Below are 72089 nucleotides of genomic sequence, written 5' to 3'. Positions count from 1 at the left end.
GGGATTTTAAATAGTTATTTGAGAATAATAAAAGGAATAAATAAAATAAATAAATAGATAAATTTTTCATATTAAAATAAGAAGAAAAAAACCAAAAGAATAGAAAGTGGCCACTACATGGGTAAGTCATGGAATGGCTTTAAGTTGTATGTGCATTTGGTGGTTGTTTGGAGACTTTGAGTTGCATGTGAGCTGTGGAGTGGCTTTAAGCTATATGTGGGTTGCATTTGGTGGCCGTTTGGAGACCTTGAGATGCATGTGGGCCATGGGGTGGCTTTAAGCTGTATGTGGGCTGTATTTGGTGGCCGTTTGGAGACCTTGAGCTGCATGCGGATTGTGGGGTGGCTTTAAGCTGTATGTGGGCTGCATTTAGTGGCCATTTGGAGACCTTGAGTTGCATATGGACTATGGGGTGGTTTTGAGTTGTATGTGGTGGCTTTAAGTTGTATGTAGGCTGCATTTGGTGGTTGTATGGAGACCTTGAGCTGCATGTGGGTTGTGGTGGCTGCATACGGACTGTGGAAGGTGTGTGGTGAGGTGTGAGTTGTGGGTGAGCCATGGGTGAGCATGTGGTGGCCATGGGTGAACCATGGGCGGCATGGGTGAGCTATGAAGTGAGGTGTAGGCTCTAGGTGAGTTGTGAGGTGCATGTGTGGGTTTTAGGTGATGGTGTGGTAGCCATAGGTGCATGAGATGAGGTACTGGCTGCATGGGTGAGCTGTGAGGGTAGTCATGGACTGCATGGTGGTATTATGGAGGCCACGGGTGCATGAGATGAGGTGCGGGCTGCATGGGTGAACTGTGAGGGTGGTGACCATGGGGTGCATGCAGACTTCATATAGGCTACATGGGTGAGCTATGGTAAGCATGGCGGCCATGGGGTGCATGGGTGAGCCGTGGTGAGGTGTGCATGGGTGAGTGATAGCGAGGTGGTAAGGGGTGTGTTAGGGTATGAAGATTAGAAGGATGGTGAGATGATGGTGACTGTGTGCATGGGACTTCATGTACATGGGAAGATGAAAAACAAACAAGTGGGGAATGAATGGTGGAATGGGTGATGGAAGGTAGAGAGAGAAGTGGCTTTAGTGGATATTGAAAAAATTGAGATGTGAGTATGGTGATGGGTTTCGGTTGCTGGTAGTAGGTATGATAAATGGGAGTATTAGTGATGGATAAAGGTGTAAGAAAAGGGCATATCCGTTTCTGGCCTGACCAGGGAGTGCATAATGATGGGTTAGGAAAATGGGTTTAAATGAAAGAGGTGGTGAAAGAAGTGTGTTTATAGGGTTAGGTGGTGAATGGAGCTGTGGGTAGTGAGAGAAATAGGTATGATGGGTACGTGAACTATGGGTACAAAGAGAAGTTGGTTGATAGACAAAAAGAAGATGGATCTTCTTGTATACAATCCCCAAACTTGGAAACAAAACGAATCGATTCATTATCCAACCATTTGATGACATCTCAAGCATAACACGTCTCCGCTCAATGGATGGCAAGTCTGGCCATGATTGAAGTTGCTGCTTCTTGATTAAACCCAATGGCGATTTCTGGTGAGTGCTTACCCACCCATCTTCTAGCCATAGTGGTAACCCTTTTCTACATTCCCGTATTCCCATTTAGATAACGTGTTATGAACTATATGAAGAATGCAGAACCAGGTTAAACTTTCTACTTATTTCTAACAGTTACATCAAGTGCTTTCTGTACTTCATGGTCTGAATTTTGCTTCCCATTTCAGCTTTCCTTCCATGCATCTATGAAGATTTATAACAGCCATATCCTCAACTTCAAAATCAATTGGCCATCATCTGTAGACTTTCGAAGGACCCTCATTCAACTCAAAATGCTCATTATTCTCGTTAGTGATCAGATCCCCAATCCACCAGTTCTGGTACTTAGCAAGAAAACGAAGATATCACTTTGAAGCTAGAAATTTCTTACCATATCTTGTCAGCCCCATGCAATACTTCTCTAACATGCCAACCAAATGGTGACGGATACCTGGGGAACGAAGACTTCTCAATGGTTGCATGACCATAGCTATTGTATCATCACCTAGAGATACCAAAAACAAAGTAATACAAGGAAGAATAGAAACAGGAGCAAAGCATAAACGAACAAATGACCAAACATCAAAGAATCTTAGCTCTATTTCATATACTAATAAGGAGCTAGGAGTAGGTGGAATCCACATGAAACAAAAGCATGATTTTTATCTATCAAACTTAGGAAGGGATTTATGCATCAGGTATTTACCAAAAAAAAAAAACAAAGATACCAAAATTCAAAGCCCAAAACAGAGCATGTACATAATAGTAGATCTAGTAAAGCAAGCGAATGGCCCCTTATGTCCTCACCAATCAGCAAATCAATACTTAGAAAAACGATTGAAAATGAGAGTAAAGTAGTGTAAAAATGAGAAACAAAATGCTACAATCGTCATACCTGGAAAGCTCCCCTTAAGCAAATAATTGCTTGGCTTCAACTCAACTTCTTCTCCTTTGCTCCGCCTCCTTTTGCTATTCTCTCTCTTTTGCTCTATTTTTTGCTCTCAAAATCCCCAATAGTTCTCTATTTTTCTTCTTCTGATTTTCCTTCTCCTTGTTACTCATTTTTCTAAACGTCTTTTTTCCTCCCCTCAAATTTGAATGCTCTCTCCTTGGTTTTCTCCCATCAAATTTGAATGTTCTCTTCCTGGTTTTCTCCTGAATCATCTTTCTCCTGCTTTCTCTTTATCCCGCTTTTTCTTCAAACCTCATCTGTGCTTTTCCTATGCAAAACTCCTTGAAACTCCTCACTAACCCTTTTTTCCAAGCATCATTTTCTTCACCCAGCGATTTTCAAAAATTCAGCCTCTTTTCCATGCAGCCCACCAGTTCCCATGCTTCTCAATTTTTATTTTTTTTACATATATAAAATAAAATAAAAAATAAAAACATAAAGTAAATAAACAAATAATAATAATAATAATAATAATAATAATAATAATAATAATAATAATAATAATAAATTACCAAAAAATTATTCATTAAAAAAAATTATATTGAAACATTTCAAAAAATTAATTTACCAAAATAATAATAATAATAATAAGATAAGATCACAAATCACATGCATTTTTCGGAAAATAAATAAATAGATGAATGAATAAATAAAGCAAAAAATAAATAAATATCAAATGCTTATAATTAATAATCTAAATATTAAACTAAAACATAATAAAAAATTTAAAAAAAAACAAAATATCAAATTGACGCAATTAAATATCAAAAATTCATCTCAAGCAATCAAAATCCAAATCAAGCATAATACTCACCTAATCTCAAAAATCAAGCAATCAAGAAATCAATCTTAGGGATTTAGACCCAAAAAAAGAATCTAAGTGACCTAAGTGAAAAGTGCCTAAGTGACGTAAGGTGATCGGAAATGTGTCAAGTGACCTAGGAGTGTACCTAATGGGCCAAGTGAATCTAAATGGGCCTAGGGTGCCAAAGTGGGCCTAAGAAAGTGCCTAATGGGTCACCAAGGAATTATTGTAAAGTATAAAACGAACACGTAATAGAACATGTGCTAGTAGGATAAAATGGAGGGTCTACACCTAAGTTTGCTAAGCACTTGATGGGATTTCCTTGTACGGATTTTGGATCTTTAGTACAGGCTTTATATGGTATAGAGGAGGGCATAGCTAAAGGACTATGGCCCGAGTCTTCCCCTACTGACTCTAAGGAAAAGAAGCCTTTAGGAAGATAGTTAGGCAAACTTCTAAATTCTACTACCCACCATCACCTCATGTACAGTATAGGTCACCTATTCCCTCTAGGCCCATGACTCCCACTTATCTACATCCAGTCTCATAACCTATTTTTGTTGCACATGTCATAGAGAGACCTCCTATCCCATACACTCGGTCTCGAGCCCCACAGACCACTACTTATGTGTAGAGGTTATCACGTTAGTTTGCTCATTTAGGTAAGCCTTTGAGTTAAACTTTTCAAAAGCTCATAGAGGGTGGGTTATTGACTCCATTGGCACCTAAGCCAATACCTCAGCTAGTGTCGCCTCACTTCAAATTAGACTTACACTATTCTTATCATCAGGGACTAGGGCATGACACGGACCACTACAACGCTCTAAGACATGCTATTCAGGATTTGATAGACCAAGGTTTGGTTAACTTGGGGCAGCCAAGTGTAACCACTAACCCTCTTCCTGCCCATTCTACACATGTAATGTCTCAACCTCTAGGAGATATCCAACACATAGACCTTATAGAGGATGACAGTATACATATGTTGGGATGATAGATTACCCGGGCTGATTGTTTTGCATGACAATTATGAGGCCCGGGCATTGAGAAGGAAGGACGCTTTCAGAGGCGAAAAGCCATGGGGAGATACCGTCTGTGATCCATGGATCTCCGATCGGGAAACCGTATCCAAGCTCCGTGGCTAGTCTACGCTCTTTAGACTTTTCAAACTTAGCGAACTGAAACATCTGAGTAGCTAAAGGAAGGGAAATCAACCGAGACCCCGTTAGTAGCGGCGAGCGAGAGCGGATTGGGGCTTTGAAGAAAAACAAACACGAATCCTCAGCAAAGTGTTCACTTCTTTTTCGCCAGGTTTCATTCGATGTGGATTGGATGATGGAAAAACCAGCAAGCTACGGCTTCAAAGCTTACCTTATTATTATAAGAATGGGAAAGGGCTTTTTTTATAGATTCAGAGGTGAGTAAGGGGGGCGGAGCTTGAAGAGCGAAGCGAGCCGCGCTAGCCTATTACGTTTTTCAGTAGCAAGCTACGGTCTAACGACCCCCTAACAACGGTTGGGGCGAAAACTCCGGTTCCAAACCTTTCTAAAATTCGAATAATAAGGTAAGCTTTCAAGCCCCTTTACTAGATATTCTATTAGTAAAGGGCGCAGTGAACTGTAATTGTGAAAAGGTTGAAAGATCTGGCCAAAGAAGGTGATAGCCCTGTAGATTCGTTCCCATGGTTGATGGGGTTGATGGGGTTTCATTGGGTCCTCAGGTTCCCACATCGTTCAGTTTGATCCCAGATGGGGCACCGTTCCAGTTGACTCATTCTACATCTTTGGTTATCAAACGCTAAGATACTTTTGTCTCGTTCACTTTATGGCTAGAGGATGATGATTCAAATGGGAGAGACATACAGATTGTGACTCCTAGTGGGAGGATAGCTCAACCACCACCAGCAGCAATCAGGCCATTTGAGAATGCAACTTCTCGTGAGGAGGTTAGGAGAAAGGATGATGAGGTTTTGAGATAGTTACAGAGCTCCCAGTCTCGTATTTCTATTTGGAGTTTATTATCATCATCTAGTACTCATAGAGATGCTTTGATTCGAGCCTGAAGTCAGATCAAGGGAGAGACTATCACCACTCCAAAGGGGTTGATTCATATGATGACATCTGGCAAAACCACTTGCATTGTGTTTTCAGATGATGATTTTCCACCTAGGGGTTTAGACCACATACGTCCTCTATATATTTCAGTTGGTTGTTCAAGCCACATAGTTCCATCTGTTATGTTGGACAATGGCTCAACCCTGAATGTCTGCCATTTAGCCACTGTTATAGCCCTCGATTTCGCACATTCAAATTTTAATCCTTCTACTCAGACAATCAGAGCGTATGATAGCACTAAGAGAGAGTTATTTCTTCTTCCCTTCATTAGAAGGTGAAGTTCAATCATGATGGGCAGGTCATCATGGTACCATTTACCAAAAATATGTTTGTCTCTTCCGAGCCAATACTTCAGATCAGCCACAGTGAGGATGACCTATTTTTTACTGGGTTTACTTTTGATGAGATACAGACTCTTGAGATTGAGGATTTTTGCAAAGATTTTGTAGCTATGTCATTTGATTAGCACAGCAGTACAGTGGTTCTTGATATGATGAGGAGTATGTTTTTTCTACCTAGCATAGGGTTAGGACTACGTCAATAGGGACCCAGTGAGTTTATAGCTGCCATTGACCATGATACGATAATTGGACTAGGGTTCACTCCTACTAAGGCCGATTACCGATACATGGCGTGACTAGGTAAAGAGAGAGTGAGGGCCCGATTGTCTCACACACCATTTGATTATCCTATTTGACCTTATAGGATGAGTTTAGCCGACTACTTTTTCAGAGGATCAAAGATTCAACCTCGTCTAAAGGAGATTTATAGTGTGGTTCATACAGATAGAGAAATTGAGCTTCAGCATCTATTTTACCAGTTACAATTGAGTGATGGGGTTCCTAGCACTTCTATTTCTATGGCGATTACTCCTACGTCTCCAAATCAAGCTAGTTTGTTGTCTCTATGCTTCCCAGATGAGGTCATTGATGATGGAGTGGTTGTTGATCCCATTGAGATGATTGATGGAGTTGTTCCCCATGATGAGTACCAAGATGAGATGGACATGATGACCATAAGTCAAATTACCAGCATCGTTCAGCTTTAGCCTATTTCACCACTTGATATGTTTAGGGTGTCTACCACCGAGGTTGTTAAGGAGACCCAAACTATTTCTATTCCATAGCTTTTAGAGGATGATAGTAGTTTGTTTGAGGGCACTGTTAGCCCAATTGAGAGAGCGTCCAACCTTGTGGACCCACTTTTTTCCTCTGATGTTTTATCGGGATTTGTCTCCCACTTTGACGATGTTTCTATTGCTTCATTTATGGATTTGAGTATTTTTAAGTATTCGCCCGTCTCTTGTGATAGTATCTTTATATTTGTACCCCATTCACTCACTCCACAGATATTTGATATAGATGATGAGATTGCACAATCCTATTCAAACAGAGACTCTTTTGATCATGACTCAGATCCCATAGATGAGAAAGTTTCACCTGCTACACGGGATGTTGAGATTGTTGATTTTGGCACAAAGGATTAGCCTAGAGAGCTGAAGATTGGTTCACCCCTATCTACAGATGAGAGGGATAGACTTATTTATCTACACAGGTCATACTTGGATGTCTTTACATGGTCTTATAAGGACATGCCTGGTCTCAATCCCTCTATAGTCTAGCACCACTTGCCTATCCTGCCATATGTCAGACCGGTTAAGCAGAAATTGAGGCGTTTATACCCATGCTGGAGTCTGTAGGTGAAAAACGAGATTTAGAAGTAGCTCAGTGTTGGATTTTATTAGTGGTTGAGTATCCAAAGTAGTTGGCTAACGTCGTCCCTATTCCCAAAGAGGATGGCAAAGTTAGAGCTTGTGTTGACTTCAAAGACCTTAATAAAGTCAGCCCTAAAAATGACTTTGTCCTCCCACATATTGATTTGTTGGTCGATAGCACCGTAAGCCATTCGATGTTGTCTTTCATGGATGGGTTTTCAGGATATAACCAGATTTTGATGGCTCTAGAGGATATGGAGAAGACAACCTTCATTACCAAGTGGGGTGCCTACTGTTACAGGGTTATGCCATTTGGGTTGAAGAATGCAGGAGCCACTTATCAAAGGGTCGCCACTACTTTGTTTCATGACATGATGCATAGGGATGTTGAAGTTTATGTGGATGATATGATTGTGAAATCCCAAGGCAGAGCAGATCACCTAGCAGCTCTAGAAAGATTCTTTGAGAGGATTCAGAAATTCAGATTGAGGTTGAATCCTAAGAAGTACACCTTTAAAGTGACTTATGGGAAATTGTTGGGGCATATGGTCAGTGAGCAAGGCATAGAGGTTGACCCAGATAAAATCAGAGCCATACTTGACATCCCTATGTCGAGGACTGAGAAAGAGATCAAAGGTTTTCTAAGCAGGTTACAGTACATTAATCGATTCATAGCCAGATTGACAAACATATGTGAGCCCATTTTTCGTCTTTTGAGGAAGAACCAACCTACAGTTTGGAATAATGATTGTCAGCTACGTTTGAGAGGGCTAACGAGTATTTGCTTTCTCCTCCTGTTTTAGTGCCTCCCATGTCGGGACATCCGCTTCTTCTATATTTATCAGTTTCAGGCATGGCCTTAGGATGTATGTTCGCCTAGCTTGATGACTCAGGAAAGGAGCAAGCTATTTACTATCTAAGTAAGAGGATGCTGGAGTATGAGATGAGATACGTTATGATTGAGCGCCTTTGCTTAGCACTAGTTTGGGCTATCAGGAGATTGAGGCATTACATGATAGAGTATTCAGTGCACTTGATATCCCGCTTAGATCCATTGAAAGACTTATTTGATAGACCTGCGTTGACTGGTAGACTGATGAGATGGCTTGTACTTTTGACAGAGTTCGATATTCAATATGTTTCTCAAAAGTCTATTAAGGGAAGTATTGTCATCGATCACTTAGCCTCACTACTGACATCTAAGGATAGACTAGCTGATGATGATTTTCTAGATGAAGAGTTTGTTGCTATGACTAGCTTATTAAGATGGTGCATGTACTTCGATGGTGCAGCCAATCAATCAAGGTATGGGATAGGTGTTCTATTGGTATTCCATCAAGGTTATTTTATTTCGAGGTTCGTTCATTTAGCATTTTTAGATCGACATCTAGCCATAAACAACATTGTTGAATATGAGGCTTGTATCATTAGTTTAAAGACTGCACTAGAGCTTGGCATTAGACAGATGGAGATATTTGGTGACTCTAATCTAGTACTTAGACAGATTCATGGAGATTGGAAGACTAGGGATGTAAAGCTTAGGTTGTATCAAGCTTATTTGGAGTTACTGGTTGGGAAGTTTGATGACTTGAGATATGTTCATCTGCCTAGAGCGTAGAATCGGTTTGCTGACGCTTTAGCTACCCTAGCTTCTTTGTAGACATTCCAATTGATGTGGTCATATGTCCATTGCTGATTGAGTTGAGATATGCACCTACCTACTGTTGTTTGATTGGAGAAACAGAGGTCCAAGATGATCTACCTTGGTATCATGACATTTATCAGTTTCTCAGATCTAACACATACCCTGAGTTAGCCACAGCCAAGGATCGAAGAGGACTAAGGCAGTTAGCCACTAGATTTGTGATTTGTGGAGATACCTGATATAAGCGATCAGCTAATGGTATGCTTCTATTGTGTTTAGATCGAGATTCCACAGACCGTATGATGAGAGAGGTTCACACAGGAGTTTGAAGTACACACATGGGAGGACACATGCTAGTCCATATGATTATGAGGATAGGTTATTTCTAGTTGACTATGGAGACAGATTGTTGTCGATTTGTTCAGAAATACCCAAAGTTTCAGATTCATGGTGATCTCATTCATGCATCGCCATCGGAGTTGCACGCTTTGACCTCACCATGGCTATTTTCAGTATGGGGTATTAATATTATTAGGAAGATTTCACCAAAATCTTCCAGTGGTCATGAGTCCATCCTAGTCGCCATAGATTATTTCACCAAGTAGGTGGAAACCGCATCATATGCGAGGTTAACATCTACTAGAGTTGCAAGTTTCATGAAGTCACACATCAATTGCCGCTATGGGGTTTCTCATGAGTTAATTTCAAATAGAGGGGTACACTTCCAAGCTGAGGTTGACACTTTCTTACAGAGGTATGGCATCCAACATCACAGATCATTTGCATACAAGCCACAAACTAATGGGGCAATAGAGGCTACAAATAAGAACATTAAGAGAATCTTGAGGAAGATGGTTGAGACTTCTCAAGATTAGTCAGAGAAACTCCTTTTTGTATTGTGAGCATATCGTGCTTCTTTTTGCACCTCTACAGGAGCTACACCTTACTCTTTGGTGTACGGTATGAAGGTTGTTTTGCCAATCGAGAAGGAGATGGGTTCATTGAGAGTAGCTCTTGAGCAAGATATTTCTGAGACATAGTGGGCCTAGGCTCGATTTGATTAACTTAACCTTTTAGATGAGAGGAAATTGAGAGTAGCGGATCATGTTCAAGCCTATCAGAGAAAGATGGCTCGTGCCTTTAGGAAACGGGTCAAGCCTAGACCATTACAGAAACTGGATTTGGTTTTGAGGATTCTCAGAGGTTTGGTTGGAGACCCTAGAGGTAAGTTCAGACCTAGTTAGAGTGGGCCTTATGTTATTCGAGATTTGACTCCAGAAGGGGCCGCATGGTTGATCGACTTAGATGGAAACCAGTTTTCAGAGCCTACCAATGTGGATCAATTGAAGAAGTATTACGTTTGAGATTATGGTCACAAGATGGGTGGTCATCATTTCGATTAGCCTAACACCTTATCACCTTTATTGATATATTAGACCGTTGCTAGCCCATTGAGCCTCATGTGGTATACTATAACCTTTTCTTTTCTGTAGCCCTACTTATCATTTCTATACCCGGGTTAAGGCACTTTGATGTATAGTTACACTTTGCTAGGAAAGTCTCATGAGCTTTAGACTTATAGGCTTATCTTCCTCATCCTTGCTATTATCACCTCACCACCCTGTCTATTACATTCCATTATTTTCACATTTTCATCTCAATCCTGGTTTTTATCATTGGTTGCTATATTTCATATTTCCTTCACTTGGAATGATGATTCTTCACATATTGATGCATAGAGGATAGTCACACCACTCCTTTCATTCCATCATTTGACATTGATTCGAAAATTTTAGCTTGAAAGGTTGTCTCATGGGATGGGGGTTTCATGTACTCATCAGTGATTTGAGAGAGTTTATTCATTCCTTGTAGTTTCTCATTGGAGTATGATTTACTGATGACTAGGGTATGCGCATTCATTACAAGAAAATAAAAAAATTTAAAAAAAATGGCGCAATGACATGTTTGTACTTGATATCCTACTTTATTGAGCATGTGTTGTTATTTGAGGTTGTTTATTGGGTTTATCATTGAGGGCTTGTGCGAGTTTTCCACAAGGACTTTTCGATCCTTAAGTCACTTTCGTTATGCAATTGGAGGGATGAGAGTTTTTCATGAGAGTTTTGAGTTTTGTGAGATCCTTTTGTTTCTTGGATCAAAGTTGTTGTACTTTATAGGTATGAGAGTTGAGTAACCTTTCACTAAGGTCTCCGAATTAGTGTCTTCTCTACTACTCCATTATGGGTGATATGATTTATCTTTGTTGTATTGATATGTGTTGCTCATCATTCCTTTTTTTTATTCTCTCACTACCTTCATTTGATTTCCCATCGTTTTTTTCCTACTTTTTATTCCCTTTTTCGTCCCATTCCAACACCTATACACCTTCCTGATTCGACACCTTTCTTCACATCATTTACATGATCCATTGATGGCGTGATCACTTCTTTTCCTTTTTCGTTTCACCATCGATGTTACCATTGACTCCTCTTAAGTTCACATGCTTATGAGAGTCTCCTATGCGTTGTACACTATACACGAGGGTATGGGTTTGATCATTGGGTATTTGAGCCTAGTTTTCTTTTGTTTCTTTGCCTTTTCACCCTGGCCTACATTACATTCTGTGTCTTAAGACCACCTTGAGGCCATGAGATTAAACATTATCTTTAACAGTCTTCACTTGGATAGACTTTTGCAGATTGGTTGAAGTATAGTCGTTACTATGTTTTCTCTCATGGAAGATGCTTTTGGAAGCATTTGGTTTCTCTCTCTTGCTTAGCATATTGATGTTTGATGGATTTTTTAGTTTAGAGACAGGTCATTGATGATATTGGATTCACCCTTCTAATTGTGCATCAAATATCCATACTGGGGCATATTTCTCCCTTTTTTCTCTGAGGTTCCTAGTTGTTGTTGGGTGGTATGGTTATCTTTATTTATGGTTATAAAGATGTTTGATTGATACTAGCAGATTCTTTATTATACATCAGATGTCCATATTGAGACATATTCCCTTCACCTTGATGAGATTGTGTTCGGGCAGCGATATATAGATAGATGATCATTATTGTTTGTTTACCTCGTGACTTTGACATCAGATATCCATACTGGGGCATATTCTTCTCTCCTTGATGAAATTGTGTTCAGACAATGGTACATAGATGGATGATCATTGTTGGTTTTTTACCTCATGACTTTGACATCATATCTCATATTGGGGCATATTTCCCATTTTCTTTGAGTACCCTTAAGATTGAGATAGCGACCAGCTTGGTTTTAGATTGAGTATTCGTTTGGGGCTTCCGACGATTGACCGTATAAGGACCTCCTTACATGGATTTGTTGAGATAGAGATGGATCACATTAGGTTTTACCCGAGGAGCATGGGTGGATCCTTTAGTTGGACGCTCATGAGATAGAATGTTTTTGCCATTGTCTTGCAGATTGGGTTATCTAGATGAGCAATATTTTTGTGCACTTTGAGATTTGCTTTTAGATGAGTCGCGATGTACACACTCCGAGATTTACCTTTTGAAACTTTTTGGCCTCCCTCGACCGGTACTTGATCGGACGAGCACAATCGGTTGATCGGTTCCTCAACCGGTTGAACTGGTTGAGCCATTTTTTAGCTCAACGCCCAACCTTTTTCAACTTAAAACCTTTTAAAACAAGTTTGAAAAATATTTAACACAAGGTTTTAGTTGAAAACATGAAATCATCCCATTCTTAAGATATTTAAAACAAAATAACTCTTGGATGATTTTGGTGCATAAGTAAAAAATGTAATGCATGAAAATCCTAGTGCACGAACAACCTTACAAAGAGATCTTATGAAGCTTGGGTCTTGAAAAACACTTCTCTTTGAGGTGGTCTTCTTCTTCATGATTTCTCCTTTGCTTGATTTGTCTTTGTGATTGCCACTTTGGAAATCATCTTGCCTAATCACACTTGAAATATAATCATTAGTTCTAAACCTTGTTTTGTTATCATCAAAATCAAGATTAACCAAACCTTGGTTTCACAATGAGCTTCATCCTTTACCTCTTAAGTTATCCTAACCAATCATCTGTAGCCTGTATGAGGGAGTTCACTAATGGCCCATTTCCATTATTCAAAGATGTAGCTAAGGCAAGGGTGTCAATTTCTGATTCGGGATACTGTTACGTTCGAAGAGGGCTCTCATCTTCGTTTAGCGTTGTTGGTTTCACCATTTAAACCAACTTGATGATAGAAATTGACTACTTTCTTGACATTGCTAGCTTTGCGAGATGTCTTAAGTTGTAGCTCAAAAGACTCACGTTCAGAGATCTTACTACCAGTGGTTGTAACTTGGCTTACTTCCTTTAACCATTTGCATGTGCAAAACTGAAACTTGATGCAGTTTTCCAATTTACAAATGGCTATTTCATCTCCAACTTCTCACTTGTTGATGCCAATAATAACAACAGTGTCATGACTTCAACCATTTCAAGTTCTAGCAAAGACTTTATTCTGAAATCTCTAATATGTAATTATGAAACATTGACGCTTTATTTTGTCTTTCTATTTTCTTTTCCACCATATAAAACTGAAGATGATACTTTTGCCTTTATCGACTTAAGAGGAACATCAATCTCAATTAATGCGGTTTTAAGAATTGACTCCTGTTTGGAGCTTTGAAATCTACTGGTTATCGAAAAGGTGTCTGGTGGACCACTCTGCTTCATTCTCTAAATCAAGCTTAGACACCACCACCTGTTTCAATCTTTATGGTCCAATTTCAGATCTAACAGTAGAACTTTTTGTTCTTACTGCAATTGAGAGTGTAAATTTTGCAAGTTTTGGGGAGTCATCTTAGTTTGATTAAATTGCAGGTGTTCATTCTGCGCATGAGTCTGAAGTTGCTCCAATTCCTTCTACTTCTTGGCAGGCTTGGCAGTGTTGAAGGAATTCTTGAAAATTTGAAATATATCTATGAGCAATCTTGGAAACATTCGGCAATCTACAGGTTCTTCACATGCTCTCTTCTTTACACTTGGAACCATCATCATCACCTTTAGGGTTATTGCAATCATCATCTCTTTCTATAGAGTCTCATCTTTTCTAGATGGATGAAATATTGAAGTGCTAAGAACAGGAATGAAAGTGTCACATTTGATGTTTGCCTCAATTTTAGTGACGTGGATGGTATCATATCTAAGAACATTCAGTTTCGCTATGACTGGCAAAGCTTTCCTGAGAATGGAAATAGAGTCCTTTGTTGTGCCTGATTTCAGTGATCAGTTTACCCCTGCAGATTGCTTAAAAAGTTGTGACTCTACATGGGTTATTGAATCCTATAAAGTTAGGAAAACCCAATCTGATGCCATTGGAACACTACCTCCAGTTTAGAAAATAGTGGGTAGAAGACTTTTTAAAAAAAAAAACAAAAATTTATCACCAACTACCCATCATATAACTCATGTACAAAAGTATAAAGACTCTGAATGCCTCACTAATTTCTATAGCGAGAAAGTCACCCAACCAGGTGCACCGATTGTGCCAATAGGAAATTTTATCTGAGTGAAGAAGAGAATGCAAAGTGGCCTACGAGAGATTTGATTGCACTCCAACACTTTGACTTGAACTCCACTCTCAATGACATCTGAAAACTAGTGAGATTTGGTTGGTTGTATCATATGAGCAAGCCCTTGGTCTGAATAAGAGAATAAACTTATTACTATATCGAATTTCTTCTTAATATTTTCTTAAAACACATTTAGCCATTCACTGTTTGGATATTTAATCAAGGTGGCAGAAATTGATCTTTTCAATATATCTCTAATGCCTTCCAAGATCTCTCCATTACTAGCAATTCTGTCACATTGATTCGTTTGATCCAGTCGGGTCTTTTAATCAAAAACATTTATAAAACCTATGACCTCATACTAGCGTAGCAAAGCTACTATAGTATAGTGGCTCTAGGGTCGAACTCTGGGATGGGTTTTCACTCTACCAGTGATATTAATTCAAAACTAAATTGGTGCCTTTTCGTTTCAAGGTTAGCTTTAAAAGAAAACATAATCTTTGAATGAAAACGAATGGTATTAAGCTAACCTAACATAAAGTAACTAAAATTAACTAGAAAGAAATTAGAAAGAAAGGTGTTTCTTAGGATTTCAGGTTACTAGGATCAGGTGCCAACTGTAAAGTGGGAAATTCCTGATTTCTCTCCTCGCATTGGGGATTTAACCTATAGTTATTTCCCAAACCGATGTAGGTTTAACAATGAAGATTTAATCCATAAAAAGTCAATAGAAATGGTAGTCAAGTTCCATTAATGGCTTTAGACACTATGGGTCTTCACCTTGAATCACTTTCCAATGGCTCGTACATGATAACTAATGGACTGATATGGATCTAGCAATAAGCATCTACAGAGACCTGAAGCTTACCATGTATTGGCCATTCAAAGTGATTCTAAGGGATTTAAAGCAAAACTTTAGATTTAAAAGCCATTTATGAACTCCAACTACCTGTATGTAACGCACGAGAGTTTTCCACTTTAGCATCTGGACTTTTCACCTAGCTTCCTTCACTCCAAGAAACCAAAGGTTTAGCCTCTCATCCTCTGGGAAAACATCCTCAGAGGATGTTTGGCTAGCAAGAAAATGAAAATGAAAGAGAAGGAAAAATAGAGCAAGGCTCTGTATATTCTATATATTGATCTATTTTACATACTTCTATATCTATATTTTTCTCTTTATTACAACGGATGCAAGGGAATATATATAGAGAAGTTTTTCCAACCTTCCTAGCTAAGAAATCTTATGGTTGGTGGATTACAAGGAGAAGAATGGAAATTTATACAAAAATATCTAAAAGAAAAGATCTCGTGTGGAGTCGGAAAAACAGAGGAGATTTCGCACCACGCATGGGCTGCTGTGCGAATTTTCAAGGTGTTGTGCGAATTTCGCACAACCTGAAGGTGTTGTGCGAATTTCAAGGTGTTGTGCGAATTTCGCACAAGCCTAGAGCAGTTGTCTTCCGAAGGCCATATCTTCCTCATTTCAGCTCCAAATCATACACGGTTTAAAGCGTTGGATTCTTGACTTCCTGATCTTTGAAATGGTATATAGCATGTAGAAAATGAACTTCGGGAAGTGCTCCAAAAGTGCGAAGGAAGACTGCAGCTGTTGTCCTCTGTTTTCTTCACTTTGCTTGTTTTTCCTCTTTGCTTCTCTCCTTTACTTGGATTGTCTTAATGATCCAAAAAGCTGTCAAAACACTAAAACTAGCCACAAATATGATTAGAAGTCATTGCTAGGTCCTTAACATGCCAATTGGAATAAAAATGGAGAACTACTACACAAAAGTGCTTAAAACATAATGAATTAAAAGCGCAAAATAGCACTTTTTGGGTAGTAATCACACATCCCTTGATGCTTCGAGTTTGAGTGTTATCAGAACCGCTACTGCAACCTGGAGTATAAAAATTTTAATTACATCCTCTAAACTGCTTTGCGCCGTGTTTAAGCAAGTCAAATAGGTTAACTTAAAGACTTCTTCTGGAACTTTCCCGATCAGTTGACAACTTTGGACATCAAAAATCTGTAGTTTTCTCACTTACAGAGATGAGAAGAGTGGCTTTTATTAGGCTTTTGTTGAAGAATATCAACTATAATTCCCATGAGATTATGTTCTAGTAAGCTTCCTTCTTGATGTTTCTCTTGTAATTTTGTGACAACAAGTTCGAAAGACAAGGAAGAGTTCCATAATTTGTAATGCATTGAATCCAAGTATCATTCCTAGTAGCAACATCAGAGTTAGGGACCCAATTATGCTCCGCCTTGATTCGTTGGCACCTTCCTTTCTTGGCTCAACTCCATAAACTTTGGGAGTCATAAGAATCAATATATGTATGTGATTTTTCATGAACAAGTCTGTGATTGTCTGCGATTGTCCGCGATTATCATTAGAGATTGCCATTAATTTTTTATTCCCAGCTGGACCCATCTGAAATATTTGCTTTGGTATCATAGATGAAATACAAAATTTCCATGGCAACTCCTTATTCTGGCGAGATATTGTAGTAACCATTTTAAGAGATAAACTTCTTCCATAGGCATGGATAGTAGAAAATACCTAACCAAACGCATCATTGCCCTTTAATGCTTTCTGAAATCGACTATGAACTTTCAGAGCTATGACACCTGTTGCGAATTGGGTCATTGAACGAGCTGATTGTGGGAGGGCATCTAATATCAAAAGATGCTATTGAATCTGAATTGGGCTCATGGGATTTTTGCTGCATGCTGTATAACATTCTGCAGAATTGAACATCCCAAAGACAACCAGGATGCTCTATGCTTTAACACGAACTACATCTTTCCAGGTCTTGGTAAAACAATCTTCATCACCACTGATAATGAGTCCAGAAGCAAGTGAATTAACAAAAGTAAACAAAAAGGATGGGTGGCCCACCAAACACAGGATTTCGATGTTTTAAAACTAGTGGTAATAAACTAATGCAAATCAACCATGACGACATTGTTTCCATAAGACAACCTTTGTAATTTCCTATTTCTTTCCTATCCAAAGCTCCCCACATTTTCATCCCATGTTGAAGCAATTCTATCGACAATTTCGATAGTTATGCCAACACCAGTACTCCTTAATGAAAATACAGCAGAAGCTTTTCCGCAACATTAACCAATGGAGCAAAAATCTGATTCATTGTTCACAAAGGATCACGATACTAAAGTTTCTTTCACTTCCTTTAAGCCCTTGAGACAAATGGCACCGAGGCCATTAAGAACAAATGCGAGGGCCTTTGAAGAAGGGAGTATTCTAGCCACTCCAATCTTTCCTGCATTACCAAATTCCAATGACAAGGTAGCAAGTAAAGGATCATCATAAGGATTTGATGTCTTATATCCATATCATAGACCTTAACTCTTGTCACTCTGATCTCAGTATGATATATTTGTTTATCCAATGAGTATGAGATGCCATGGCAGGCATGGCATTGAAGAGGACTATGATAGTCTTTGCTGAAAATCAAGACCAACATATGCTGTAGGATTCCATGAGCCTGGATCAATGAAAGATGAACAACAACCCTGAATTAATAAGAAAACAAACGACAACTTGGCCTTTGGAAATTGCGGCAGACCCTGTAAACTATCATCAACTATCAGACCCAGTAGATCCCCCTGTCATTTTGCTTACTTGGAGGTTCTTCAAGATCGCAGACCATGCCGACTATGTTTTGCAGTCGATATACTTTTTTAAGATCAGTAGGAGCAACAATCTAAACTCAGAATCAGACCATCCATAACTATCTGGTCACTGGATGAGAAAACCTTCAGGTCATTTTTGAGGAACATGTATTAAGGACCCTTTGATTCGTGCCCAGTCGGTGTGCCAGCTGATTCATGTCCAGTTGGTGCTCCTTGGATGAGGGAGTAATCAACAAAATTTATAACCTATAACACCATATACTAGGGTAGCAAAGAAAAAGCTACTATAGTATATCGGCTCTAGGATCGTTCACTGGGAAGGGTTTCCAAGTTACAAATGATACCAATTCAAAGTGAATGGGTACTTTTTCATTTCAAGGTTAGCTCAAGAAATAAAACAAAAACTTTGATTGGTAAAGATTTAGATTTAAACTAACTACAAAACAAGTAATGGGAATTACTTAGGAAGAAAAACATTCCTTGGAGAGTCAGGTTCACTGGGGAGATTCCTCATGCAAAAGACATAGCTCAGGTCAGTTGGTTCATTTCCTCGCGTGAGAGAATCAACATATAGTCAATTCTCTAACCGGTATTGTACATGTACATCCTTTAATTAGATTTCAGCTTTAATTCTCTCACTGATGCAACTTGCAACGGTTCGAGCCTCTCACTAGCACTTACCATTCAAGATGATCTTAAACCTTGGCTTCCCTTCAAAAGCTCGCAAGAGATAACTAATGGATGTCTCTTTGGAGTCCAAAAGCTTACCAAGTGTTGGCAATTCTAGAAAATCCTACCTTCAAGACACCTCCCAGAGGCTCGCAAGGGGTAAACTAGTGCATCTTCATGGTTGGAGATCACTTGCCTTACCAAGTGTTGGCCCAGGTGACTCTAAGGTGTTTTAAGTTAACTAAAAACATAGAAATCACTAAAGGATTTCATTTCCTCTTCATTCATGGCTGAAACCACAAAGCTTTGCATTCTTGCACTTGGAACCTTCCCCGGCAACCTTAGCTCCAAGGAACTAAAGGTTTAGTTACTCATTCTCTGGGGAAAATTCCTCAGAGAGTGCATAACTTAGTAAGAAATAAATAATACAAAGTGAGAAGGTAAGGCAAAACAAAGGGCCTGAACTTTACTTGCTTTTCCAAAACTTTACAAAGGGTCTCCTCCCTGAGAACAGGCTCCCGAGAGGTACTTATATGAACATAATATAAAACTAATTATTACATAGATATTTTCTCTTTTTACTAACTTAAAAGCTAAGGAATCTTGTAATTGGTGGCTTACAAGGAGTATTTTGGGATTTAGATAACAAAAATCTGATGTAAAATATCTCCCAATGTCGGTAGCAAATATCGGGATGCTCCAGGAACCATTTCGCAAGAGAAAATGGTGTCTGCGAGATTTCGCAGACACTCAAGAAGGGCTGCGAAATCATTTCGCAACAACATGCTATCTTCGCAGGGCTGCGAAGATGGCTTCCACCTTGAGGTTCCTAGCTTCCCTCTCGCGGCATATATCGGGCAACTTCAGAAGGAAATACACCCTACTGTACAAAAAGGCTGCGGAATCACTTCGCAGCAAAAGGGTGATTTCGCAACACTTTGGAAAATGCTTTCTTCAGCTTGGAGTGATTGGCTTGCAATGGCTGCAACTTATTCGTTTCAACTCCGAATTGTGCACCATTTGAAGCATTATATTGTTGACTTCCTGAGCTTTGAAATGGTATATAGCATGCATCAATTGGACTTCAGAAAGTGCTCCAAAAGTGGCTGCTACGACTGTCATCAAGAATATGCTTCATGGCAGATTCTCTTTACTTTTTCTCCTTGCAATCCGGATTTACTCTTGGCAAATGACTTCCAAGCTTTGCCCAAGATTCCTCATAACTCTCCTCAATCTTGAATTGCTTTGGTGATCCAATTACTAACAAAAACACCAAAACTTACACAAAGTGATTAAAATTGCTTTCAAGGGTCCTTAACATGTCAATTGAGTTAAAAGGTAATAATTACTACTCAAGAGTGTTTAGAAGGATTAATTATAAGCTATCAAATAGCACTTTTTGAGTAGTAATCACCCTTCCACAGCTTTCTTTATCCATTCCCTTACCAAGTGATATGTTTTCTTCTATCTTGCCACTCTGAATTCAAGGAAAATGAGTACCAAATTAAACATCATAACGAACTTGTTCACCGTGGCGGCCTTTAATTTGAGCTCTACAATTTCTAGAAAACTTGTGACAGATCAAATTCCCATGTTGCATTCCAGAATGCACCAAAACTCATGCTGATGCCTTCATGGACACCAAAACCGATCAATCTCACTGTTGGCAAAACTTCTCCAAAAAAATTGGCAAAACTATCCATGCTTTACCTCTCCCCTATTCTTCCACCCTTGTTCTGCTTCCTTTGTTCTCTAATAAAAGATACTTCGACCGGTGCCAAACAATCTTCCTCCTGGAATAGAAGTTGTATGAGAAACCCCTGAACCTACTTTCTTCTTCCAAATTTGGATATCGAGTTTTGACAGCATCAAGAAGCCATTCTCTAGCGCCATTGATCAGTGACGTAGACATGGCTGGAAATACTCGAAATATCCACATAAAATAAAAGAAGACTACAAACGGAGCACGAAAAAAATAAACAAAAAAAGGAAGAACCAATGGAAGTCACATTTCATATTTTATTCCATGGGCTAAGGTTGGTGAGGGGAGTACGAGCAGATTCCAAGAAACAAATACAGCCACAGTTCTCATGTAATGCACAATAAATAAAAAAATAGAGTCTTTCAGCCCTAAACCAAAATTAGAGAACTCCAAAGGAAGAAATCAACAACATCTATAGAAGCAATCAAGTACCAATGCAAACAAACATATAACCTCTGTCATTCTACACCCAAGCATCCAAACAAAACTCAAAATCTCGCGAAGATCAATACATAACAAGAAGATAACGGGAATGAAGGAAGGGTCTACAGAAAATGTACCTGGAAACGCTCCTCCCTGGTAAGAAAATCCCTACTGGTATATCGTCTCAGATCTCTTACTCTACTTTGCCATGCTTCCTTCCTCTCCCTACAAAGACAATCTTAGAATCCTCCCCCTTCAAAACCACCAGCCTATGCTTTTTATAACAGTTGGCAGCCGTCCCACCTGAGGACTTCTCCTCTCTCTGAATTCTATGTCTTATCCAAAAAAAAAAAAAAAAAAATCCTTCTTTGAATTTCCAAAAATCAATCCATGCATATCACCTAAAGAGTCCCACATTTTCCAAAGACTTCTCGATCTCCATTGATAGATTTCCCTATAAAAGCATCAAATTATTAAATAAGATAAATGAATAAAGATTTTCTCAAAGAATGATAAGATAATAATAATAAATAAATGAATAAATAGCAAGATAATAAACAAATAAATAAGTAATAGTAAATAAAAATAGGTGATTGATAATATTAAAAAACAAACAAACAAACAAATAAATAGACAAATAAGATAAATGAGCCATGCAAGACATGCAACCATACAAGTCACACTAAGAATGCCTAATGGGCCAAGTGTACCTAAATGGGCCTAAGGCGGTACCTAATTGAGTCTAACCTAAAGTAGACCTAAGTGAAGCCTAATATAAACTCGAAGGACAACCGATGTCATAATGAGGAGTCGGATAAACCCCTCAACCAAAATCTCTAAGGTGGCTCAGAAAAGATAAGCTACATGAGTAGTAATGGGCCATCAGGGAATTGTTGTAAAGTACTGAACAAAAAGCTAATAGGACATGTGCTAGGAGGGCAAAATGGAGGGTCTACAAATATGCCCCTCTTCGGTAAAGATCATGAGTATAGGGAACGTGAGTAGAAATACGAATAATGAATGGAACGAAGTGAACCATACTGATGAACTAAAGAAGGACTAGAGATTTTGTCCTAGCACGTGATTAGGATAAGCTAGGAACACGGGGTTGCAACGATAAGAATGGGACAACTCTATGTCGGGGGAATGAAAATGAAGGGAGAAATGTATGTGACAAGTAACACAAAGATGGAAAGGGTGACAATTATGACTCAAGGTCATGGATGTGATAAATGACTTTGGGTTAGGAATTCTGGGCTCTAAGTGCTATGAATGACTTTGGGTCAGAAGGTCAGGGCTTTAAATGCTATAGATGACTCTAGGTCGGGAGCTCAGGGCTCTAAGTGTTATGAATGACTCTAGGTTGGAAGCTCAGGGCTTTAAATGTTAAGAATGACTCCGGGTTAATAAGAATAACAACTCAGGGTTGTGAGATCAAAGCTCTAAATGGATAGAATGACTCTGGGTCGCGAATGAGAAGAACAACTCAGGGTTGCGAGCTCAGGGCTCTAAATGCTAAGAATGACTCTAGGTCAAAAATAAAATAATGACTCGGGCTCGTGATCTCGGGGCTCTAAATGCTATGGATGACTCTAAATCATAAATAAGAATAATGACTTAGGGTCGTGAGCTTAGGGCTCTAAAGGCTATGGATGACTCTGGGTCATAAATAAGAATAATGACTCAGGGTCGTGAGCTCAGGGCTCTAAATGTTATGGATGACTTTGGGTCATAAATAAGAATAATGACTCAGGGTTATGAGCTCAGGGCTCTAAATGGATAGCTGATCAGGATGCTTTTCGACTCATGGTGTTGGGTCAAGGCCACTTGTAAGTGGCTAGAATGATGAAAACGAAACATCTCAGATATGTGAATGATATGAACGACTTCGGGTCATATGCTCAGGGCTTGGGATGCCACGAATGACTCTAGGTCATGGATGAAATGAGTAACTTCGGGTCACAATTGAATAACTCAGGGCCATTTATGGTATGAACAACTCTAGGTCATGATGCAATGAGTAACTCAGGGTTACGATGAATAGCTCAGGGCTATGTGAACAACTCAGGGTTATGAGCTCTAGGCTCTATGATTGATCAGCTAGAAGGAGAGTGTAATATGCAAACTCTAGGTCAAACCACTTATAGGCGACCAAATGATGAAGGCTCAGCTCAGGCCTAGAAGGGCTCCTGGTCTTTAGGAAACAATAGCTCAGGGCTATCAGGCTTAAGGCTTAGAAGGAACGGATAGCTCGAGGCTACCAAGCTCAAGGCCTAAAAAAAGAAAGATAGCTCAGGGCTACGTGGCTCAGGGTATAGAGAGAAATAATAGCTCAAGGCTACCAAGCTCAGGGCCTAAGGGAAGAAGAATAACTTAGGGCTACAAGGCTTAGGGCCTAGAAGGAACAAATAGAGAAGACCAACTCAAAAGTGAATAGGAAGTAAATGGGTTCAAAGCCGTATACTCAAAATGCCAAGGTTCGGACTACTGAACTCAAGAAGAGAAATATGCCCTAGTATCTAGGGTACTCACCCTGCTAAAAAAACCAGTAAATCAATCATCCACTGAAATTAATGGGTTAGAAACCGATGCATCATGAAAAACCTCTGAAAAATATGAATTGAAAGAACTCTCTATGTCTCAAAAGTTGCTCTATCAATGAATCCCAGTGGCCTTCTCTTCCCTGTTGAGGTCCAGTTAAGGCCCAACAGTCACCTGCCAAGATTTAATGCTAACGGCTAGTCAACTGGTTGACCCCTAACTCGACCGGTCGAACCCCCAAACGGCTAGTTTGGCTTTTCTCTTCTACAAAAAGGCTCCAATCTTCATTGTTTAAAAATTTTTAACCTTCCCAAACCTTTCTTGAATATATTTGAGCCTTGGAAGAGTGTTTTTTAGTGCACCATTGTTCTAAAACTTGCATATCTTTAGTGCACCTTTCAATCCTAGTTTTCTTGTATCATTTGAGCTTAAAGTTTTTGTGCTATGATTTTTGTGAGATCATTTATTTGTAAATCTTTGAGAAGAAGTTTTTCAAGAGTGGGATATCTCTTGAGAAGTGTAAAAGGTGCTTGGAGCCAAAAGTCCAAGAGGGTGAATTGGAACAATAATCCAATTGTATTGATTGAAGGTTTGGTTTGGAAACCTTGAATTAGTGGAACCTCAAGCTTGGGATTGAAGCTAGAGGAGAGTGGATGTAGGTCGGGTTGCGTCGAACCACTATAAACTCTTGTGTTTGCATTCTCTCTTCCCTACTCTTTAATTTATATGCAATTGTCTTTATATTGCTTATTATATACTTGCATATAATTATCTCTTACATTCACTTAGTTTAAATTTGCAAAAAGAGACCATCACCCTATTCTCACATCCCCCCCCCCCCCCCCCCCCCCCCCCCTCCCCCCTTCTCTAGGGTGAGTACCATAGGTTGGATTAGCCTCATTTTTCTAACACTCGTGATAAGCAGGAAAACAAAGTATATGAGCTACAAAATAATCCAAAAGAAAATTGTGAAAAAACTAATGGATCAAATGAACTTCTAAGCAAAGACTTGAAACTCAAGAATGAGTGGCAGCAAGTGAGCACATGCTCTGAAATAAATATGGCTAGTTCTTTTCCAAACATGCGAGCAATATACAAAGGCCTCTTCACACAACCATCAGCAATCCAGCCACAGCCAAACCCCCAAGTCTCACTCCTACATGGCCACTTTGGTGCACACTACCCTCTTCCTTTTGCACCCCTCTTGTTTTCCTCGTGATTTTACCCATTTTGAATAATGTTTTCAAAATCATCTTCATCCAAATAACTCTGATTTTAGATAATCATCTTCGAAACTTCTTTAGGCAATAAAATCTAGATTTCAATAATCTTTTGCCGCCATTTTTCCTTTCGGCATGCATTTTCACTATTTTCTTTGACTTTCAACCATTTTCTTGATTTTCTCAATTTTCAACAAGCATGAACAAACTTCATAATTCCAAACAATGGAATTCATAGAATCAACTCATGCGAAATTAATTAGGGCTTTGGTGGGGGCCCAACATCTATGATATTTTCTTTAATATTGTTTGTTTGATATTTGATTGATTGTGTTTCCTCTTCGTGAATACATGAGATGATTTTACACCTATTATTGAGTTAACCTTGTTCCTCATTTTATGGCTCAGTTCGTTATCTAGGTACGCTCTCCATCACCCCATTTTCAAAATTCCACGAATATCATATCTTTGTGTACTATGCCCTTGCTTGATTGCCTTAATATACGTTGGATCATTTGGTTATCTTTGATAAAAATGCATATTGTGTACTATATTTCTACACTAACTTTGATGTTTTATGATAGCTCTTCAGAGGCAGTCCAGGTACACATCCTAATCTTCCTTAGCGATTGTGATTTGATTTCTTTTTTTGTCATGCTAGTTTTGAAATCACCTTAGCCTACCTAGGTACCCTCAATCAATTGATTAATTACCATTTTTCCCTCAACTTAGTCATTAGAGACCTCTTTAGGGCTTAGAAGGGTGCTACCTCTTAGAGGTACCTTCCCAATAGGTAATCTGATCCCCAAATCAAGACTCGGGTTTTTTTTTTCAAAGCTTGTTTTTCCAAAACTATGGAGCCACTTCTTTAGGGTTTTCTTTCTTGTTTTATTTTCCCTTTTAAAATAAAATAAAATAAATGGTGACTCCAAATTTTACAAAACTAATTTTTCACCAATAAAAATGAGTCTCGCCATTGAGTGGGGACGCACATGAAAAATGTGGGTCCATAAATGCGTACATGGGTAACAACATGCGGAAAGATTTCTAGTTTTTCTAGGCATGTTCTTCACCACAAGGAATTGATTTGGGAACATCCAAATCCACATATGAGCACTTTTTCTCTAGATATTTATTTTATAATGATTTTTAAAGCCATTACTTTCTATTGTGTTTGATCTATAGAGCTTTAAGGATAGATGCATGCACCCTATGAGATTCAGGGCATGGGAATGGAGTTATTTAGGGTTCCCAACACAGCAAACAACCATAACACCCTCAACATTGATTGATTTCTATCATAATTGATAAAATAGGTATTTCTTATTGATGAGAAAATAGAGTTCACAACTTAAATAAACTTCTCTATATTTAGATACATCTAACAACGTGTAACCAATTCCATAATAGTCACTAACAAGTAACAGTGTGTAACTAATTCCATAACTAGATAACAAAACCTTCTATCTCTTCACAACCCCTCTCAAACTAAGAGTGGATAATTGTTCAACTCTTAGTTTGTTCTTTAACAACAAAAATTGATTATTAAATAAAGCTTTGGTCAAAATGTTTGCAGTCTGATTTTGTGATGAGATATGTCTAACATCCAACTCCTTCATAACTTTCTCATGCACAAAATATAAGTCCAACTCAATGTGTTTTGTGCAAGCATGTAAAATAGGATTTGCTCATATGAGTACAGTACTCAAATTATCACACCATAGTACCGAAACACGACCTTGAGGAATTTGTAATTGTGTCAGCAATGATTGTGTCCAAGTAACATCTACTAACAAAGTAGCTAGACTCTTATATTCAATTTTGGTGCTACTCCTTGAGACTATGTTTTGCTTCTTTGAATTCTAAGATATCAAATTTGAACCAAGGTATACAGAGAAGCCAGTAGTTGATCTCCTATCATCCAGGTCTAAAGCCCAATCTGCATCACAAAACCCTATAATCTCTAAGTTCATTAATCTCTTAAGATGTAAACCATGATCAAGTGTTCCCTTTAGAAATCTAAGAATCTTTTTACTACCTTTCAATAAGACTCCAAAGGATTTTGCATAAACTGACAAACCATGTTGACTAAGTAAGCAAGTTATGGTCGTGTAATTGTCACATATTGTAGGGCTCCAACTATGCTTCGATATGGTTATGGATTGCCTACTGGATCACTTCCAATGCTGGACAATTTTTCTCTTCTAGACATAGGTATGACCAACTCTTTAGCATACTACATCTTTGTCTTACACAAAAGATCTATTACATAGTGTGTGATAAATGTAAACCATCTTCATTATTTTTCAATGATTTAAAAACTGGACCGGACTGGTCGGTTCAACCAATTGAACCGCCGACCAGACCTTGATTCGGTCTGGTTCAACTTTTGAGCCGAAAGAGACTTTGGACAGACAGTAAACCGGACGAACCAGCAATTGAACTGTTGAACCGGACGAACCGTTCGGTTAACATGTGGGTTGACCAAAACACTCTTGGGCCTTGTCTGGGCCTACAATCTTCCCACCCACAGGCAACCCATTGAGCAGAATGTTTTTTCCTTTAGGGGTGGGTTATTTATAGAACTCAATCAACTCATTAAATTTTCGGATCCAAGGTTTATAAAAGAAATAGCCAACCATTATGCTACACAACTCCTTTGATAGATATAGGAACTAATAATTTATATTAATGCTCTTTGCAAATTTTTATAATATAAAATATTTAAGCAAATATAAATATTTATATTCATATTTATTTTTATAATAATTATTAACAATAAATATGAAAATAATATAAATTAATTAATATAATATTTTTAAAATTTTAAAATAAAAAATGCATAGATATGTAGATAAAATTAAATGTTATAATTTTCTTCTCATATGTAAATATTATACATATTTTATTTAATAAAATTTCATATATTAATACATTTATATTTATGTTTATCATTTAATAGGCATATCAAATACAAAAAAAAATGAAATGCTATAATTTTAATATTATATAAATTTCTTAAAATTATTTTTAATTTTAATAAAATATAAATTATATATTTATCACATCACCGATTCAACCGCGGTTAGACCACCGGTCCGACCAGTGAAAGGTGAACCGGTAACTTTTCCGATTCAATGACTAGTCCGGTTCTGAAAACATTGGTATTTTTAACTTGAATTCCCAATAAGTAGTCAACTTCACCAAGGTCCTTTAATGTAAAATTGGTATTGAGTTGTTATACCAAGGCTTAAATCTCAACTTTAGAATTTCCTATCACAAGTATATCATCAACATACACTGAAACAAACATGGTACAACTAGCAAAATGTCTAATGAATAGAGAATGATCAAATTTGGAGCACATAGACCCCAAAGAAACTAAAGCATCCCTTCGTTTTTCAAACTAGGCTCTTGAAGCTTGCTTTAAACCATATAATGCTTTATGCAACCAACACACTTTCTCTTATAAATATCCATTTAAAAATGCATTATTCATATCCAACTGTTTTACATACCAACACTTTGATAAGGCAATTGTTAGAACAATTCTTATTGTAGTAAGCATGGCTAAAGGACTAAAAGTCTCAGTAAAATCAAAACTTGAAAGTTGGATAAACTCATTTGCTACCAATCATGCCTTATACTTCAGTATACTACCAGTTGGGTTTTCATTCACTTTAAACACCCATTTACAACCAATTGCTTTCCTATTAGGTAGTAGAGGTACTAGTGACCAAGTCTTGTTCTTAACAAGTGTTGGATACTCCTCAATGATAGTAGCTTTCCAATGATCTTGTTGTAAAGCTTCTTTAATTGAAGTTGGTTCTTTAGAAGCCATAAAGACTTTAGATTTGAATATTCCAACCTTAGATCCGGTTCTCATGGAATGAACATTTCAAGATACGTCTTAAACAAGATTAGTATTGGTCTAATTAGAATTGGATTGGTCAACAATTGTGTTTGTAATAGAAGAAGTGGAAGGTGAGGGTACAAACAGAATTGAGGAATGAATGGGAATAAGAGCAGAATGAGAAGTAGGTGTTAAACTAGGAATAAAAGAGAAGTAATTGACTTGGTTTTGAAAAAAGAAATTATTTCTCATTGAATTGAACATCTCTGGATATATAGATATGACCTTGAGGATATAAACACTTGAAACCTTTATGTTTGATACTATAGCCCAAGAAAGTACATTCCACAAACCAAAATTGGAACTTAGGATTGTTTTAGAGTCTAAGGTTTAGAAAATAGGAGTAGTCAAACGTTTTCAGCATGGACTAATCTACTTGTTGTTTGAACAAAACTAGGAGAGGAATTTGACTAGAAAGTATTGAGGAAGGAAAATTGTTGATAAGAAAAATTGATGTTCTCACAGCTTCATCCCAATATCATAGAGGTAAAAAGGCATGAGCTAAGAGTGTCAAGGTTGTTTCAATCATATGCCTATGTTTGCATTCAGCAAGACCATTTTATTCATGGGTTCTAGGATAAGCAACTGGGTGAATTATTTCATTAGACTCAAGATAATTTGTAAAAGCTTGGTACTTATCAGTTTGGATTTTCTTGATAGAACAATCTAGTTGTAACTCTACCTGAGTTTTGAAGTTAATAAATGTTTGTAGGGTATCAAATTTATTTTTAAGTAGTTAAACTCAAGTGAAACAAGAAAAAGAATCAACAAAGTGAACATAGTATTTATAGCCATTAGAAGACAAAACAGGGGAAGGTCCTCACAAGTCTAAGTGTACGAGTTCTAGAGGTTTAGTGTACTCAATAGTAGAATTGAGAAAAAGAAATTTATGATGCTTTCCTAGACAACAAGCATTACAAAAATCAGGCAAGTCTTTATTGATAGTTGGAATATTACAAAGAGATGAGACTTTTTTAATTACTTTAGCATTAGGGTGGCCTAACTTATTGTGCCAAAGTTGAAAAATAGGATCACTTGAAACATTGGAGGTTGTTGTTGCAACTTGCACATACATTCATTTTGGATTTATAGGAAAACATGGAACATGATAAGCTAACGAGGACTTGAGTGATTGGGGCTTGAGTGGAATGCTTGAGCTATAAAAAACATACAATCCATTGACTACTTTACCCTATAGTAGGACAATTCTTGTGACCTAGTCTTTAACAAAACATTGATTATAATGGAACTCAAAGAACACGTTATTTTCATGAGCAAATTTAGAGAAAATCAAAAGATTTTTCGAAATAGATGGGACATGAAGAAGCTATTTTAGAACTAGAAGTTTATATGAGAATTGAGAAGGAAATTTTGACTAACCAATGTGTTGAATTGCAAAACCAATACCATCTCCCATATGAATTTGGTAATTTATTGCATGTGTCTTGAATAATGAGATTATTGGGATCTGGTGTGAAGTGATTGGTTACACCAAAGTTGGGATACCAACAATTATCTATCACAACATTAGGAGTAGCCACCATAGAAACCATCTAGGCAGACATTTGTAGAGCTTCATTTTACTGAAATTGAATTGGAATGAAGGTTAGATCAAACCTATGGTAGAATTTTCCAACTACATGTCCAATTTTACCACACAACTAAAATTGTGGCTTCCATTGTTGCCTACCACTTCTTCCATTTCCTTGATTTTGTCTACCTGAAGTAGGATTGAAATTTTGAGATCTTTAATTACTTGGTCCAATAATATTGCGTTGAAAACCACCTTATCCTTCCCATTAAACTTTTTATGGGACAGTTGATTATTAAAAATCTTCACCATATTCACTTGATTTGCTAAATCAAGCTCCTTAAAATGTTTTTCAATCCTGCTTTCTTGTGCTAATAACATTGATTCAATCTCTGCTACTGTATACGAATCATTTCTTGAATTTACTAAAACAACAAATGTATCGTACTCAGAAGACAATCCATAAATGATTGCATCTATATGATCTTTAGTTGCAAGAACATCTCCAACAGAAGTTAGCTGATCGACTAGGGATTTAATCTTTAACAGATAATCATTTACCAATAAATCACCTTTCTTTCTGTTATGGAGCCTAGTCTTGAACTATGATATCTTGGCTTTGGTTTGTGAAGCGAAGAACACCTCAAGAGTTTTCTAGATTTGACGTGAAGTTTCACACGCAACCATTTGCATGAGCATCGCTTTTTTTCATTGAAAAGATTAGCCATGAAAAGAGCAATTGATTTTGTTGTTTTCAGTCAAGATACTCTGGATTGATCTTTCCTTAAACATGATCTCTAGCCATAAGAAACTTTCTGGTTGATCTTCATTTTCCACAATAAATTTTTGTAGTTTGTAACCTTGTATTACACTCCAACTTACTGTTTCCAGAGAAGAAAATTGTTATCATTCAATTTGATTGACAAATAGTGTGCAAATACACCCAGAACAAATTTCTCCATGGCAGGAGAGCTCTCCAATGAAGAAGAAAATGAATTCTCTCCAATCATTTAGAATGGCTTTGATACAATATCAAAATTGATAAAATGGGTATTTCTTATTGATGAAAAAATAGAGTTCATAACTTAAATAACCTTCTCCATATCTAACTACTTCTAACAATGTGTAACCAATTCCATAACAGTCACTAACAAGTAATAGTGTGTAACTAATTCTATAACCAGATACCAAAACTTTTTATCTCTTCACAATTTCAATATCCTTAGCTACTTCAATGAACCTTATAGGTCTACCCACTCACCCTTCATGTTGATGACACCTAAAGATGGTATCAAAATCATAATACCCATCTACCTTTCTTGAAGCAAAGTGAAAAGACTTTCACTCACCCTCCCTGCGACCCTTTTCTTTATTATTTTAATAGCAACATCTATTCTCCACCATTTTCCATGATAAGTAGTCCCAAATATGCCAGAATCCATGTTGTTGCTTTCATTAGCACCAAAATGATCAACCTCACTATTGGCAAAGTCATCACCATCAGCATTGATAGTAGAGTTCTAAAAAGCCCTCATCCATTGCAGACCAGAAGTAGAGAAATACAAAATGAAGGAAAAATAGAGACAAAGCAAGAATAAATATGACCAAAAAAAATTATATATAACTTCATCTGATGGGTAATCAATGAGCTTGAAAAACTGTGTGGGATGAACAAAATGGATTTTTAAAATGAACCGAAGACATAGTGGCAAGCATCTTATAAAGAAATCAATAAACAGCCAAGCTAACCCCAACAAAACCAAATAAAAATAAAAGTCATAGTAGAACACAATCAAAACAATTTAGAGATCAATCGGAACAAACATGTAACCCATAATGTCCACTCCTAGTCAATAGGATAATGCCCAAAAATCAATAAAAAAATAGAGTAAAATAGTGAAAAGAATGAGAAACAAGAAAATCATAGTGTCCACACCTGGTAGGTCTCCCCTAGAGCAAGATGTGCCCGGTTTCAAACTCTCTTTCTATTGCTCTATTCCTACTTCCTCTATTATTTTCTTTTCTTGTAGCTTAAGCCTCTAACCAACCCCTTAACCAAAAAGAGAATCTTCCTTCTCAAATAGCCCACTCGTAGCCTCTTCTTTTTACCACTTGTCTCCCTCAAACAGAAAAAAGAGGCTTCCCCAAAAGTTTCCTTAAAAGTGGGGAAAAAAACCCTACAAAAGCCCAAAAAAAAGGGCGTTAAAGACACCAAAAGCTCTAAAATCCTAAAAATACAAACTCAAAAAAACTAATCCTAAAGGGCCTCCAATAATCATGCTCAAATCGAAATAATCCTCCAATGATATCAAAAAATATAGCTCAAAAATCAGTAATGAGTCGAGTAAACATGAACCGATAAGGAATGATGAAAAATTGAATAAAAGAAAGTCATAAACACGCACTTAAAAAAAATAGGGTGAAAAGAAAAATAATAATAAAAATGTGTGCTAGGAACAAAATAAAGGGTCTACGTAATATCATTTTTACTTTTTTAAAAATTATTGAACATTGAAATATGATATGATTTTCATTTCTCTTTCTTTTATTTAATTTTTATATATACATATTTTATTTGATATCTATGATATGTATATCACATTTGTGGACCCCTTATTTTTCATGTGTGTCCCCACTCGAGGACGATACTCGCTTTTTATTTGGTGAAAATTTGATTTTTTGAAAAATACTTGAAGTCGCCACTTATTTTAGTTTTTTTTTAAAGGGAAAACAAAATAAGAAAGAAAACATTGTGTGACTCCTTATTTGGAAAAGACGTGTCTGCAAAAATAGAATCTGGATCCGAGGGTCAGGTTACCTATTTAGAAGGTATGGTGGTGAACCGTAACACCCTTCTAAGCTCGTATATGTATGGTCTCTACTAAACAAATTAAGGAAATTATGGCAATTAATTAATTAATCATGGATACCAAGATTAAAGAAACGAAACAATATACACAAAGATCATGACAAAATAAAATTACAAGAATATACAAAATGAATGACAATAAAATTATGCAAATTGATTTATTGAACTAATTAGAAAAAAAATATTTGAAAGAATTAGTTTTCGAGAAATTTCAAATGATTTTATTAAAAATAATTTTGAATTAGTGATTTCAATTTATTTATTAAAAAAAAAAGAAGTTTCAATTTATTTTCAATTAATGATTTGATAAAAGGTGTTGGTAGATTGGAGGGTTGGTCGCGTCCATCAACTCCCCTTGTGTTCGTCATGAGCGCTTGGGTGAATGCACTATAAGGTTAGGGTATGTGCCTTTCCTAATAGCAATTGCTTTTAGGAGAGTTGGTAGCGTCTAAGGTTCTACAAGTATTATCAGAGCCGAGGTCACGGGTTCGAAGGTGTCGCTAGGGGGGTGGGGAGATTGTTGGTAGATCGGAGGGTTGGTTGCGTCCATCAACCCCTTGTGTTCGTCATGAGCGCTTGGGTGAACGCACTATAAGGTTAGGGTATGCGCCTTTCCTAATAGTAATTTCTTTTAGGAGAGTTGGTAGCATCTGAGGTCCTACAAAATGTATGAATTTACCATATGTGGCATCAAGCATGGTCAAAGTTGAAGGTCAAATATGAGAATTGCAAGGCTAGGTTGGAATAGGTTCTATCATGGGTTTTTTTTTATTAAAATATAATGTTTTAACAAAATGTTCTTTTAGAAAAATGCACTTTAAAAAATATTGATAGAAATACAATAAATTTTGCCACATAGGTACCACATGGATACCACATAATTTTTTTCTAAAAATCCCATTCTTCCAACACTCTCTTTTTCTTTATTCTCCATAGAAAGGAAACTCAACTCACCTTCATTTCAAACACTCCACTGTCAATCTTCCTAAAAAATTTCACCATTGCTAATTGTCAACAAAGTAAGCTTGAAAATTTTGTTTTTGAATTTTTTCTTTTTTTTTTTTCTAGCTAGCTCTGTATTTATCTCTGAAACTTTTCAAATTTAGGGTTTTAAGCATGGTATGTATCTCAACCTTCGTGATTTAAGTTTTCCCCTTATATGCAAGTGGAGGGTTCTAGAAATGTGCAAATGAGAGTGGGGTGGCAAGACAATCCCATCCATTATTAGGTAAAGACTTAGTGAAGGTCTGTCTTCCATGCTTAGTCAACTTTATTATATTTTTTTTCCATTAAAACCCTTGCATTTCTTTAATTCATTGAATGTTGTGTATTTGTGATGTTTCAATTCTAGGTTTCTTCAAATTTTAAATTTCTTTTCATTTTATCAAATTTCTTGAAGCTTGGTATTGGGTGTTGAAAATTTAAAAAATAATTGCCTTCATATTAGCTTAATGAAATTTAAAGATTGTGAAGTAGCAAATATTTTGGATGATTCTAGCCTAGTTGGGTTTTTGGGTAGACATGTTTTGGAAGGAAAAATTTTGGTTTGAAGATGAGATAGCCAATTTGTTGAGTTGAAATTTCGTTTTTCATTCCAAAAGGGGGTTTTTTGGTTTTGGTTTGAGTAATTATTTGATAGTCAGTTTATCAAGCTTCTGCATTTAAAGTTGAATTCACATCATTATTAGTCAAAAATTGAAATCTTGATTGAGTTAGATGAACTATAGAATCATCGATTTAAAATTCACTAAATTTGGATTAGAATTTGTACAACAAAATTTGAAAGTTTGAAGATTTTAACTCAAATGTCAAATTCAACTTAATGAAGTTTATTTTTGTTATTTAGTTGAAAAATTGATGAATTCTTTACAAATTTGGTGGAAGGGTAGTGGTGAAATTTATTGGAATGACTGGAGAAAAAAAAAGGGGGGGAAGGGGTGTTTACAAATGGTACATGGTTTGTAATGTGAACTAATTTGGTTGTTGAACCAAGATAGTCGTTTCTATGGAACAACATCAAACTATGTGACAAATACCATTTTCAGATTTCATTAATGATGAAAAAATTACTTTTCTTACTCGTTTTAATCCAAATAGTCCATCAGTTTTCCTATTATACTTATGAACATAATACACATGTTTTTTGAAAATTTATTAAGGAATATTTTCATGAAGAATAGCTTTTCTAATTTTTAAATTTGATCTGGTATTTTGTAATAATGGGGTTTTGAAAGGTTTGTGTATGTTTTCTTGTCTCAGTATTTACATAGCTAATTCCACTAATTCGACATAAAGTTGTGATGGGATTATCTAGTTATGTACTCAACAACATTGGATTTTTTTATTAAAATATAATATTTTTAAAAGAATGCACATTGAAAAATATTGATAGAAATATGGCACATTTTGCCACATGGGTGCTACATAAGCATCATCAAGGTTTTAGAAAATCCTTATTTCTCTTTTGAAAAAACCCCATTTGCATCATTTTGTTCTCTTCTTCCCTTATCCCCTTTCAGAAAATACCTATGCAACAACAAGTTTAATTGTTTAGTTTAATTTTTGACAAGAAGTGGACTATTTCTTTGGTTAATTGATGGTTTTTTTCATACTCTATTTTCTTATTGAGATGGTAGTTGCTAATATCATTTTGTCTTTATAGGAGATCATAAGAGGTTGATTACATCTCTGTCATTTGTCGTCTAAAGATTACTCACCTAAGGAAACATCCTTTGTCAGGTAAAAGTGTTTTCTTTTGTGATTCATTATTATAGGTTTTCTTTAATGCTTTACTAGAAATGTTTATTTTATGTTCTTGTTAATAGTAGTAGGTAGAGCCTATCTAAGGCTTCTTATGGCTTATGATAGGTTGAGATACATTTATTGTTTAAGGTTATGCTTGTGTCATTTGAAATGGAATTCTCCTTGGGTTTGAAAGCAATTATTTTTCTACCCAGATTTTATTAGCTTTCTAAATTATTGCAAACATCATTGTAAAACCATGATTATGTGTTATGCCTGTGTTGCTAATGTTAAATACTAATTAAAAATAACTACCAAGAAGATAACTAATTGAATCATATTGAATCCAAATAAAATATTGAATTGACAGAGCAAATTTTAATTAAATTCAATCATTTAAATATTCCTCCAAAATAAAAGTTTGATAAATTAGAATTTTAGAGGTTTGTAAATGTTAGAATGAAGGCCAATACATGGACAGACTAAGATTAAAGACAAGAAATCCATGCTTGGACATTGGGGACATACAGGTTGAGTACTTCCAACAATTGCTAAAACTTGTTACGTAGTTTACTGTTACAAAGCTCTGGGATATTAAGGACGTACATGCTGAGTATTTCTAACAATTACTAAAACTTGTTACGTAGTTTATTGTTACAAAGCTTTGGGATATTGGGGACATGTTGCCTTGTTGTTGTTTATACTTGAAATGGTAACAACAAAAATTAAAAATCTAGTTCTGGTACTATTTTTTGGGTTAGACAATTGTTTATTCCATTAAGATTATTAAGGTCGTATTAAAGATTTTCCTTAATTCCTAAGATTTATTTCAATCTAGTATTGCAATGGTTCTCTAATGAATATCCAAAAGTGAATAATATTTGGGATTAAATAATGTTATAGCCTCAAATGTTCCTATTGATTGTGTATCAGTTGACTGATATTGTTATTGGGAACTATTGTAGGGTTAGTGTGTATTGGATTATTGATGACATGAGCATGGAATTCTTGTGTTGGTGTTCACTCAACATTGCTCTGAGATGGTTCTAAATTTTATCTTCTGATAATTGGTATTCGCATTATGGAAATGAGTTGTAAGATTTACTGTTGTTTTGTTGGTATTGACATTGTGTTGGAATTCTAAGTTCTATCAAATTTGAATAGGTTGTGTTTTTTGTTTTCAATCGATCACTTGTTACTAGCAGCCTTGCTGGAGCTATGACATTTAAAAGTATGGTTATGTTGTGAGATTCTTTCTTCTCATTTACTTTGTAACTCAACCATTCCAATTTGTTATTTTTTTCTCTTTTGTTTTTCTAATCTGTTTTGAAGTAGCTTTTGCATATTTATATATGTGTAGTTTTTGTATATTTGTTGTGGCCATAATGCTTAGCTGAAAATCCTATTTTTCCACCAAGACAAAGACTTGAGAAGGTCATTGTTCCTCCTTGCAAAAAAATATTATAGTCATTGATCTTGGGAAAGCAAAGAGCTTTGATCATAAGAGGCTATTCAGAAAATTTTGGAAGGTAGCTAGGAATATGGATTCTTTAATGTTTAACTTTTCTGTTTAATTATCTATTATGTATAATTTTTGTTCAAGATATATATATATATATATATATATATATATACATACACATAAAGAATGGTTTTATTCAAATATTGTAAACAGGTGATCAACCATGGGGTTTCAAATAATCTAATAGATGATAGCATGTGCATATTCAAGGAGCATTTCTTTCATACATTTTTTTGTTAACATTAGCTACTAGTTACAGGTCTAATCTCCCATCTTTTTCCGATATTCCATGATAGCACAAACACTTAAATGAGTTTGGATGAATCAATTTTAATATTTGGATTGAATTCAAGTTAAGTATTTTCAATTCAAACTCAATTTGGATTGGACTTCAACTAAGATTTGGAAACAAACTTAATTGCATAAATTCCGAAAACAAACTCACGTAACTATAACACAATATGAACCATATGAAGGCCACATTCTCTATAACTTACAATGAAATCGTCTTTCCAATAGACAAGTTCTAAATTTTACACTAAACTTGTCCGTTAAAAAGACGAGTTCTAATTTTACGTTGAACTTGTCTTTTTAATAGACGAGTTCTAAATTTCACATTGAACTTGTCCATTGAAAAGACGAGTTCTCATTTTACACTGAACTCTCTTTTCAATAGATGAATTTTGAATTTCAAACTGAACTCTTTTGTTGAAAACAATGTTTTTGGAGCTGAATCAATCATTGAATCGAAAAAGTTACTCAAATAATACGGTTCAGTGGTTGAACCGATGATCGAATCGCTATCGAACCAGTGATATCATAAATATATAATTTATATATTATTAAAATTAAAAATAATAACAAAAATTAAAATATATATAAATAATTAAAAATCAATAATATAAATTTTTTATCTTTGATATTATCAAAAATAAGTATAAATATATTAATATTTTTGAATTTTATTAAATAAAATATGTATAATATTTAAATGTCAATATATTCAAAATAAAAATAAAAAAAATTATTTAATTTTAACTACATTTTTTTATTTGTCATTCTAAACAACAAAGTGCACATAGCCTAAGTGGTCTTCCATGTATTTTGCTCAGCTGCTCTAGAGTTCAAATCCTTCAAGTGAGTTTTCCTTTTTTTTTTTTCTTATACTTAAAATCATGAATCCCACATCATATGTGGATAAGAAAAAAAGGTCCTTATATTGATAACTTAGCAAGCCATGTCTATAGCATGTGAATTGAGGCATGGCGCATTAAGTGGTGTTTAGGTTGCATTTTTACTAAATGCCAATAAATGGAAGGTTGAGCTTTGTTTAGGCCTCTTTTGAATCAAGAAATAAGGAGAGATTGGGTTTTAAATTGGGCCCATTTAATGAAAAGAAGAGCAAGGGAATTGAACCATTCGATTCAATTGGAACCGCCAGGTTCAGTGGTTCATCGATCCAACCACCGATTCGAGTGGCTTGGGGCCGGTTCAAATGTCCATTGATTTAATAAAGAGGGCTAAATCAGAAAGTCTATTATTGATTATCAAACCGGTCAAACAAGCCAATTAAGTCCGACTTTCAAAATAGTGGTTGAAAAGACAAATTCTCATTTTGCATTGAACTCATCTTTTCAACATACAAGGTCTACGTGGAATCCCACTTAGAGCAAATTGTCGTAGTTTTACAAATAGTTTGGGACAACAATATTTTAATAAATATTTTTAAAAAATGATGTACTTTGTAGAAACCCCTCAACAAAAACATACCTCCATTCACTTGGGCAACCATGCCTTCATTACATGTATTAGCCTACATATTATATATACACTACATTTTCTCCTAAATTGTTGTGTATATATAAAAAATAAAACTTTAAAATAAATTTTTAATGAATTAACTAATTTTAATTATTTTATTCTTAAATTCTATTTAATTGTTATTGAAAATAAAAATATAATGGGTTAAATACAAAAATATATATGAATTTATAAACGAAATTACAAATATTTTTTAACAAGAAAATAATCATATATCCCAAATATAATTGTATATTAAATGTATTTTTAAACTTTACATATGAATGTAATAAATTATATCATTTATATATTAATTTTTTCAATAAAATAACTTTACTATATGCATTATTATTTCTTTTATCAGATTTTAATTGGGAGAATTGTGTTTTACACCCCCAATTGGGCTTGAAAATTGGACCAAAATCCTTATTTAAGCCCAAGACCTAATGGAATAGTGAAAATTAAGTTGAAGGACATTACTTTTTAAAATTTCCTGAAATGCCCTTGGCTGTCAAAAATGAAAAAAACAATGGGCTTCCCACTTCTCTCTCATTCTCTCTTTCCTTTTCTCTCTCTCTTTATTCACTTTACCTTTCTCTTACATATTAATTGTTGGGACCATGCAAATTAATTCCTAGTTAAGGAAGTGTCACTATTTCCACCAATTATTTTTCTCTCAAAAAAAATATTAGAAATCAATGGTTAAAAATGATTATTACTACATTTTTTAAGTAAATATTTTTTAAATACCTCATAAAGTATTTTTTTTCAAACTTACAAATTATATAATAAATATTTTTTAAACACCTTAAAAAAATGGTATTATTCTTTTTTATCTAATATATATATATATATATATATATATATATAAGTTATTTTTTATATAAATATCTTTAAGGTTATAGACAATTATTTGAATATTTTATCTATTTTATGGATAATACATAGATATTGTCTTAATATATTCTTTTGTAACATGGTCATCTTTTAACTAATGGTGATAATTAATTTTTAATTGAATAATGTATTATAATTTAATAATTTGAAAAATATTAAAATACCCTTTTAAATATGAAATAGATGTGGACTTGACATGGTTTAAATTATTAAAACACAATGTCATCAAGTCAAGCAAATGTATCATAATTTTCTCTTTTTTTTTTTTTTCCTCATACATGATTTCACAAAAAGGGTAATACCTAAATATTGTGGTTAATTTTCCTTTATATGGGATGTAAATGTACTAAAAAAAATTGTTAAAACTACTCAAACGAAATATGCAATTACAAATTTTGGATGATGAAATTTAAAAATTCAAATTGTAATAATTTTTAGGTGAAGGAATGTGTGGGGGGAAAGTGTATAATCCTTAGGTGACAAGAAAAAAAATGGTTCAGAATTGATTGAAATCTTACATAGAAGGTAGTCTTGTACACCCCCTGTACAGTTAGTATTTTTGTATTATATAGTTAGTACATTTGCTTTGTATAGTGAGTATAACACACTTGTACAGTAGTGCAAATTTCATATACAATTCATAGGTGACAAAAAATAAAAATAAAGAAGTGACTCAAAATCGATTAAAATCTTTCACAAATGGTAACCTTATACACCCTTGTACACTTAGTGCATTTCTTTTGTATAGTTAGTGTAACACCATTGTACAATGATGCAATATATCCCTCTTAAGTTATGTGTTCACGTAGGTATGTTAACCATATTTCTAATGGTTTGGCTAAGAAAATGGTTGATGAATTAGGGCTAATTTTTTCCCTCAAACATTATTACTAGGGAAAGTATCGGAATTTCTATGTGGGAGTTAAATAAAGTACATGACATGGGTATGTAATCCGTGGGTGACAAGGAAAATGAAGAAGTGATTCAGAATTGATTAAAATCTTTCACAAATGGTAGTCTTGTACACCCTTGTACACTTAGTACATTTCCCTTGTACAGTTAGTGTAATACCATTGTACAATAACGCAATATATCCCTCTTAAGTAATGTGTCCACGTACGTGTGTTAACCATATTTCTAATGGTTTAGCTAAGAAAATAGTTGATGAATTAGGGTTAAATTTTTTTCCTTAAACATCATTACTGGGGAAAGTATCGAAATTTTTATGTGAGAGTTAAATAAAGTGCATGATATGGGTATACAATTCATGGATGACAAGGAAGATAAATGAGTGGTTTATAATCGATTAAAATCTTTTACAAATGGTAATCTTTTACACTCCTTGTACATTTAGTACATTTCCCTTATACAATTAGTGAATACATTTGTACAATGATACAAATTAAATATGATTTCAGTAGTTTGATTAAGAAAAAAAATGAAAAACTTAAATCCAATTTTTTTTGTGAACATATTATATTTTTGTGAAAAAAAATATATAATTGACCGATTTATTTATTTATTTGTGAACATATTATATTTTTTATTTTATTATTAAAATAACTAATAGAAAAAATAAAAAAGAATAATCAACAAATAAAATTTAATTCTTTTTATTATTTTCATACAAAAAAATAGTATTAAACAAGGTATTCAATTTTCATTTTTAAAAATAACTTTATTTTTTAATTAAACATATTTTAAAAAAGACACAATATAGAAAATAAAAAATTATTTTCAAATATAAAAGAAGTAAAAACTAAAAAAAAAAAATTTAAAACCAAACTCAAATATAATCTATACCATTTTTAACTACTGTTTTAATTTAAAATTGGTAAATATACCATTTAATTCTTTTATATGAGAAAAATTCAATTTTTATTATACTATGTATTAATATAATCCATTTCTAAATACGAAAATATTTTAATTGGATATTTAAAATAAAAACTCTTCAGCCATCCTTTTTATTTTATTTATTTATTTTATTGTATATATTTTAATAAATTTTCAATTAAGTCAAATTATTAAGAAAATTCCTTAATAAAAAAATTTGCAACATTTCATATAACTTATTACCAAAAGTCTATGTTAAAAAAATTATTAAAATAAAGAAGGAAAAAGATTCAAAAAATTATTTTTTTTATTTTATAATAGTAAAAAATAAACTTTAAAATACTTTTTTAGTATAAAAGAAAAAAAATAGTAAATATATTTATTTTAAATGGTGTTTTAATCATTAAATTATTTACTTCTAAAATGTAAAAGATAATTTTTATTCATTTAAATTTTTTTTTCAAAATAGTTTTTGAATCATTAATATAATTTTTGTTTAGAAAATAATGTTGATTTTTCAATTATTCTTAAAAGAGTTTAAAAAAATAAAATAAAAAAATAAATAATGGAGAATTTTATAGAAGTGACATATAAAGAGGGGTGGTATAAAGACAAAAATGATGAGTGTAAGTCAAAAGGGTATTTTTGTCTATTTCTATCTCATATCCTTGTAATCAATTATAGGTATTTAAATGACTTTTTATTAATTATCAAAGTCAAATGGATCTAAAGGCCAATTCTCCCATTTTAATTCCAACATTGTTTATATGAAAGTCAAATTCTTTCATTCAATAGTGTTATGAAATCAATTGCTCTTCATTTTGATATAAAATGTAATATGTATAAATTATTGACATGACAATTGATGAAATCAAATATTTGATATAAATTCATATTGAGTGTAACTCTCAAAAAATTTATGTGTCTTATCAAACCATCACAAATTATATAATACATATACAAATTTCTTTAATACACAATTTTAACATTTGTATTATTATTATTATTATTATTATTATTATTATTTTGAGAAATTTTCTATTATTTTTATTAGTTTTGATTAATTTCTATCTCATTGATATTTTTGTTAATATTTTCATCAATATTTCTGAAGATATGTATCAATATATTTATAAATTTTAACTATAGATATATCTATGAAAATCAATCATCATCATCACTTATGTCTTTAAAAAAATTTTATTTTTTATATGAATAGTATAATATAATATATTTTATTGGATATACCTTCCAGGGATGTAATTTAGCATATCCATATCAAATGTAGCCTAAATCTTTGAAAATATTGCACACTCTTCGAAGGATTTACAAAATAGAATGACCACATTTAAATATCAGAATTTTGCTAAACCATTATACCAATTATCTCCATGTCACATCTTATACCATTTTTTGAAGGGATATTTGATCACAAAAGTTAAAATTTTTCAAAACTAGAAAGATGATTTTTTTTTTCTTCCCGTTAAAAATACTTTTCATTAAATTTTTATATCTATCCATGTTAAAAATATTGTTTTTATGAAATAATATAAGGGATATTTTGCTTTCTTTGAGGTTATATTTACCATTTCCAACTTACTTTCTTTTTTTTTTTTTTTTTGAGTGAAAAGTATTTTAATTTTTTGGCACAAGTATTATTTTTTATATGAATTGAAGTCCCATCATAAAACTAAAAAAGAAACCTATACTACTAATAAAAGTGTGAGGTGCTTTTCTATTTTTTCAATCCAAAAATGTCTGATAACTTATTTTTTTTCTAATTCCAAAAATACCTTTCATCAATTTATTTATTATAACCTTTGCATGTTCGACAACTTACCTTTTAATTCCAAAAATACCCCCCATCAATTTATTTATTACAACCTATTAATATTTAACATTACAAAATTTATTCTATTTTCATAACCTATTAATATCTATTAACATTATACATGTTAATCTCTTTAAAACCCATAATACTCTTTGACTTTGAGGATGGGCCTAAGGCCCATTTTTTCAATGTCCACATAACCTTTTATTATTATTATTATTATTATTATTATTATTTTGTTCTCTTCATTCCATCGTTTATTGTTCTTCTCTCGTATTTTTGTGAGTAGCCCACTTTTTGTTTCTCTTTGTGATTTGGTCTTTTCGTTTTGATAGTTGATAAATTGTAGGGAGACAAACAAAATGTTTGACTACAATGGCTTATCCTATGTTATTTGAGTAATTTTTCACATTTATGGTATCTATACATATCAATTGTTTGTGTTCTAATTTATTAGGGCTACGTCCCTTGTGTTACTTATCATTTGCGTTATTAGATTTTAGCATTTTCCATGATCCTAATTCATTGCATTTTTATTTATTGTATATATTGTTTTTCCTTTTTCCTTTTTTCATCTTTCATTTTGAGATAACTAAAAATTTCTCATAATCTTTGTTTATTTTAATGCAAATTACAATTGAAAAAGGAATTTTGTTTACAACCTATTTATATTTAATGTTATAAAATTTATTCTATTACCACAATCTATTAATTTCAATTACATTAAAATTTTATTCTTTTTAAATTCACCCTATAACATTATAAAATGTCTATAATTAATATATCATCTAATTAAAAATTAAAAACGACTCCTTCACTTCTCAAATTTCTTTCGAGGGTTGTTTAACTTTTCGTCTCTAAAAGTTTGAAAACTTTTCAAATTTCTCATAATTTTTTTTTCTTTGAAGAGAATTAAGAGGTTTTTATAAATTGACACTCCCAATTTTAGTGAAGTATTATTTGATGAGTTATTGTTTAGCGATTTTGCTTAAATATTTGTGTTACTTATACATTGAGTATAATATGATTACTTTATTAAATTCTATTTCTATGATTTTGAGCTTTTTAGAACAATAGTCAAATTCTCCGAGGAGTTTGGTGAACGTGAGTTGGGAGAAGATTGAAATTTAAGGTTGTCGATAAATTTGAGAGGTAATCAAGTTTAGTATTCAAGTATACATTTATTTTTAATGAATTCTAATTCTTTATTTTACATTGGAATTGAAGTTGCTATTTATTTTATAAATTTAGTATATTTGAAAATACTTTTAACTTGTCTAATTATGCTTGTAATTTTTATTATTTTTAGACAAGTATTCGCAACTTAAATCTTTTAATAAAAAAATGAAGCTAGTTGTTTCAATTGAAATTTGGGTACGTGTTTTTTGAATATGTTTTTTTCCTAATTTTTAGTTTAATCGAATATTAATTTTAGAATGATTGGAATTTTTTAAGGAATAAAATCTTTGATTTTTTTTTAATATAAGAGCTTGTTTGGCCGTGTAATTTAAAAACAGTTTTCTGTTTTAAAAAACACAAAATTGTTTTTAAATTTTTTTAATATTGTTTAATTGTTGTTCTCTAGAAACAATTTTTAAAAATAAAGTGAAATAGAGAACAAATAAGAGTTGTTTTCACTAGTTTTTAAAAACAAAAGAAAAATTTGAACCATTTGACCATATTTTCTAACACTTGTTTTTAAAAACTGTTTTTAAATTAAAGAATAAAAAACAGTTTTTAAAAACAAGTTTTAGAAAATATGGAAAACGGCCCTAAATTAGTATCCTAAAATGAAATGTATTTCTTTATTTTACAGTCTAATGTTTTTAGGAATAGGAGATTACAGTTCTTTATTTTATAATCCAATATTTATAATAATTGGAGACGATTTTTATTTTATAATGTAATGACTATAGGAATAGAAGATTCTTACTTATGACATAAATTTAGTATTTCTACAAATACTTTTAATTTGTCTTATTTTGTTTCTTTTAAATTTTATTTTTGACCGATATTCACAACTTAAATTTTATAATAAGAAAAATAAAGTTATTATTTTAATTGAAATTTGTTTTTTGGGTTTTTTTTTGTTTTTTTTTTAGTTAAGTTGAATCCCCGTTTTGGGATTAGTAGAATTTTCTCATAATCTTTGTTTATTTTATTTTTTTAAATACCAACCAATCTTCTTAGAGAAATTTTAATCAGCTATATTTAACAATTTAAAAATGGAATACCAAGCATTTTTGGGAGATCAAAAAATAGTTTTTGTTTCTTAATAAGAAATTTCTCTTTTTATTTGCTCATGATTTCTTTGTATTATGGCTTGGTATTATATTCCAAAAACACAATAGGGATGACAATGTGATGTTTTTTTTAGTACCCAACTTGTTTCGCTTTTAATGGAAATGGTTTTGGATAAAAATAAATGAGTTCAAACCAGTTTGGAAAGTTTTTAAAAACTTCAGATAAATTCAAGATGGGTTTAAGTATGACTTTGTCTCGCCTTGTTCCTATATATAATTTAAATATTAAAAAAATTTAGTTGGATTTTTTTGTTTTTCAACTTCTTTTCATAAAATTAATTATAAATAATTTATAATATATTTTTATTTATAAATTATATTTCCTTTTAATAAACTAAATTTTTTTTAAAAACTTGCCTTCACCTCATCCCATTTTTTTTTTTTCTGTTTGGATAAGAATATATATATAAATAAATGGGATAAGGTTGGGATGTGAAGGTAAACCATCCTGACCTATTGTCATTTCTAATATGCAAATGAAAAGTATGTTTGGATAAGTAATTTAGTTTGTATTGTTATTATTATTATTATTATTTATTTTTTAAATTCATCTACTTTTCATAAATTTGGGACAAGTGAAAGTTATATCATGTTGCAATGAATTTGAATCAAACCCATACTTAAGAACGAGTGTCAACAAGTTGATTATGTTAATTGTTGACTTGGCAAGAGAAATACGAAGATAATAATAATGAATTCCTAAGTATTATAGCTGTTAAGAAAAAAAATCATTTAAATTATATATAGAATGATTAACTTAAAAAATCTCACAAATTTAATCTAAAAGAAACATATAATATGTTTAAATAAAATTTGGTACATACCTTTAAGATAATGTTTATTTTCTTTAATTTAGAAAAATTGATTTTAAAAAGAATTTTACTATCTAAAATTTTGGTATGGAAACGTGTAACCTTATTTATTTTCCATCATAACCATTTTTTATTTTTTATTTTTGGTTCTAATTCAATTATTTGATTCTAAATCTCTTCTTAATTTTATAGAAGGATTTAAAAAAATAAATTTATAAATTTATTTTTTTATTGGACTTTTCTTTCGTATTACCTCACGTGCATTGCACGTGAACATTTGGTACTGTATAAAACTAAACAAACCAAGCGAGGGAAGGGTTTGGTTTGTGGCTAAACTAGTCTTGTGAGACCCTAGGAGGCTAGTCTTGTAAGAACTTGCGACTCTCCCACCAAAACCTCTTTTTTGGAACCACTACAGTCTCCACTCTCTCACTCTTCCAAAACCCTAAAAACCCCAAAACCCCCAAAACCCTAGCCAGTTCCACCCGTACACCACCCAAATCCAAGAAAGATGTCGATGTCTAAAAGTTCAAAGATGCTTCAATACATCAACTACAGAATGCGAGTGACCATCCAGGATGGCCGTCAACTCGTCGGAAAGTTCATGGCATTCGACCGCCACATGAACCTCGTCCTGGGCGACTGCGAAGAGTTCAGAAAATTGCCTCCTGCTAAGGGTAAAAAGAACGAAGAACGCGAAGAACGACGAACCCTAGGCCTTGTTCTCCTCAGAGGAGAAGAGGTCATTTCCATGACCGTAGAGGGTCCGCCCCCTCCCGAAGAGTCCCGCGCCAAAGCCGTCGGCGCCGCTGCCATGGCCGGTCCTGGCATCGGCCGCGCTGCCGGTCGTGGAATCCCCACCGCTCCCCTCATTCAGGCTCAGCCTGGCCTCGCTGGACCCGTTCGCGGAGTTGGTGGCCCTGCGCCAGGCATGATGCAGCCTCAGATCTCGCGCCCGCCGGTGCCCCAGCTATCTGCACCGCCCATGACTTACCCGGCCGCGCCGGTAATTCGGCCTCCCGGACAGATGCCTGGATACCCCGGGCAGGCACCTCCCCAGATTGCACGTGGCCCACCGCCTCCCGTGCCTGCTCAGTTCGCTGCTAGGCCCGGAGGAGCACCGCAGCCTCCCTTCCAGGTTCCCCCACCGCAGTATGGGGGCCGGCCAATGGTGCCGCCCCCTCAGATGATGAGAGGTCCGCCACCTCCACCTCGGCCTGGAATGCAGGCCCCACCACCGCCTCGTCCTGGAATGCCACCTCCACCAGGCAGTGGTGTCCCTGTTTTTGGACCACCTCGTCCCGGCATGCCACCTCCGCCAAATCCTCCGCAACAGCAGTAGAAGTTTAGGTATGTGGTTTATTTGTTTATTGTCTGGTTGATGTATTGATCACCTGATTTCTGTGTTTAGTGTTCACTTTTCTACTGTGATACTTGCAATATGAATTGTTTGCTTATTGATAAGTTTTTGGTTACATATTTGGTTTTTCTTTAGGAGACCTAGTAATTTAGATGTTGCATCCAATAGGCATAATGATAATTTTACCTGACATCTTAGAGATGTTCCATCAGTTATACATGAGCCAATGCTTGCTTGCCACTTGCAAACTCCAAGCTATTAGATGCAAAATGTGTACTTCATTTGCCTAGAAAAGATACTCTGATAAAAGGATGTATCTAGTATGGTTCCTTTCTCCTTTCTCCTTTCTCAGCTCTGTAGTGGTGAACTAACTAGTGTTCCCTTGTTGTTTTTGGGTGAAACACTTTGTTCTGTTCTGATTGTTTATTTGTTTGTTGGGCCTAGAACCCACAGATAATAAACTCTACACCATGAATGGGTTTCCTTTTAGTTCCCTGAAGTATGCTTCAGCATTGTTATTATTTCTTCTAAGATCTTTGGACAAGTGGATTCTAGACCTTTATTGTTTGTTATTATTATTATAAGCCTTTATTATTATTATTGATGATGATAGCCAGCTTATTAGATACAAAAAAGATGCCCCCAAGTACAAGTAAGGTATACAGAGATTGACTTTCTCAATATTTGGAGCTCATAATGCTAATACATATTCCCAGTTTGGGTGGCCACTGTATACTCCCTGTATACTTTGGGATGCTGTTTGGGTGTTTCCTTTTAATACATACTCCTTTGTTGTATCTATCAAAAAAAAAAAAAAAAAATGAATAATGCTAATACACTTGCTTTGGGGAAAAATAGAAAACGCCTACTAACTCTTTAGCTCCAAAGCCCAAAATGAATATCATACTTTTGGATGTTAACTTTCAAAATAGGTGTGGCATATCATCAAGAACTTGTTGTGGGCTATCATTGAAATCCTATCCTCTATCTTACCTTGGTTTCTAATATATAATCTCCATCCAGGTAGGGAGTAGATAAAAGGGGAAGATGGGAGGGGCATTCCGTGATTAGTCTCATTATTAAATGAGAAAATTAATTTGATGAAAAAATTGTAAATAGATTTTTAAAAACATGTTCTAATATTGAAAATTAATTTGATGAAAAAATTATAGATAAATTTTTAAAAACATTTTCTAATAAAAATATTTGATGTAAAATCTTATTAAAATTATAGTAAAATTAATAATTTCTTTTGAAGGTTTTTAGATTTTTTTTCAAATAAATGAATGTAAGTATATTGAGAGAAATTTAAGATAGTTTTAGTGGAAAGTTACATGAATATTAGGTGATTGTTTTTATAGGAAAAAATCAAATATATTAAAAATATCTAACCAAAGGGCATGCAAAAGCATATATGGCATGTACAAAGGTGCTAAAAGGCTAAAAAAAACAAGGAGGGACACAAAAAACAACTCCCTCACCCTACTTAGAGCTTAGTCAATCAATGAAGTCCAGTATTGTATAATCTTTTATATACACTCTTAAGCAACTCCAAAATCATACATAAAGAATTGTTTGATTTCTTGATCCATTTTATTTCAGTATTTTCAATCATTCTCTCATTCCTCTCTTTTCAAATGGCCTGAATTAAGTACAAGGAGTTGCCTTCCAAACTTTTTTCCTCTTCTTCCTAACAAAGGATTCATGCCAACTCACAAGGACATTTCTTATTGACCAATGTCTTAAATTTTATTGTACATATATTATTTTCTTATAAAAGAAAAGGACTTATTTAGTATGTACATTATTAATTGTTTTATGATCTCTAGAGTTCCATCCAAAATTTCATTTTTTTTTTAATTTTTATAATTTTATCGAAATTTACATTTGTATTGATATGTCCATTGAGATTTCTATACATTTGATCCACAAATATGTCCATGGATATCAATATTTTTTACCTTGGTAATGAGGTAATAGGATTCTTTGAGGCTATTTGACATGATAGGAGAGTGGGGTGATTGGGCATCCTTAATAAAGCTCTTTTGGGAAAATAGTCCTAGAGATTTGTGTGTGAAAGGAAACTCTCTTTGGAAACGGGTTATTGTAGGAAAGTAAAAGTAGGAAGAAGGGGGGTGATGCACTAAAGAAGTGAGAGAAGGGTATGAAGTGGGGGTGTGGAAAACAATTTGAGGTGGATGAGAGGTACTTACGAATAAAACAAGTCTCAGAGTTGGCTTCGACAACAAGATGAAGTTCTGGATAGACAAGTGGTGTGGAGATACACCTTTGAGGGAATCATTTCTAGATCTTTATTCTATAGCCTCTTTAAAAGATGCTTAAGTGGTTGATGTCAGGGTGGTGGTAGCTAGGGGCCCTAGGTTTGTTAGATAGTTACATGGTTAGGAGCTCGAGGAGATGTATTTTTTGGGAGATTGTATGACCACTCCACTAGTTTGGGCTTTGAGGTTATTATAGTGTGGTTGGGCTCAAAGAATGGAAGCTTCTTAGTTAAGTCTTTCTACTTCTCCTTAGCAAATAGGAGAGGGGAACCATTCTCTTATGACATAATATGGAACTCTTGGGTCTCAACTTGGGTCAGGATTTTGAATATGGATCAACTTAGAAGGAAGGGTTGGGGGATTCCTAATAGATGCTACATGTGCAAAGAAGAAGAAGGAACAGGTGATCATATTCTCTTTCATTGCACGAACAAACACAATTTGTGGTAGTTGATTTTTGCTTTGTTTGATGTACAATGAGTGATGTGTTCTTCAGTTAGGGGGTTTCTCTTGAGTTGATATGGTTCTTTTATTGGAAAAAAGAGAATAAAGGTGTTTAGAAAGTTGCTTCATTTTGCGTTTTTTGGACCATCTAAAGAGAGAGAAATAGGAGAACCTCCATAATTGTGAAAGCTTGGGCCAAACAATTAAAAATTTCTTTCTTGAACCTTTTTTGGGATTGAGTTATTCTATATATTGGGAATGGTTCTTTGTCATTGTTAGAATTTGTGGACTGGTTAAGCTCTTTGTAGGGCATTGTTGCTGGTTTTTGTGTCTTCGTGCCTCACTTTTTGGTCTTTTGGTTGCGAACATTAGGAGGTGTGGTCCCAATAAGGGGCACATGGTCCTAGTTCGAATCCTACCACTGATGATACCTTGAATTTACCTGGTGCTGGTTGTTGCAGGGCGGTCAACACCTTGAGGTTTGGGTCCCTATGGAGAGTCCTAAGAGCTTCACCATAACTTTTTGGTCTTTTGGTTGCTTTGTATGCATTATATATACTTTCTTTTGTCCTAATAAGTAGTAAATGGTCCTGGTTCGAATCCTACCACTGATAATACCTTGAATTTACCTGGTGTTGGTTGTTGCGGGGCGGTCAGCACCCTAAGGTTTGGGTCCCCTATGGAGAGTCCTAAGAGCTTGGCCATGGAAGGTTCCTCAGTTATAAAAATAATAAAAAAAACTTTTTGGTCTTTTGGTTGCTTTGTATGCATTATATATACTTTCTTTTGTCTTTAATACATGTTTCACTTACCTATCAACAAACAAACAAACAAACAAAAAAGAAAAGAAAAGAAAAAAAAATAAATTCTCTGAACTTTCTTTCATGTTTTTGGTTTCCTAGGTTTGAGGTTTTGAGAATAGTTCTTTATTATTTTTCAGTTCTTAGAAAATTATTACCTTTAGATTATTTTTCAGACTTTGATTTAAGATATCCTTGGAAGTAAACTCTATGATGTTTAGTAAGATCTTCATTTTTCTCTCAGTGCCTCTATAAGAAATTACTAGATGACTTATTATCCTTTGGCCAAAAGTTTACTAGAAATGTCCTTCCCTCAGGGGTTGAGAAAGAATGTGTCCAAAATTCCTTGGATGACTATTGGCCAACCATCAAGCACTCAACCTGTATTAAAGGTTGTTCAAGTCTAATATTGGATGTGTTGCAATTTGATTTGTTTGTGGATTTACCTCAAATTAGACTAAAAGATTAAAAATTGAACTTAAAAAGGAGAAATAGGTAAAATAATCTTACATGAAAAGTTGTATTCTTGTTGTTAGATTCTATAATAGAGGTCAAGGAAGTTTATTTTTACAATGAATATTGAAGAATTTTCATTTGAATGGTTTGAATCTTGATAATGAAAATTATGGTAATTATTGAATATTTTTTTTTGCTTAATATATTAGTTTTTTTTTTATTTCATTTTTGGTGGTAAGGGAATGATGATGAACCTAAAAATTTGGAACTTTGAAGATGACATATAAAGACATGCACAGGAACTTAAAAAGAAGTTTTGGTGGTAAGGGAAAGGCAATACGATTAGATTTTGGACAGATGTGTGGTGTTCTGATTCAGCGCTGTCCCACTGTTTTCCTCATCTCTTTGGCATGGCTGCTCAAAGGAACTTAACGGTTGAGGAAATGTGGGATCAAAGTTCGGGTTAAGGAAATTGGAACCTAAATTTTCTGAGGGATTTCAATGATTGGGAGTTGGATACAGTTGGGGAATTTCTCTATATGTTGAGGGGTCATAAGCCCTTTTTGGAGGAAGATTCAGTCCTGTGGAGGCAAGGAAGAAGTGGTCAGTTCAGGGTCAAGGAAGCTTATAGATTGTTGACTAAGTCTAATGACACAGATTTTCCTTCAAGAAGCATTTGGGTGGCAAGGGTGCCAACTAAAGTTGCATTCTTCGCGTGGGAGGCGACGTAGGGGAAGGTGCTTACGTTGGATAGACTTCAAAGAAGAGGGGTTTAACTTCCAAATTGTTGCTTCCTGTGTGGATGTGAAGAAGAAAGTGTAAATCATATCCTTATACATTGTACAGTGGTTAGAGCTTTGTGGGATATTGTTTTTGGTTTAGTTGATGTGAAATGGGTTTTTCCAGAAACTGTAAAGGAGGTCTTAGCTAGCTGGAGGGGCTCGTTTGTGGGGAAGAAAAGGAAAAAGATTTGGGACGCCATTCCGTTGTGTATTTTTTGGACAGTATGAAAGGAGAGAAATAGATTAGCCTTTAGGGGGGGTGTGTTGAACATTCAGAAGTTAAAGAATTTTTTTCTCTGTAATTTGTGGAGTTGGACCAAATTGTATGTAGGTGAGGAGGCGTTCTCCCTTATAGGCTTCCTGGAGTGGATAGCATCCACCTAAAGGGAGGTGATTCTTTTTGTCTTTGTTTTTTGAGGCCTTAGCCGCCTTGTATACTCCTTGTATGCTTTGTGGCGTTTTGCCTTTTTAATGCATATCCTTTACTTATCAAAAAAAAAAAACTAAGCAAGAAGTATTTTTGCTTATGTTGTAATATTTATGATTGCCTAAAAAGAGTAGTTTTGCACTTTGTTTCTCCTCTCCCTCGTAGCCACTAGATGTAGGATAGATATTTTTTTTTTAATAGGTAAATTAAAAATAAATAGTTTATAGACATATATGCACTCTATTTGTTTCCTCTCCTTCTTAGCAACAAAATTCCTCTCTATCTTTAAGAAATCTCAAGAATTTTAGGATCTATTGATGAAGAACGTGTTGAAACAGCTTGACAGTTGGAAGGAAACCATTTTTTTTTTTGTATGGGAGTTGGATCACTCTTAATCTTGTCTACCTTATTTTGTTTCTCATTCAAAAAATAAAAGAAAGAAAATTGTCTATCCTACATCTTTGTTGTTTTTTTTTCCATCTTAAGTATTAATCATAGCATGACTTTTAGGGTTCAGAAGTTGTGGAGGAGCTTCCTTTGGTACATTGTGTGTGAGCCCAATATTAAGGCAACCATGGAAAGATCTGCCTTTTATTGGTACATTATGTGTAAGCCTAAGATCATGGGGTATAGGTTTTGTTGGGGTTTATATATGAATTAAAGCTCCTATAGTAATTGTCTTTGGGGTTCTTCAGGAGAAAGTTCTCTATGGTGCTATGATGTAAATATGTTTTGTTGTGAGGGCTTCTCATCCGTACTTGAAAAGTCATGTCTTAATGCTAGCTTCACTTTTCTCCCCTAGTTAGGTTCATTACATGATGACTAAAAAATTTATTCTTAGGAGGATCTTTGGTGTGGAAGCAACCTCTTGGTATGTCTTTTCTTTAATTTTATAAATTTCAGTTAGGCGATTTCACTCTTTTCTTATCCTTTTCATCTCCTTTGATCAACCTCACCATAAATATCAAAAACAAAAAAATTAAGGAATCTATCTTCTCTTGCTCATTCGTTGGAGAATGTCCACTATCTCTAATTTCCAATAGATGTTGTTAGACTCTAGAGAAGGTTTTTCTTTTGTTTTCCCCTCTTCTTCTAATTCCTTTCTTTGAGTTTGCTAGAAACAATAACATTACCATTTTCCATCTAACTAAATTTATTAGAAAGAAAGGCCCTTAAAAAGTCAAAACTTTAGCATGGGCAATTGCATAAAGGAAGGTTGTTGCCAACTGTATCCTTCAAGTTTGAAGAACTTACATAGTCATCAAGCAATGTGTCCTATGCATGGCCAGTGAACAACTAGTTTTTTTTTTATAAGTAAAGCAATTGTATTAAAAGTGCCTAAAGTATACACAATATATACAAGGCCAAAAAAAAGGAGGGATAGTAAAAAAACAACACCCTCACTTCACTTACAGCCCAACCAATCTATGAAATGTAAAAGGGACAAAGAAGTAAACTCTACATGTACCCTAACCCACTCTAAAAACATGTACATGAAGGAGCGTAAAATCACGTGGTCTTTTAGTTTAGAATCTTCAAAAGCTCTTCAATTTCTCTCCTTCCATAAGGTCTAAAATAGACACAAAGGCTTAGCTTTCCAAGCCTTCATAAAGGCACCACACCAACTAATGAGGGTACCCTTGATCGAGAACGACATCACCTACTGAACATTAAATATAGCCAAAATAAGGTGCTACAACATGCTTGCCTTAGGACAATGAAGGAGAATATGGTTTGCTGACTTCTCTTTACCCTTACACAAATAACATCTATTTGGAAGACTCCAACCCCTCCTTCTTAGTTGATCCAGAGTTAGAATTTTTTCCCAAATTGCTTCCCAAGCAAAGAAGTTGATTTTAATTGACACCCAAGGATTTCACACCAAGCTAGTGGGGAAACTTTTCGGATAACAACCTGCTAAGGAGGAGTAGAAAGATTTGACAGAAAAGGTGCCCCCCTTCGACAACCACCAAACTGTAACATCCTCCACTCCATTGATCACATGCCCTTTCAATCTTCTAAGTAACCCTTCCACCTCACCTAACTCCCAATCATTTATTTGTAGTGAACAATAGTTGATATCTTTTCCTCTACTTGCCTCAAAAAAGAAAAAAAAAAAAGAAAAAAAGATCTTTCCTCCATTGCCCATTACTTGTGAGTTGTGGTAGGGCCTTTTTTTGTTTTTGGTTTTTCCCCCTTGGTTGAAATCCTTAGTCTGGCTAAAGACATTAGTTTAAAAACTAGAATTTTTTGTTAGTACAATGTTTTGGCCAAGGAAGGTGCTAAATTCTAGAATTTTTATTAGTTCATACAATGTTTTAGAAACATATTGAGTTTCATGTTGTGAGGCTCACCTCATTGAGGATGTTATAAATTAACATTAAGGCTAGGGCCTTAGTATAAGGTAACTAATGGTAAACTACACTCTATTGAGGCATACAACCTCAAGGTTGTTGAGGCTTAAGCCTCATGTATTCAATGGCTTCTAATGGAGTTTGGGCCTTTCTAGATTTTTGGCATATATTTATAAAAGGCTTAAACCTCAATCTTAAATGTGTTTTGATGGGTTCTATGCTTTTGATGTGTATGTGTTGTATAAGTCTTGGGTCTTAGGTTAGTGTTTGGGTTGAACCTTTTACAATGTAAGAACCTAGTTGATTTTTATGTAGGATACAATGCAAGAAAGGATGGGGTGGGTGGGATGAGTTGGTTGTTTAGGAGGATGATAGAGCGATTATACATGATAATGACAGAGAGGGGGAGGGGAGAGCGGGAGAAGTTGTTGGCTATTGTAGGAGGATGATAGAGCAATTAGATATGATGACGATTCCTTAGTGGTGAGCCTTGCCAAATGAAGGGGTCGACCTTGTAAGGGCCTCTTTGTTTGAGAGGGCTTAATGCCCTTGTGGAGCTATCAATCCCCCCTCAACACCCCTTCAGGTGTTTTAGTCTTTGATGGGTGCTTAGTTCTTTCTCTTGTGCAGTGTGAGTGGATTGTCTTCTCGTTGGACAATGAAGCTTTGGTGGTAGAAGTGGCTCGTTTCTCAGGTACAACAAACCTCCCTTCTTCCTTCTTGGGATGTAGACCTCTTTCTTTTCTTTCTTCTCCTTTCGTGGGTTCAAGCCATGATGAAAGACTAATTAAGGGTTTGATCTATTGAGGTAATGAGGGGGAGAGTGTCAGAGAGCCTTTATTCCTGGAAGAGGATGTTAGGGGCAGGCCTCTTAGAATGATTTTGAAGGATGGCTCAATGGATTTTTTGGCAAATTGCAAGAATAATGAAAGTGGAGATAGTGCAAGGTGTGGTGATGAGAGGCTTGATTCAGTTGAAGGGTGTGCTTCATAGAGTGTAATATAGGATTTCATTCTTTTTAGGGGTTGCTTCAACTAGTTGGCCTCTTTCAATTAATATGTTAGGTTACCAATGGATGGTTTTGAGGAGGAAATTTTGGTGCTTTTGAATGACTGGAGCTCAAAAAGAAAGGAAAGACTCCAAGTCCAACTTAAAAGGAGGTTTAAAGTATTTTGAATAGGTGCTAAATGTAAAAAGGACAAGGAGTCAACTAATCATTTGCTCCTTCATTGCCTTATAGCCAGTATGCTATGACAATTGGTTTTTTCTAGTTTGGTGTGGTTTGGGTAATGCATTCCTTGGTGAGGGGAACTTTCTTAAGCTAATATGGCTCTTCGTGGGCAAGAAGCAAAAAAAAGATTGGAGGGCAGGTCTAATGTGCGTGTGTTGGATGGAAAGAAATAAAAGGGCCTTTGAAGACTAAAAAAAAATAGAACAAGCAATTAAACTATTATTTATGAATACTTTTGCGGAATGGGTTAAGTTGTATGTTGATGTTAGTTCTTGATAGACTTTGTAGATTGGATTTGTTCTGAGTAAGGAGTGAGGGTGGGGTTTTTGTTCCTTCCTCTATTTTCTTCTTGTTTGTCCTTCAGTGCCATTTTTGCGTGTACTTTCTTGTGCCTCTAGTGTAGGTGTTGTACTTATTTTTTTATATATATTTCAGTCTTTCTTATTGCTTGTAAAAACCAAAAAAAAAAAAAAAAAGAAAGAAAGAAAACTTCTATTGGGTCCAAGTTTGACTTTCTCATTGGGAAGAGAGATGGGAAAAGTAAGTGGGAATTTACTAAAGTGTGTTAATGAAGCTTTGCATCCTATTGTGGAATGTTAAGGGGATCAATGAGTGTGATAAGTGTAAAGTTATTAAGTCCCTGATTAGATTGCATTTGGTGAACCCGTTTGCCTTCAAGAAACGAAGGTTCAGCATATATCAATCCAATTGATGAGGAATTTAGGTGTGGGTAGGTGCTTGGAATAGGAAGCAGTGGAAGCTAGGGGTGAAGCAGGGGGGATGTTGGTTTTTTGGGATAATTGGGTGCTAAAGCTTATTGAAATGGAAGTAAGAGCTTATTTGATTTCTTGTCGATTTAAAAACTGGGAGGATAACTTTGTTTGAATGTTTTCAAGGTCTACGGTCTAGTCCTAAATGAGTAGAGGAGAAATTTTAGATAGAATTAAGTGATATTGGAGGCCTTTGGAATAACCCTTGGTTTGTAGGAGGGGATTTTAGTGTTGTGAGATTCCTGGGGGAAAGGAGTAATTGCCAAAGAAGATCGACAACAATGAGGCACTTTCAAAGGTTATATAAGACTTGGAGGTAAAAGATCTCCCTTTAACTAGTGGTTTTGTTATGTGACATAGTGGTTTAAATAGTAGGCTAGCCTCTAGGTTGGATCATTATCTTGTTTTTGAAGATTGGAAAAATCATTTCAGTGGCTTGTTGCAAAGCATTTTGCCAAAACTAGTTTTAGGCCATGCGCCTATCTTGTTAAAAGATGGAGGGGTAAGGAAGAGAAAAACACCTTTCAAATTTGAAAACGTGTGGTTGAAAGTAGAAGGTTTCAAAGAGTTGATTAGAAATTAGTGGGAGGGATATAGTGTCTGGGGTTTATTTAATTACATTTTGGCTATTAAGCTTAAAGCTTGGAAGCAGGATCTCAAAGTTTGGAATATGGAGTTGGGCCAAAGTGCATTTAGGTGAGGAGTCTTTCTCCCTTATAGGTTTTTTGGAGTGGATAGCTTCCACTTGAGGGGAGGTAGTTCTTTATGGTCCTTTTTCTCTTTTTGAGGCTGTAGCCGTCTTGTATACTCCCTGTATGCTTTGTGGCGATTAGCCTTTTCTAATGCAATTCTTGTTTACTTATCAAAAAAAAAAAAAGTTTGGAATAAGGAGGTCTTTGGAAATGTCCCTACTAAGAAGTTAGCTAACTTGTTTTTGGGATGCCAAAGAGGGGAGATATTCTCCTATTAGAGGAAAGAGAGGTTAGAAGGGGGGTGGTGAAGGATTCCAAAAATTAGGCAGTCTCCAAAAGATAAAAATGTTGGTTTTTACAAAAATATCACTACAATTGCTACTACAATCTAGTCTATCATGTGAACCATGAGTTTCTAACCAACTGGGCAACTTGGCCCTTTAAGACATATATGAACATATTATACTCCTAAGCTTTAGCTTTAATATATATATCTTGACTGAATGTTAAGAATATAAAACTACAGATCATAATAATTTTTTAACAAATCTTTTTTTATATCTTCTGAATATCAATTAAATATAAAAGAAATATAAATATTTTAAAAAAAACATACATACATTATCATTTTTTTTATATTATTGAATATAAATAAATTAAATAGCTCACTATTTTAGTATTAAATGTATTTTCAAATTCAACATATTATTGTTGAATGTTACAAATTTTATCATATATATATATATATTATTTTCTTCAATAAAATAATTTTAATATTTATATTATTGCTTATTTTATCATTTCTTAAATTTTTTTCAACATTTCTATAAATTTTAATTAATTTTCATCCAATTGAAATTTTTTATCAAAATTTTTATTAATATTTTCCAATATACCTTGAGTCATCGGTAAAATCCTACTAGGATGCATGGTGGGCAATCTCCCAACTACCTATGTGGGTCTTCCTTCATGAGCCCCTTTTAGGTCATCTAGGGTTTGGAACGGGTGGAGGAAAGATTCTAGAAAAGGTTTGCTTTGTGTAAGAGACAATACTTATCAAAAGGATGAAAATAGACTTTGATAAGAAACACTTTTTCCAGCTTACCTATTTGTTTCATGTATTTTTTTGTCATCCCGAAGAGGGTAGTTGTTAAACTGGAAAAGATTCCAAGAGACTTTCTTTCAGGAAAAGGGGCTTTAGAGCATAAGTCGCATCTAGTGAATTGGTCTATTATTTGTATGGACAAGTGGAAAGTGGGTTTGGGCATTAGAAATTTATCCTTCCTTAATAAGGCTCTTCTTGGAAAATGGTGTTAAGAGACATGTAAGTAAAAGGAATTCTCTTTGGAAATGGTTGGGAGGTTTTTAAGGGTAGAACGGGTTTTAAGGTAGGTTTTAAGAGTAGCATAAAGTTTTGGAAGGACAGATGGCGTGGGGACACTCCTTGAGGAGGTATTGTTTGCACTTATTGAGAAGGATGGGGACAAAGCGCGCCATTGTTAGATGGTTTCTTTATGATCAACCTTTAGTAAAATTTGTTGGCCTATAGTGGGTAGGGAGGTGATGCCCTTTTTTTGAAGATTTTCATGTGAAAGGGGTTTTTAGGTGTAGTCTTAATGCACTTTCTTAGCTCTTATTCCTAATAAGGGAGGGGTGGATGCCATTAAGGATTTTAGGCCAATCAACCTAGTGAGTAGTATCTAGAGATGTCAAATGGGTTGTGTTGGGCCGACATGACCTAATTTTTAGCAGGCCTTTATAGGCCAATGTGTCAAACTAACATGGCCTAGTTAAAAATCATGTCTTGCCATGCTGGCCAATGCAAGCCAAATGGGTGGCCCAACATGACGGGCCAATCGTGCCAATGGACCATGCTAGTGGGCACTCCCTTTGTTAATATTTAATTTAATTTTTCCAGTAATTTTGTCTTAGAATTTTTATTTTATAATTATTAAGTGAAATTTCTTTTTGTTACTTCAACCATCTTAAATAATTATACTTTTTATTTTTTTACATCTATCAAGTTTGTAATTGTAATTTGTAGAAATTTAAAATTTTTGTTTTTAAAAATAAGAAAAAAAAATCATATTTGAATTTATTTATTTATAATCAAAATAACAATAAATTTAAAATATTAGAATATAAAAGAAAATGAAATATAGAAAATAAAATTCTTTTATTCAATATTTCAATAGATTACATGAGAAAAAAAGGAGGAAAAAAAAGATGAGAAATAGAAAGGAAAAAAGCAAAAAGTAATATTTGAACGGGCTACGTGGGTTAGCATGATGGCACGACGGGCCATCTCCTTAAGCCTAGCATGACCCAAAGGACTCGGTTGTGTCATCATAGTCAGCTACAATAATTGGGCCATGTTGGCCCGACCTTTTGGTGTGCTGGGCCATTAGCCAAATTGGGCAACCCAACCCATTTGATGTCTCTTGTAGTATCTATAAGCTTCTTGTTAAAGTGCTGCCAAATAGGCTGAAGTTGGTGGTTGGGAAGGTGGTTCTAGTTTTCTAAATGCCTTTATGGGAGGCATATAGATCCTCAAGGTAGCTTTGATTGCTAATAAGGCAATTGATTCGAGGAAGAGAAGCTCTAGGGCTAGGTTAGTGTGTAAATTGGATATAGAAAATGCCCTTATGGCCATGTGGATTGAAATTTCTCCTTGTTGATGGAAAAAAATGGCTTTTGGTGGTACAAGGAGAAATTGGATTAAGTTGTGTCTTTTCTGTAAGGATGGTAGTTTTAGTTAATGGCTCCCTTTTAGAGTTCTTCCATGCAAGAGGTTTGTGATAGGGTGACCTTCTCTCACCTTATCTTTTTGTGTTAGTTATGAAAGCTCTAAGTTGTCTAATCTTGAGGGCTAAGCAAGGAGGTTATACATCACTTCAAGGTTGGGGCTAAATGGGGAGAGAGTTTCTAAATCTCCCATCTCTTGCTTACGAATGATACTATTCTTTTTTGTGAGACAAGTGTAGACCAATTAAGATGTTGGAGGTGGATTATTATTGGCTTTGACATTGTGTCAAGCTTGAAAATTAATCTTCAGAAGAGTGAGCTCATTTAGTGGGGGATGTGGAGGAAGTGGATGGTTTGGCGTCTTTGCTAGGATGCAAGGTCGGGCGGTTTCCTACTTATCATCTCAAATTCCCTTTGGGAGCTCCTCACAAGTCTTCCATTGTTTGGGATGTTGTTGAGGAAAGGCACAACAGAAGATTGGCCTCTTGGAAGAAGTAGCATTTGTGTAAGGTGGTAAATTAGTTCTTATTAGAAGGGCCTTATCAAGCTTTCCAATTTACTTTATGTCCTTTGCTATTCCTAAGAAGGTGGAAACAAATTAGAAAAGATTCGAAGGAATTTAGGGAGTTGTCTAAGGTTTGTAAGGAGAAAAAGTCTGAAGGTTTAGGAATTAGAAGATTATCTCAATCTAGTTTTGCTTAGCAAATGGTTGTGGAGGTTTTCTCTTGAGTGAGAAAGCTTATGGAGGAAGATAATTAATGGGAAATTCAAGGAAATGGAAAAAAGAGGCGAGGGGCGGGATTTCTTGTGAGGTGAGGGAGTCTTTTGGTATGAGTCTGTGAAAAGTCATTAGAAAAGGTTGGGAGGATTTCACCTAAAGGATGGTCAGACGGGTTAAAAATGGCAGAAGAACAAAATTTTGTAGGGTCAATTGGGTGGGGGAAATCTGTCTGAAAAGCTTTTCTCTGTTGTTTAGTTCAGCTTCTCATAAGAATGCCACAATTGGAGACCTGTTGGAAGGGGGAGGTAATGGAGGTCAGTTGTTGGTGCAGTTTAGAAAGCCCTTCCAGGATTAGGAAGTGGAGGGGTTTCCTGATTTATGGAGGTTATTTATACAGCAAAAGTGCAAAACATAGGAGACGAGTAGAGGCAATTTGGGATTTATTTTATTCTCTCTTCTGTAGGCTTTGACTATTGAAGCCTTTATTGGGACTCTTTTGATGCTTCTTTCGCTTGATTGGAACCTGGTTTGCGGGTCTGAGAGTATGATAGACAAAATATTTCCTGTTAGGTTACCACCTCATGACACTTGCATACAGCTAAATTTTGATGGATGTGGTTAGGGCAACATAGGGCAGTTGGGGATTGGTGGGCTGTAATCAATCATCATGGTACAATGCTAAAATCTCTCTAATCTTGCAGAAGAAGGTTTTTCTATATAGGCTTTTAGATTTTGGCTACTCTTGAGGGCTTAATACTGGACAAACTGGTCTTTCCAAACTTGTAATGGAGGGATATTAAGCTGCTGTCATTTCATGGATGACTAGGAAGGGAGTTGTACATTTTCTTGGGGGGTGTCTAATCAAGTTATGAATTTTTTATCCAAATGAAGGGCAAGGGTTTTAGTGTCTTTTGTGGGAGATTTTGTGTCCTTGCTTTGTGATTCTTTTAGGTGGTTTTTTATTTTTTATTTTTTGTGCAGATTGGTTGGTTCTCTTCTTAGGAGGTGTTCATCTTGGGCGGCGTGTACATTGCTGAAGGATGTCTTATCCTTGCCTTTTCCTTTAATAGAAATGAAATAGTTGTTCCTGATCCTCCTGCTATGTACAAGATGTAGGAGGTTTGATTTTCTCGTTAGGAAGTGTTCTTGGATGGATGGTGCATAGTGGGAGTTTGTCTTATCTGTCTTGCTTTTTCCTTTTAAAGTAAATAGTTGTTTGTGATCCAAAAAGGGAAAAAAGCTGACTACTACTGACCATAGTGGCCAACCGAGCTTCATATTGATTGTAATTGTAAATTTAATTAAAAGAGTTAGGTAATCTCTGCATCCTGATTCTGAATGCTTGAAGTATGTAAATCCTCATGAAATCCAAAAGTCAAATGTAAGATAAGGAAAATAGAAGCATAAATGGAGCAGTTTTGAAGCAAGCTTTGTAGAAGCTTCAGAAATTGACTGGCTTTCTATTTCAGAACAGCACATCCCAAACATATAGGAGCTCCTGGTTGATAACATAAATGCTAAGAGGCCTCCTTTGGGTTCAACTTTTGGAATGCCTCTAATAGGTTTTCTTATTTTTAAAGAAATTTACTGCATTTGTGTTGCATTTGAAAGTGCTCTAAAATTTAAGAGGTTTAAAGGTTGTTCTTTGATAGGCAAGCAATGAAATATATTAAAACACACCAAAAGGCAAAAAAAAAACGAGAAGGGGAAACAAAAAACCACTCCTCCCCTCAAACCTGGTCCAAAAGATTGCACATTGAAGAGGTTTAAGGTTTTAAGAAATGCATTAGCAGAAGAACCAAACAGGAAGAGTTTCAAAATTTAAAATTTTTTCCAGAAAAGAACACTTTACTGGAAACTACATGCTGTCCCAAATGACTAACTTAGGCATGTTTGGATGGGGATTTCTTCATGACTCAAAAGATGTAGAGAATTTGTATGTCTTCGATTCTCTTTTCCTTTGGCATCTTTTCTCTGTTACTCACAAACCAAAGAAAGGAGCTGAGAGGGCCAGAGATAGAGAAAGAGGGAGAGGGAGAGACAATGAGTGATTGAGGGAGAGTGTCTGTTGTTGGATTCAATGGAGTTTCGGGAGTAGTCTCTCTTTTCTTCACATTTGAAGATTGGTGTTCTGGCGAGAGGAGATGGGCAAAAGGGGGATTTTTCCGGAATTTTGAGTTGTGGGATTGAGATCTAGGAAGGAACTTTTGTGGATCCTCGATTTAATTGGATTATAATCAGAGCTCCTCCTTACCCTTGTGCAGTAAACAAAAGAGCCCTGTCTAAAAAAATGCAGTCTGTGATAAAGACCCACCAATCCCTATGCATTGACCCATTACTAGGAAGTTTGCTGCACAAATGGCCGAAACAAGAAGCAGCAAGCACCTATACCTGAGGATCAAAGAAATTGGTACTGCAGTCCTCTGGACCAATTGAATCAGAGGATTGTGCCATCATTGGTGTGGAAGCCTACAAGACAAACAGTGACTTACCTGTGCCAGTGTTTGTCTAACACACCAAAGCAATGCTGGAGTAATAGATCAGATGGAGGAGATTGAGATGGAAGATTCGGTGGACAAGCAAGTTGCAGACATAAATAGCTCTGATAAAAGGAATCCACTTGCAGTTGTCAAGTACATTGGCTAAACATATGCATACTGCAGGAAGACAGTTCTAGCTGTGTCTCACCAAATTATGTGTCAGCAATTTGGCAGGATGAGAGGCATCCTCATTGGCTGGCTGATTGAGGTGTGCTACAAGTTTGAACCGATGGATGAGACATTATATCCTATGGTCAATCTTATTGATAGATTTCTAGCGCTCAAACCAGTGGTGAGAAAGAAACTCTAGCTGGTTGGTGTTAGGTCATGCTGTGGAGGATATCTCATCTTGGTCTCAAAGTGCTTGAAATGGAGAAATTAATGGTCAATGCATTACAAGTTGATGTCTGGCATCATTCCATATGTGTGTATGAAGAGGTTTCTCAAAGCTGCTCAATCTGACAAGAAGCTTGAGCTTCTGTCATTCTTCATAGTTGAGCTTTGCCTTTTTGAAAACGTTACTAGGCTGGTTATCCAGATTGTTGAGTACTGAAAATCTGAATGGTGCTTTACATGTAACTCTTGTCAGTTCCTAACAAGGGTCCATACTAAATGTTACTTTGATATTTAGCTTTTTTATTGGTGGGTCTGGGTGATGGGTAGTATTTGCTTGTGTTTTAAAGATTACAGCATGGTGATTAAAGTTTGTAATTAAAGAGAAATGCAATATTTTTGTTTATTTTGCTTTGTATATTTGCCATGAGGAATTTTAATGTTGGATTGTTTGTTTGATTGGCAGGGTTTTTGTGAAGAGTTTTAGTGGGCAGTGATGAAGGTCTTCATAGGAGCATCTTGGAATTTGCTTCGGCATGTGTTGAATTTGGTAGTGGTTTGGACTAAAACAAAGTGTAGCCTATCTGTTATTTTAGCAACAATATGACTGATCAATTGAAATAGTTTTTATGGAAGACAGTTTTAACTGTGAGCTTTACTCCGTTAGGGCTTCGGTGCACCAATCTTGTATGCTACAAAATTCACCAGGGTATGAGCTATTTATTGAGATTCAATGACTGAGTCAAATATAATTAAAAATAATTAGAATTTTATATGTTTTCAAATTATTTAATCCTCTCACATGGAAAAAGGAAAATGAGTGAAATAAGTATGAAAAATATGCAAAAATGATTTATTGACTTTAAATTGTTATAAAATGTAAGATTCTGTCTAGTGAAAACTTGTAGATGATGCGTAAAAGGGAGGCATGTTAATAAAATAATGACACAATTTTAACCCTGAGGGATAACTCAATTGGTCTGACTTTAGGTTTGTTCCCTAATGGTCATGAGTTTGAGTCCCCTCAGGGTCATTGAAGGTTTACCCGATTCTTAACTTCAGGTCTGTGGGATTAGTTGAGGTGCGCGTAAGCTGGTTCGGACATCCACGGTTATCAAAAAATAAAATAATGACACAATTTTCTCATGAGCATTCCAATTTCTTCTTCATTTAATAATCTATAACAATGTTATGCAAGGATTAAAGCCCACCAAAGACGTTTGAAACATCATTCATTTATTTTGAAGGCTTTGACATCAATCTTTATGATAAAGTACACCACAACATAATTTTTGTTTAAAGTTTTTTTTGTACATGTTGCAATTGTTGATTGTTTTATGTTAGTAGATGATATTGCCTTGTGTATATGATGTGTGATAATACCAGTGGCAATTGTATTGTTTTATGCAACCCATATTTATGTGCTTTTGCATTTTGTCATGCATTTATTTATTTAATTCTTATTTCTAGAAAGAAAGTGCCTCAGTCCAAGAACTTGGGATGCTAGTAAGGTTTTGACTTGCTTGTTTGAGTTAAACTTCAGCTTGTTATTTTTGTAAAATAATCTATGGAGTGCGTGGAACCATGCTCATAGAATTGATGAAGGGAAACAAAGATAGTATTAATTCGGAAAGAGAATAATTTCAATTGGATTGTGTTTAGTTTTTAAACTTTGTTATATTACCACCTTATGATTCAATTTTAACACTTTGTTTGATCGATTGGATAGGATGTGATATGATATGTGGATAGAATATATATATTTTAGGATATTATTTCTTATGGGATATGATATTCTTAAATATTATATTTCATGATATGTTATGCTGTATTTATATTTAGTTTATCCAAAAAAAATAAAAATATTATATTTTAATATTTAATATTTGTTTAAAAATTATATTACATTCTAACATTTGATATTAAAAAAATAAAATCTAAACCTCTTTTGTATTATTTATTTACTTGTTATTAATATTCATGATTAAAATATTTATTTTTTAAAATTTTATATTATTTTATTCAATATATAAAAATAATTTGTATATATTAAGTAATACATATATATATATTATAATACATTAAACATATGTTTAGTTCTTTTTCTTTTGAACTACAAATTTATAATCATTTTAATCATTTTTTTTTTTTTTGCAAAATAAGAAAATAAACAAATGAAAAAAAAAATTGAAAAGAATAATTTATGATACATGAGATATATAAATCCCATATTGTAATTTAGGATTAATATATTTTATGTATAAGGGATATTAAAAAGAAATTGGATAATATATGTCACCACTTTGTCGTATTATCAAACATAAGATAAGATAAAATGTTTGGTTGAACATAAGGTATGATCATGGAAGAAAATATCGGTAATCACGGATATATCGGTACTTCGATTTTACGGATATATCGGAGATATATCGGATATATCGGAGATATATCGGCGGATATTTTGGAAAAAAATATCGATAGGCTTAAAATTGTTAAAAACTCATGGAAATGTAAAGAAAACTTCATAATAATATAATTAGAAGTATAATAGACATTTTAAAGTTGTTTTGTAGAAAAAATTGATATACATATGATATAATTTGCGATATTAAATGTAATTATATCATGTCGATCTATAAGAAATGTTAATTTTATAATTGTTCTCATTATAAAGTCACATAAAATACTTCATTTCATTAAATAACAATAATTTGTACACATTACATTACAATGTCCCTTTAATACCAAAATGAGGATCGATGTGGTTCAATGGGATTGATAGATGAAGGAACGCCGTCTTGCTGTTGGAGACAATATTGGTACCAACTCAATGAGCCTCGATAATATTGGTTAAAAATTCTAACATGCCATGCATATATCTCTTGAGTCCTGCCCACTGCCTCTACATGGATAGGATACTCAAAGTTCACCCATGTGTTAATGCCCAATCCTCCTTCCATCTGATATGGAACTTGGTAAGACATTTGTCTAGAAGGTGAATAACGCGACATACCATACTCTTCATCTGTTGAACTTGAAGGTTGACCATAACTCATCACATGAGGAGGGTAGACATTAGTCTCATTCGAAGAGTCACTAAATTGAGTTCCTATACTCATAGATTCAAAACTCCCTGAAAGTAACTCCTCATTATATGGTTCCATCATTCGTTCTCTTCCTCTATAAGGCTTCCCAATAGCTCCTATGCTTGGACCAGCTCTTCTAGAGCCATGGTCTTCATCCTGTGTGCAGTGTGTGAAAGTATTTTCACAGGTGAATTGGCTGACTGGATATTGACTATGTTGACGTTCATTAATATCTCCTCCCGCATTATCACCTCCATCATCAGTTCCACCTCTTGAACCATCGTAACCAGAAGCAGAAGTACCTGCAGCACTAGGTCTACTACTATGGCCAGCACTTGTGGAGTCAATCTCTTGGTGGGAATCATCAGTATCTTTGCTAAAACTTTCAGAGTGAACTTCTTCAGACAACACACGTTCAACATTAACTCCAAATTCTCGAGCATGAGCAGCAATTCGTGGATCGGGATTTCCAACTTCGTCATCCAAATGTATAGGCCTCACCCATTGGAACAACTGATTATCTTCTTCTTCACCCACCTCGGCTGAAATGTCAAGAAGATCAAGATAATCTTTTTCAGCAACTCGATCATTTTCTGCCTCCATATCGCGTAACTTTAGCCTCATATTATAGTAACAAAAAACTAATTGCTCCAATCGAGAGTAAGCCAAACGATTTCGTTGCTTTGTGTGGATGAGAGCAAACGTGCTCCAATTTCTCTCACAGGCAGTAGATGACGCAGTTTGTGAGAGAACTTTGATGGCTAACTTTCTCAATGTAGGTGTTTGATTCCCATACATAAACCACCATTCAGCTGCAACCAATTTGATAATCATATAAATACTTATGTGGTGAATTTACAATAATGATAATCAATTTTTTCCTACAAAGACTCACCGGGCACCATGGTTGACCTTGCTGCAATTGCCGCTCGATCACCGAATCCTCTTTTTGCATCTCGAAAAAGCACAAGCTATGTATTCAACATTTAATTTGTTAATATCATATTTGTTAGTAAACGTTCAAATAAATTGATGAATGAAATTATTGTTTTATAGACAAATAACAGTTTTTTATTTACCTCATTTCCAAATTGACCAAGTGATTCAGTAGTTGGATCTAATTTTGCAAAAACATCATGGACCGCTTGAAGTAGTTCTGGATCACTACCAACTCCACGCCTATATTGAAATCTTGGATTCAAGAAGTATGCTACAATAAAATTAAGTAGAGTTAGTATTTTTTAAAACAAAATTAAATACAGAGTAAAAACTTATAAAGATATATAGTACTTAAGTACCTGCTGCATGAAGTGGATGTTTTAGTGTTTTCTCCCAACGATCTTGTATTATTTTGAACATCCAATCTCCAGCTCCTTGACGCGTAAGGTTCGTTTTCATCACGTGCATAAGCTCATACACAAATGGCATTGTGGGAACAACTTCAGAATCCATAAGTCGAAGCACCACGTATAATGGCTCATATAATGAAACTATATTTGTCATTCTGTCCCAATACGCATGGTCAAACAATAATTGCTCCAACTCTCGTCCATGTTTTGTTCGACTCAGCTTGTGTTGTGCCCAATCATCACTCATAAACAATTTTTTCAAATCGACCCTTTTTTTAAGAAGACTGTCAAGAGCAATATAATTGGTAGCAAACCTTATAGCTCCTGGTCGAACAATGTCTCCACCACAATACAGTCTCATTTGTGCTAGTAACCAACCATGATTGTAAATGAAGTTAGTTATCTTGCGAGCATTGTTTATCACCTCGATAACACTGGGTCTTTTACCAATGTCTTCAAAGATTAAGTCGATGCAGTGCGCCGCACACGGAGTCCAGTATAAGTTATACTTCTTCATCAATTGTTTCCCTGCTTTCATGAACGCCGACCCATTATCTGTGACAATTTGGACCACATTTTCTTTACCGACTTCTTTGATAACAGTCTTCAATAGGTCGTATATATACTTGTGGTCTTTGATATAGTTCGATGCATCAACTGACTTAAGGAAGACCGTGCTCCCTTTAGAATAAACCATGAAATTAATAATACTTAATTTCGTGGGCCCTGTCCATCCATCTGACATTATTGTGCACCCATATGTCTTCCATTTTTCTCTTTGTTGGTTCACATAAGCTTCCATTTCTCTGTACTCCATTTCCAAGTACTTGTTCTTTATGTCAAATGGAGATGGAGGTTCGATTCCCATTCCTGCACTTCATATAAAAAAAAAATGTAAAACATGTCACAAAAGACTATACTTACTAAAAGTATAACACAATATAACATTTAAAAAATTAGTAATTACCAGCTTGTTGTGCACCAATAATCATATTCTTGAAGTGATGAGACTTTGCTTTTGCGGGTGCGACGCTCTCATAAATGAAGAATTTGCTAATTAAGCGTCCCATCGTTTCTTTAATTGCACCACCCTTGAATATATCTTTGATATTTTTTTGTTTTGCTGCAGAAGACTTGTAAAGTGAAGGGGCAAGAGGGGGTGATTGTTGCGAATGTCGCATACTATGTGATTTTCGCATCATCGACGGTAATCCAGGAGACTGTGAAGACTCCCCTGTTTTGCGTTTGCTTCCTACAATATTCTCATATTGTTCACGTTCCCATTCTGATGCTTTCGAGGCACGAACTGCAGATCGATATGCATCCCGCTCATCTGGGTGCATATCTGCCGGATACATATACACATCTTCATTCTCAACATCTTCATCATCATCATCTTCGTCTACCAAATGTGTATGATGAGTCCCCATTGTGCCACGTAATTGAGCACGAATTTCTTCAATATCTGCATTTTTCTTTGCTTTTGCTTTTGTTTTGTCATGCACTAGGAATCGTATCTCTTCTTTCACTTCGGGCGGCACTCTAGGACACTTTTTGGTGTTGTTATGCGGGTCTTTTTGCATTAAATGAAACTTGAATCGCGTGATGCCTCCACTTTTCATCACCAACCCACAGAAATTACAAATTGTTCCATTTCGGTTACCCTCAATCGGTAAACAATACTTCCAAGCCGGATCTCGCCCTGGCAGGGCAGAACCACCTTCACTAGCCATGCTAAATCTATTGCAATAAAAATACACTTAAATGTGATTTCAATGTAAACAAAAAGCAAGTCAATATTTAAATTTAAATATATGAGAAATGTACAAAATAATGATAAAGAATGACCATAGTTGATATTCCATATATTTAATTAAACTAATTAAATAATTTAGCTAAGTTAATTTTTTGAATCTAAATCTAATTCTATGAAAAATTTACTAAATTAAAAATTAATCATAATTGGATATGAAACTAAATCATGATAATCATAAAAATTGAACATATTTAATATTCCATATATAGTAGTTCATGTTAATTAAACTAATTAAATGATTTAGCTAAGTTAATTTTTTGAATCTAAATCTAATTTTAAGAAAAAATTACTAAATTAAAAATTAATCATAATTGGATATGAAACTAAATCATGATAATTATAAAAATGGAGCATATTTAATATTCCATATATAGTAGTTCATATTAATTAAACTAATTAAATAATTTTGCTAAGTTAATTTTTTAAATCTAGATCTAATTCTATGATAAATTTACTAAATTAAAAACTAATCATAATTGCATATGAAAAAAAATCCCAATAATCATAAAAATGAACATATTTCATATTCAAAATATACTAGTTCATGTTAATTAAACTAATTAAATAATTTAGCTAAGTTAATTTTTTGAATCTAAATATAATTTTATGAAAAATTTACTAAATTAAAAATTAATCATAATTGGATATAAAACTAAATCATGATAATCATAAAAATTGAACATATTTAATATTCCATATATAGTAGTTCATATTAATTAAACTAATTAAATAATTTTGCTAAGTTAATTTTTTAAATCTAGATCTAATTCTATGATAAATTTACTAAATTAAAAACTAATCATAATTGCATATGAAAAAAAATCCCAATAATCATAAAAATGAACATATTTCATATTCAAAATATACTAGTTCATGTTAATTAAACTAATTAAATAATTTAGCTAAGTTAATTTTTTGAATCTAAATATAATTTTATGAAAAATTTACTAAATTAAAAATTAATCATAATTGGATATAAAACTAAATCATGATAATCATAAAAATTGAACATATTTAATATTCCATATATAGTAGTTCATGTTAATTAAACTAATTAAATAATTTAGCTAAGTTAATTTTTTAAATCTAGATCTAATTCTATGATAAATTTACTAAATTAAAAATTAATCATAATTGCATATGAAAAAAAATCCCAATAATCATAAAAATAAACATATTTCATATTCAAAATATACTAGTTCATGTTAATTAAATTAATTAAATAATTTAGCATGTTAATTAAATTAATT

At 34.6% G+C, this 72089-nt stretch overlaps 2 protein-coding genes and 1 pseudogene across 2 annotated transcripts; 2 read left to right on the top strand and 1 right to left on the bottom strand.

Annotated features, from left to right (window-relative positions):
- The first annotated feature begins 46968 nt into the window (after window positions 1–46968).
- Window positions 46969–65322, top strand: LOC100257709 (small nuclear ribonucleoprotein-associated protein B'-like). The gene is made up of 2 exons (XM_002263323.4): window positions 46969–48001; window positions 65055–65322. Exon 1 carries the CDS (start codon window positions 47163–47165, stop codon window positions 47991–47993), a length of 831 nt encoding a protein of 276 aa, XP_002263359.1. The 5' UTR covers window positions 46969–47162; the 3' UTR covers window positions 47994–48001; window positions 65055–65322.
- LOC109123668 (cyclin-B2-3-like) lies at window positions 60992–65048 on the top strand (annotated as a pseudogene).
- On the bottom strand, window positions 65072–70756 carry LOC132254895 (uncharacterized). Its single transcript, XM_059741913.1, has 6 exons — window positions 69991–70756; window positions 68973–69893; window positions 68754–68884; window positions 68570–68645; window positions 67803–68486; window positions 65072–65172 (listed from the first exon to the last, which is right to left on the bottom strand). The coding sequence occupies exons 1-6, from the start codon at window positions 70754–70756 to the stop codon at window positions 65072–65074; spliced, it is 2679 nt and encodes an 892-aa protein (XP_059597896.1).
- Between the last annotated feature and the right edge of the window lie 1333 nt (window positions 70757–72089).

The sequence above is a fragment of the Vitis vinifera genome, chromosome 13 (assembly GCF_030704535.1).
Source record: "Vitis vinifera cultivar Pinot Noir 40024 chromosome 13, ASM3070453v1".
NCBI lineage: Eukaryota > Viridiplantae > Streptophyta > Magnoliopsida > Vitales > Vitaceae > Vitis > Vitis vinifera.
The sequence above is the reverse complement of the archived record's forward strand: the minus strand, read 5'-3'. Positions and strand labels throughout refer to the sequence as shown.

Coding starts and splice junctions, on each gene's coding strand:
- LOC100257709 (XM_002263323.4), top strand. CDS start 47,163: ATGTCGATGTCTAAAAGTTCAAAGATGCTTCAATACATCAACTACAGA.
- LOC132254895 (XM_059741913.1), bottom strand. CDS start 70,756: ATGGCTAGTGAAGGTGGTTCTGCCCTGCCAGGGCGAGATCCGGCTTGG. Junction 69,894..69,990: donor TATTGGTGCACAACAAGCTG/GTAATTACTAAT, acceptor TATGAAGTGCAG/GAATGGGAATCGAACCTCCA. Junction 68,885..68,972: donor ACATCCACTTCATGCAGCAG/GTACTTAAGTAC, acceptor ATTTTATTGTAG/CATACTTCTTGAATCCAAGA.